The 67,514-nt window shown below is 39.1% G+C and overlaps 2 protein-coding genes across 5 annotated transcripts; one reads left to right on the forward strand and one right to left on the reverse strand.

Moving 5' to 3' along the window:
• The first annotated feature begins 434 nt into the window (after positions 1-434).
• Positions 435-43,077, forward strand: gpatch8 (G patch domain containing 8). Of its 4 annotated transcripts, XM_084434348.1 has the most exons (9): positions 448-538; positions 15,952-16,029; positions 23,211-23,229; positions 26,267-26,339; positions 35,694-35,761; positions 35,843-35,929; positions 38,452-38,595; positions 38,745-38,875; positions 38,966-43,077. In XM_084434348.1, the coding sequence occupies exons 4-9, from the start codon at positions 26,333-26,335 to the stop codon at positions 42,924-42,926; spliced, it is 4,398 nt and encodes a 1,465-aa protein (XP_084290474.1). In that variant the 5' UTR covers positions 448-538; positions 15,952-16,029; positions 23,211-23,229; positions 26,267-26,332; the 3' UTR covers positions 42,927-43,077. The 4 variants fall into 4 exon arrangements, with proteins under 4 accessions (XP_084290472.1, XP_084290474.1, XP_084290473.1 ...); XM_084434346.1 differs by lacking the exon at positions 23,211-23,229 and having other exon boundaries at positions 435-538; XM_084434349.1 differs by lacking the exons at positions 448-538; positions 15,952-16,029; positions 23,211-23,229 and adding exons at positions 26,048-26,131; positions 32,989-33,030.
• Positions 43,078-45,934: 2,857 nt separating this feature from the next.
• On the reverse strand, positions 45,935-52,968 carry gosr2 (golgi SNAP receptor complex member 2). The gene is made up of 6 exons (XM_084414144.1): positions 52,757-52,968; positions 52,222-52,286; positions 50,101-50,209; positions 48,522-48,654; positions 48,251-48,391; positions 45,935-46,969 (listed from the first exon to the last, which is right to left on the reverse strand). Exons 1-6 carry the CDS (start codon positions 52,783-52,785, stop codon positions 46,808-46,810), a joined length of 639 nt encoding a protein of 212 aa, XP_084270270.1. The 5' UTR covers positions 52,786-52,968; the 3' UTR covers positions 45,935-46,807.
• Positions 52,969-67,514: the final 14,546 nt, after the last annotated feature.

The raw sequence follows: 67,514 nt of genomic DNA on the forward strand, positions 1-67,514 counted from the left end.
ACAAAAGACAGCCGATAAAAAGAATCACATGAACGATAAATGCTACATGTGTAGAAATAATAAAATGCAAACATACTGAGTAAATATGTGTATTTTCATTGAAGTTGAATTACTATTAGTTCATTCATCAACAGAGGTGTTGTGTAAAATAGTAATACATTTATGACAAATGTAAGACACATTTTAAAGCGTAGTAGGCTATGTGTAAAATTTGTAAAAGTGTCCAAGGCCCTTTTCTGCGATCACTGCACAGTTGTCGTACATTGCACCATTCATACTATGAACAACAAACACCACCAGCAATGGTTCAAAACAATCTCTTCTAAAGCCAATGCGTTCAGAGTATGACGCGCTTAGATGATTGGACAGCCAGCACATCAATCAACAATGGCGCGCTGCCATTGGTCTATCGCTCATCCGCCTACTTCACTGGGCGTTTCAATCAACAGAGGAACAAGTCGCAACGCAGGAGACGAGGCGAACAGGAGAGAAAATGGCCGACAGATTCTCTAGATTCAACGAAGAACGTGATTTCCAGGTAAAAAAGCTACAGGAACTGCACGTATCCAAACCTTGCTGGGTCACTGTGTATTTTGGAGAGCCGTGCTCTGTACAGTTTGGTGTTATTTGTTTAAGCCGCTGAGGTCGCGCTGCAACTGTGACACTAGAACAGCGATATCGTCCCAGTTCAGCATTGACAAGCTCTAGACCAGTGAGGTGTCCGTGTCGCTTTCCAGTTTACCTCATACATTTTGAAGAATTTCCCAAAAAATATCTAAATGGCCATTGACGTTGAGACGTGTCGTTATTTGACCCCTTGTGGTTGACAGTGGTATGTTGTTAATTTGAGACGCTGGTAGGATGACCGCAGGCTGGACCCGGCCTGGCACTGAGAGATAACGCCTCAGTCAGGAGAATATGAGCAAATATCTCATTGACTAACGGCTACCTGACTCTAATATGCATGAGTTAAATGTAAAATGTTCGCTTTTACTTGTGAAACTTCAAAATTAAAGTCTTGAGTTTTGTAGTTAAAGCTCTTTTTAATCCCCATTGTGCAGTTTATCTTTGCTAGGACGTTAGCCGTGATATCATGATGTCCTGTGTCTGCTCGCGGTTGTGACTATATGCGAATAATACAGGCATTGTTTGATTTGTTTTTGTCTCATGCTGACCCTTAACTAGTACAATGGAATGTTTGTGCTGCATTTTGCATACCTGATTTGCAAGTTATGCCAGCTAACAAAAAAAACTAAACAAAAACACTTTCCTGTCAATTACAACGTCTGGAGTACTGATGCTTGGACACAATGCGATAAAAGAGATGCCTTGTATAGGCTATTGCATTATTCTGATTCCACATCTGGCATCTTTACTGCTTGGTCAGTTGGAGTGTTGTTGACATGTCTTGATTAATATTTGTGTGTGTATGTTTATCGAGTGATCATGCAAATAACATTTTCTGTGAATCTCTTGAGAAATCTTGCTGTAGATGTTCTCGGGCAATGCATAAGGAATGCTGTTTTTGTCTTGACAAATGATATGTTGCTTGTCATGAGGGTTTCTTAATATAATCCTTAATGGTCCTTCTGGGAAGGTTTTCTGCTTTAACCAGAGCCTTAGCTAGTTTTGTCCCTCACTGATGTGTAGGCAGATGGGCCATGTTATCAAAGAAGAGTTCAGCCCCCCTTCTGAATGAAGGGTTTCTAAAACTACGCAGTTGGGCTGCTCATGATGTATTGACAGGAACAAACAGGCTTTTATAAGAGTGCCCACGAACATTGTGAACCCCTTAGTTTAGAGCCAGAAGCCAAACTGAGAGCTTTGCCTTGGCAATTTTTCAATTTTCAGAATGAACCCTTTCACGCATAGATGTCACTACAGTGGACAGCTATATATATATATTTATTTATTTATTATACATTTTTTTTTTTTTGCATATGCATGAGTTTTGATGGCCTAGTTGCACATCAACCACTACAGTGAACTCTAGGTGCTCATCCTATACACTGTCAGCCAAGTGGCAAGTCGTTGTATATGGAATTGAGTTTTCTCCAAGCAAAGATGTCTGACAGCCAATAAATCAATGTAGATTTCAGTCTGAGATTTTCTCAGAGATTTTTAAGATCCAAGGTTCATTTCCACAGATATGGAGATCTTAATGCAGTTCCATGAGTAAATTGGTCAATTGTACACATTTTCAGTGGCCAAAAAACAAATGTGGGTCCATTTGCAAACTGCATCTGCAAACTTTGTATACAGTTTATATTTTTTTCTTTTAAAGAACTATAGAGATTAGGGATGTTAACCGATGACCGTTTGACCGATGGTTGACCGTATCAACGTTAACCGATCAAAGTTGTCGGTAGTCGGTAAAAAAAAAAAAAAAAAAGTGATCTCTAAATTAGGCTATTATAGACCGTGGACTAAACGCTACTACAGTTAGCCATCTCATTCTAAGATATTTTTGTGTGAAGTGAACAAATCCCTCACACTCAATTTTTCATAACTCGCCTGTTTGTACTTAATAAACCAATAAAAACATTTGGCGCGAGGTCACAGCGTTTGGGTTCGCGCGCTCACAAGGTTTGCGAAAAGTAAAGGCTACAGGCTAAAACACTCGAGGTTAGAGCCAGGGAAGACGACAGGATGAAGCGTGCAAAGAAAAGTAGTGTGTGGGACCATTTCACCAAAAAGAATGACACAGATGTAAGTTGCAACTTGTGTGATACAGTGCTTAAATACAGTAGTAGCACATCATCTATGATGTAAGGTGATGATGATCATCATCTTTCTTTATTATTGTTAGCACTAACTTACCTCAAACTAAAGCGGTGTCTCTTCGGAGCTGTCATTTTCTTAAATGAGCCGCGGCAATGTTTCAAATGAGCTTCTAACACTAGACAAACGCCTTTATTTTCAACGCGATCACCTAGTAACGTTACCCAAACCATTTCAAAACTAAGGAGCCATTTGTCCTCCGATTACATACAAGCTCCTCGGCGCCGCGTTTGCGGGACTCATGTTTCGCGCTGTAGGGGATTTTAAAAAAGTGACGTGAGTGGAAGGGCGGCAGTGTGTGTGAGCGGGAGGCAGAGCGGCAGAGAGATGCGACAGAGTTGCGAAATTGCAGGCGCGGCTCGAAATGGCTGTTATTTCAAATAGTGTAGCATATTTTAAACTAATCGGTTAACCGGTTTCAACCGGCTAATGAGGCTCGGTGGTCGGTCAAGTAAATGTTTAGTTTTCGCCATCCCTAATAGAGATTGACCGATTATATCGTTTTCACAGTATTTAAGCATTTTCCCATTATTGGGTATCGGTTTTGTAATATCGGATTCACCGATAAATGGCCACGTCTTGTCGCCGTATTGAGAATTGTGCACAAGACCGCCATTAAAGCACTGCGTGTCTGAGAGGGAGGAGTCAACAATGTTGTTCAAAGGTAAAATTATTTGCGTCCCTTAATTAATAAACTTTATTTAACATAACAGCCATTAATGCACAAATGAGGGATGCACAAATAAGATATTAGGCTACATGGTTATGTTTCCCTCTGTCAAAACAATTGCATACAAAATCACTCTCTGAGTGCCAAAAATCCACTGAAATGGTCAAGTCGAGGCACATTAACTTGCTCACAAAAGTGTATTTATAAGAATCTATATTTGAAACAGTTTCAAGGATATTTGAAAGAAAGGATTTTGTTAATTTTAACAGCTTCTGAAGCTAGCAAGAGTTCAAATACACAGTATCGTAACATGTTACCACATTGACATCCCAATATCTTCATTCATTCAGGTATTCCTGAAAAGAAAAAAAATATCAACTATGTAAAGTGATCCAAATTTGGTTTTTGGCCACAAAAAATGTGTACAATTGACCAATTCACTCATGAAGCCGCATTAAGATCTCTCCATATCTAGTAGGGCTGTCACTTTTTATGCCATATTCGAATATGCATTCGAACATGACGTGAAATATCCGTAATCGAACTATAAATAACCTATTCGGTTTTTAAAGTGCCATGTGTAGCGCATTTTATACAGTCTATGATTAGACCATTAGTTTTTTATTTTATTGTTTGCCATCTCATCCAGTAGCGGGCGCTCTAAACGTATTATAGCGTTGGCCCATGACTAAATCAAGCGAATAATAGCCAATAGCCACCCTGTTTTGAAAATGGAAGATAACGCACAGAACGGCCAGCCTGAGCAGACAATTACGACCCCAACTCCTCTAAAAAGTAGTGTCTCGTAGTTATTCGAATATATTCGAATACATTGCTTGATATTTGATACCTGTGTGAATGTGATTTTTCTAAAAAGTGACAGCCCTAATATCTAGCCTATGAGATTAAACCATATGGGGCCTTTAAAATGAAGATACTAAAAGAAATTTTGAAAGAAGAAGAAACTAAAAGGATATTAAGGTATCTTTGAGAGTTCTTGAGATACAGACATGCAAACTTGGGGCAAAAAACGCAAGAAGTGCTTTTTTCCATTTTTGAACTGTTACCGTTGGCATGTAATGTAACAAAGATTGCTAAAGTCAACAGATTTTACTAATAGACCTACAAATCTCTGTGTAAATCTAAAATAATTTTGGTGCCATCTTTCTAAAGACATTTTTACCCCCCTGTAAATTGGCTCCAAATCTCAGGTGAAAATGGTCAACTATAAAGCCCACGAAATTTTTGAAAGCTGAAAGTAAATTTATTAGATGTTCTACAGATCTCACTTTCAGAGGTGCATATCTGTGGTCACACTTCTCCTTTGGGTTTTTCCCATATTTCTTAGGTGTCTTAGGTGAGGCAATGCATTATGAATTCAAATGCTTTGTGTCTATGTTTGAACAGCAGTGCATCCTGGTGACACTGGTCAGCATACCAATGTGCTGGTCTGTGTGTGTCTTTCAGGTCTTGAAAGTAGTTTTTTTGCTTGGCCTTTATGTCTTTGATTCATCTTTATTCATGAGGTATGTTTCTATTAATCTATGTCTTTCCTTTTCTGTGACCGATACAGTCTAGGGATGTAAATTTTCACAAATTCCCATGATCAATCGTCGTTTAAATTAACGATCAATTAATCGATTAATCATTAGCCTTACTGCTGCAATATGCATCTGCTGGAGTGGCCTATAGCCAACAGCATAGATGCCATGTTTGTCAGAATGTGTACGCTCTTCCTGGAACAACATACTGAAAACGGCTACTAAACCCAATGAATTCACAACGATTTAATAAAATAATATTCTCATGTTATGTAATATGTCATCATAGTTATTATTAGTCGTGAATTGCTGTTTGAGCTGCGTGCTGAATGAACACAGGTAAACTGAAGCACTTTGCCAGCGCGTTATTTAACTTAAAGAAACGCATCCTAAATTTGATTAATCAGATGTATACAAAATAAATTATATCTGCACAAAATGACACGAATGCAAAAGTAAACTTAAACTAAGTTACGTGTCACTCAGAATGACTCATGTTGCTCTTCCTGGAGCAACGCGATGAAACATGGCAACTAAACCCAAATAATTCACAATATTTTATTACAGTATTGTTCTCTAAAATGTTATGTAATATGACAGTCCCAATCATAGTCATGATTAGTCGTGCATTGCCGTTTGAGCTGCAGCGTTACCTTTATTACAGCGTTAATTCTTAACCAAATGTGTCCTATATGAGATAAATCAGTTAAAGATGAGCCATTACAGCTTACATTTGCACAAAACAAAAGGCTGCGAATGCACACACAAACTTAGTCATGATTGGGTGTAAAATCGTCCCAAACATAACTCCGGCGCGCTCGCTTTAGCCTACATGTTTCGCGGTTGAGCAGCAGAAAACGAGTTGGACATGTGACGGAGTATTTCTGTGCCAAATACACTCCTTCAAGATTCATATAAGTTTTGGAACGTTTTTTTTCCGAGTATGACGTCATAAAGGGCAGAATTCCTTGTATGGGCACTTCTCCCGGAAGAGCGTGTGCACACAAGAGCAAGAGCAAGAGCAAGAGCCAGGTTGATGATCAGGAAATGCTCCATTATGGCCACCGTATGCAGCTTTTAACACGATCCACTTGTTTAAAACTCCTTAAATTATATTAACATCTAGCCTACTGTATAGGCTAACCTTTAAACATTAAATAATTACAGTTCTCTGGAAATTAATTATCTCGGCGAGAGAAGTTCAGTGTAAACGATAATATAAATACAGCGTTCTGTCAGCAGGTATTTCATAATCTAGAGACCCACAAAAACAGTATTAATAATTCTGATAACATGCCAGAAGAGATGGACCCGGTAATTGCGATGATGTATTCTCTGTTTCGTCATTTCTGACAATGTTTGTGTATTCCAGCGAATGCATGCGTAATGTATGCGTATTACAGTGAATATTCCAGTGTATTCCATTCTCTTCACTCTTTAGCCTATTAAACACAAACCTTTTAAAACTGTAGTTTAAAACAAATAACATTATGCATATTTATAGGGAGTTGACAGACTCCCTTGTCATTTATTAATGTTTATGAAAACATAAGACTTTGTAAATTTATTTTGTCTGTTGTTAATATTAGTGCTGTTGTTATTAATGAAAAGATGCAATTATTAAAGGGAACCCTGGGTATTAAGACTTGTATGGCTTAATATAACATGATGTCTCTTACTGAAATATGTAGTAGAAAACCCATGAAAGATTTACGTTATTTAAAAAATCCACATGGTTTTATACATATATTGGACAATGGGGGGGGGGGGGGCGACATTTTAGGTGCGCAGTGCATTCTGCGTCTGACGTCAAGTGGTTGAACTCGGTGAGCTACTGGCGCTACCTTTTGCTATTTTTACCGCAACACAACTCAGAAAATAAAATGCTGATACGATGCAACATTGTGTGGCTTTTGGTTGTAATTTTCAGTCGAAGGGCAACAAGAGAAGCAATGTAAGTCTTCACTGCTTTCAAGCTTATTCGGGGAGAAACCTTATGATTGTTTGTCCTGATCAAAGATTTTATTTAAAAAAGACACTTAGGCTAAGTGACTTTTGCACACTTTCAGACATATTTATTGATGTAGAAGTGCTTTGTTTTGTATGCAACGAGGGATTGAAATTGCAGAAATTACAGTATATAAAGTGTTAAAGTTTGTTCTGTTGATATAATTGTCAAAACCAGAAATAAAACAATAAATATCGGTTACATAAACATGCAAATAATTTGTATCATATCGGTTATGAATCAATATCGCTCGATCTCTAGTACTCTTTACTCTGATTGTAAGTCCACCATTCCCAAATAGTGGTTGTGTGGGTTAGGCTAGACTCAAGTTTATCCTTGTACGAGACTGGACATCACAACATGCAGTAGCCTATGTGTGGATCATTTCAGCATGATATTCTGCAGAATGTCTTTTATTGGGTGATGGAGAGGGATTATCTTTGCTGTGACTGTTTCTCTGTCCATGTTTGGTTATGTTTTCTGGTGTGTGCAGGATCTCTGAGATGAGTCGCAGAACTTGGGTCGTGGGGTCAGCTTGCAGTCTGATGAATCATGCTGCACGGCCTGTTCTGCTTGGTTGGTCCACAACAGACTAACTGTCAGTCATATTTTTGCTTTGTAGTCCTGTCTTGGCTGCAGGGCTGGGCGATAAAACAACAACAATAATTATCACAGTATAATCTTCCTCGATAAAATTATAACAAAGGTTCAATAAGTATTGGATATAATGTTTATGCAGTTTGCAAATAATGCAGCACATGCTTGTTGCAGACCGTCGCACTGGTGGCAATAACTGATAAGCGCTGTCATTTCTGTTGCGAACGAGAAACATAAAACGGCAAATGCGCTAAAAGCTGAACGAAACAGAGCTGTTCATTTGAACCACACGCCACACTGAACGTTTATCCGCTCGGCTCAAAATTCACTGCCGTGAATGCATATGAATCCATTTCAATCACGCAATCACTAAACGGCGCTGTGAGATCCAGTGAAAAGTGTTCGAATTCTGTGCAGAGTTCTCCCATACAAACCACAAATCAAATGCCTTGTAGGGCTGGGACGATACACCTATCTCCCGATTCGATACTATCACGATACTTGGGTGTCGATACGATATTGTATTGCAATTTATAATTTTTTTTAAGAATTGTCATTCTACAAGTATTGCGATTCAATATTGCGGAAAAATATATATATTTTTAAACACTAGACCATGGAGAAAAGTTAAATCATACACTTATACAGACTGTACATAATGTAGGCCTATAAGATGAGTCATATTTACAAAAACAATTCATCACATCTTTGACTTATTTCAGAAGCATCATACAATACTACATTCTCTTTGATAAAGGATTCAATAACAAATACAGTTTTTAACAGTCACTTTTCACCACCTAGTGGCGAAACAATGTAATCGATAAATGCGTCATTTATGATAAATGCGTTATATGATTTTGTCAAAGGTTTAATAGACAGACGAAATGGACGAAGATCGCGTGGGTGTTTAAATCGAGATCACAGTCTTTTAAAGATGAATCGTGCAGCTCTACTGTCTTATCTCTCTCAGCACATGAGTAGCATTTTCCCCAGTGCATTCAGTCTCACGTCGCTTTCACGCGTCAACTTATATTACGTCACTAAACACTCATAGATAAAGACACATTTCATCCTCTGTTGAAACTAAAGGGGCTAACTTCTGTCAACCTCATCTAAGCAAGGACAAAAATAAAGCAGTTTAATTTGAATTAATATCGATTCTGTAATAATAATAAAAAAAATTTAAATTGTTAAAAAAAAATAAAAATTCTTTCTCCCAGCCCTAATGCCTTGTGATTTAAAGTAGTTTAAAGCCAGATGAAACTGCGCTGACTATCTCAACATCATTGACGTGGAAAACGGGGGAAATATTGAGCCAAAACGATGCAGTGAGAAGGCTTTTCAATCCGCAAGTCACCAACATTTACCATGATTTACTGAAAACTGAAACCATGGGATTGTGGCAGAAATGTGGGATGTTTATATAGAACTATATTATATTATTAATGTAGATATTTACCCCCGGTTTCGTAGACAAAGCTTAAAGCTACACTGTGTAGGATTTTCTCCCATCTAGCGGTGAAATTGTATATGACTACCAACTGAATATTACTTTCTAGCCCCTCGCATTCCGAGGGCTTTTTAACTCCTACGGTGGCCGTATTATTTCAAATCTGCCGGCGGTCGTGAGTAGAGATGCACCGATTACAATTTTCTAGGCCGATTCCGATTTCCGATTTTTCACTGAGTTTGACCTGCCGATACCGATTTTAGCCGATTCCGATTTAAATTTTTTTCTAACCACTTTACAGCACACACAAATATTTATTTTCCATCTTTTCTTTAACCCTTTCACGCGTAAGTTTAAAATATTCTAACTGACACCCCCAACCCCAGAGTGAGTTTTTTCGCGAACGTTCCCTTTAATGTTTCCATGGCGACGCGTCACGCGATACACCGCAGCCACAATAAAACTGTATGACAGATGTGTCGCTTTTATTTCACTTTTCCTTTTTTATTCAAAATATTCACAAACTTGCTTACCATGTCATCAACTAGCCTATCTGATATTCCGATTCTCAAATACGTGTAAGTGAGTGGTCGTTTAAAAACCTTTAATCTTGATCTATAATGAGATGGGCGCCGCAATGTTGTCCTGTCAGTCGGATTTACAGCACGTGAATTCATCAGTTTCTCCGAAATAAATGCAAGAAAGTGGCCGGTGAACTGAGAAGAATAGAGTAAACTTTATAGTTACTTCCCCTATGTTTGTCTGATATGAATAACACACATGTCGGCAAATTATATTTGAATAGATTGTTATTGCTGCTTCCACAGACATCAGTGTGTGTTTTACAAACTCCAAATGTATTGTTTTAATCGTGCTTATGTGTATTTAAATATCTGAAACCTAAAATAAACATTTTGAGGTTGAAAACACTGCTTAGTTGTGCCATAACAGCGCTGAACGCGTCCGACTCTGGCTCAGCGCCAGGCAGCCAACGCGCGAAAGCACAGTTTGAATCTGGCAGTTATGCGACGTCACTGAACATCTAAATGTGGCACCGCACCCTACTCTCATGGGCACAGACATACAAATCTCATATATGAGACCGTACCGCTCAAAAGGTTAATCATGCGGCGCCCGAGTGCATTTGACCGGCATAAAATCGGCATTTGTCAGACTGACCGGCCGGTCGCTGGTCATGGCCGATCACGTGAAAATCGTCCAATTCCGGTCACCAGCCGATCAATCGGTGCATCTCTAGTCGTGAGTAATCTCCCCCTCGCATTCGTCACGGTGCCACTGAGTGTAAAAACGCGAAAGGCGAAGCTTGAATTTCCAGGTATGTCCCTCTTTGGCGAATGTATTTTCAAAATGGAGGCGCAACATGGCTGCCGCCATTCGAGCGACTCGCTCGTATGTATTATAAATGGCAGATTCTACGCTTACGAGAATACTTGATTAGTTGGTGGAAGTAATTACACATTAATGAGCACATATCATTTTGAAAGAACAAAGTGTTTTTTGCTAAGAATCAACTTAAAAAATTACACAGTGTAGCTTTAAGATAGTCCCAGACTAAAATGCATGTTTAAGCTGTTTTAACTGCTTAAACTGTTTTAATCCTGGCTTAATCTAAGCCCTGTCTGTGAAACAGGGCCTAAATGTATTAAAGGAGTAATATAATTTAATAACCGTATGTTTTTTGTTAACAGGCTCTCGCAGTTTTTGTGCATTATTGTATTATATGTCTTTAGGCTACTGTTTTTCATAACAAATAACTTTAACTTATAACTAAATAACAAAAACTTTTTGCCATGAGGGGACTGGACTAAACTGTCACTGACCCTGCTGTCGTCAGGCAGAAGACTTCATTCCCAGCAGACGGGATGAGAGTAGAATGTGTGCAGGATGGAAATGTATTTCCCAGGAAAGGTCTCCCAGAGGGGTGTCACAGTCGGTCACTCCTTTCCATCTGGAATCATTTCATTTATATCAGTAGGCGTTGATCATCTCTTTTAATTGTATTATTATTTTCTCTATTCCAGAACAAATGTGGAGAACAATCTCTACTCAGACTCCTCAAACCCGTTGTTTTCATTGACCTTCTTTTCCTTTGTTTATGTTTTGTGTTACAACACAGATTCTGGGGTAAGACTGTTTTCACATCAGAGACTGGTTATACTGTGTGACATGACTTTTAGTTTGGTACAGGATAATTAACAATCAGGCATTGTCATGAAATAGGATAAACCCCAACAGGGTAATTAGAAGAGGACTTCACCCTAAAGGGGTTTATTTTGCCTATATATATATATATATATATATATATATATATATATATATATGTGTTGTCAAAAGACCCGGTACTTCGGTACTAAAAAAATTTAACCGTTACGGTACCAGCTTTTCTTAAGTACCGGTGGTACCGGATTAATCCGGTTCTTGATGCGCTGTCCGAAAGGTGCATAAAAACAATGAGACATGGCGACCGGCGGCGCTACTAATGCGGTGTCTCTGAATCCACTCGTTGACAAGAAAGGAGGAAAGAGCGACATATGGAAATATTTTGGATTTTAGGCTAATGTCACGTTGGGGCCGTTCACATAGCGCGTTTTTTGCGCGTGCATATTCGTTATTTCAAATGTAGGCGCACAACATGCGCACTTGTTTTTCCAGGCGCGCCTTTGTTCATGGTTGCATAGCAACGACAGATGCACGGGAGAGCAAGAGCTTGTTTAAAGGAGAAAGCGGTGCGAACTGCGCTCTCCATGATGACGAGGAAGTATCTGCAAAGAATTAGGCTAATTTATTTCTAGCCCTTGCATTAGCTTTACTACTAGATATACTTATGGAGATGAGAAATAAAAAGCCGCCCAGTACAGCTATGATCAGCTGTTCGGCCAAGCTTTCAATGTTGTTAAGGAAAAGGGCGAAGCTGATCGGTTGGTTTTTGTCACATGACCTGTTGAGATGAGATGTTGAGACGTTTTCACATTTGAAATAAAGAATTTGCACACGCAAAAAACGTGATATGTGAACCGCCCCTAAAGTGGTATCGGGTGCGGTTGCACCAGGGTAGTTTTACGAGCACAGTATTGGACCGACATGATTCATTAATATCAGTCCGTCAGAAAAGCAGTTCTAGGCTTATTCTTGGCTGGATAACTCTTATTTAATTTTAAAAGGACTTTTTAAACCTGCTATGAACGCAGTTTTCGATTAAATAAAAGTACAGTCAAGTCAAATAAAACACGATATACACTTTAATATATGTAAATTTAATCTAAATTAAGCTTTGGTACAGAGAACCGTGGATTTTCGCTGGTATTGGTACAGAATACTGAGGGTTCTGCCAACAGAGATGATCAAAAAACAGTCATTGACAAAACAGTCATTCTTTGTTCAATGCCAGTGCCGTATGCTTTAGTATGACCAGTCAATTACTTCAAAAACAAAATTCATTTAAGCCTTGCCAATTTAAACATTCAATCGCAAGAAGACGCGAAGGAGAACTCACGAGCGCTGTGAGAAGATTTGTGTGCGTGCACTCCCGAAGCACACACACGGAAAGCCTCTCTGACAGCATGCAAATATTGAGTTCTCTTTTAAGTCTTGCGCTTGAATGGACAAATTCAGAAAAAAATTGTCAACATGCCCGTCTTTTTGAGTATCCTAGCAGACGTGTGAGCATGAAATAGGACTGGATGATATGACCTAAAATCGGAATCTTGATTAATGGAACATTTTACCTCGATTACGATTAATGTTTTGTTTGAAAACCCCTGCCCTAGAGGACAGACAAATGATTACACAAATAAAACAAATCAATCAAAAATACATGCACATTACAGCTCTTGACTAGTTAGCTAACATTCATCTGCAGTCACATGTTTCTCTCATACAGTCTCATAAAGTGATGGCTCCTCTGGTTTTTATGCTATGAAATAACTGCAAAGACATGAGAGACATTAAAGTATCAGTGATATGTTACAATGGACAGCAGTGAAATATTTACTTTCACTGGTCATATTTGACTGCTCAGTTGCTTAGTGCAGCAACTGACCAATCAGAATCAAGTATTCCAGAGAACCGTGTAATAAATTAGCGCAGCCTTCCTTGTTCATATCATCAGTAAGAAATAAAGCAGTGGGATCATACAGACCTCCCATAATGAGCCTGACGCTTCATCAGCTGTTCGGGTGAACTCAAAGCAAGCTATCGGGGGGCAGCTGCTCCCCTGATGTTTAACTGAGTGTTTTTTTTTTGTTTTTTTTTGTGTGTGTATGTGTGTGTAGATGTGAGTGGGGAGTGTAAATTCTCTGAACAGGTGCTGTTTCATGGCTAACAGCTTTAAACAGTGACTCGGGTCAGAGTTTAAACAAAGACAGCCATAGAGCCGCCGGATTGATAAGGGGATATAGTATCCTCATCCATCTTTTGGGGAACACACCACATGCATCTGTCATACATGGTGTTGCATCAATTGCTCCTCTGCATAATCCTTCTGCCTACAAATCTCTCTCCTCTTTCTCAATATTGCAGTCCTGCTGCCACAACATGCTGATCTGTGTCAGAGGGCATGAGCATGTGAAATCGTGACACTGCTGAGAGCGAGTTTTTCTTTGCTTGTGTAAGAGCACACGGTATTCCCATTGGATGTATGTGGGTGTCTGCTATTAAATGTTCAAAAAAAAGATAAATGTCAAGTGCAAAAGCTGTGTTGTTGAGTGAATATATAGTTCTACATCTGTGTTCTTCAGTATCTTGTAGTAGCCAGTTCTGGTTTAAACTGTTTGCATGCAGGTGGGTAAGTGCTGGTGTCATTGGCCTGTCATTGGGAGATGTTGACTCCCTGTAGCAGAGGCTTCTGATGGCACACGGAGTACAACAACAGCTGACAGCTTAACCAGTTTTAGCTGTTGTCAGTCTTTTTTCTGTTTGTATAATTTTTTTTAAATATTCTGTCTAGGGCTGCACGATTATGACAAAAATCATAATTGTCGATTATTCCCTTGAAATTGTAATTGCGATTATTAATTACGATTATCACAATTTACATTGAATATATATATATATATAGGCATATTATTATAGCCTACATGTTTACTTAAAAATTGTGCACACACACACTGTCCCCCTTTACTTAACATAGGCCTACACATAAATTGTAAGAATATGACTAATAGTAAAGACTACTAAGAAATAAACATTAGCCCATATGCTAAAGCTATTAAATAGCAGTCCCAAACTAGCTTTTGTTAATACAATGTTGATATGAGCCACCACAGTCATTTAAAATATAAAAAATAACACAAAGTGAAAATAAAGTGGCATTGTGGGGTTAATATTGAAACGACAGTTACCATGGTGAGAACACAATATTAACAAGAACTGTTAATGAAACATGGAAACTGCTCCTGGTGAATAGAATGAAAATCATCCCTGCATGCAAATCCTTCTCTGCTTACACACGACGTACCAGTAACGTGATTTATTGGTATTTTACTTTTATTTTGTGACTTACCAATTTACAACGTAACAACGTTGCATGCTCGTAGTTTCCTTTGCACTTTATACACAGCGCGAGCTGCCGCATTTGCACGTGCAATTGAAGAGTGTGCGCTACGAACACAGTATAACGGCTGAAAGGACAGGAACGTCCGTTTTTCTGAGGTGAAAAAGACTTTTTATTTCAGCGTACGTACACATACGTCACTGCCTGGTAGTTCCTATTGTGCTGGGGTTTTTTTAAGTAGTTGTGATTCGCCTCTCATAACATGCTCTAAATGCACGCAGAGTGGATTTTTCTGTATCTTTTTTTTTTTTTCGCAGCTTTGAACGATTACGTAATCGTGGCATCCACAATCGTAATCGCGATTAGAAATTCGATTAATTGTGCAGCCCTAATTCTGTCTACTCATTTGCCATGATCATGTGCTTCATGAGCTTAATAAGATGAATGGTTTCAAAGAGGTGAAATCAAAGCTTCAAGTCAGCATGAAATGTAAATTCAACCGGTCCATTTTCTAAATGCATCTTATCGTGAATGATTCACCTATTTTGTTTTTCTTTGTTTTTCCATGTTTCATTATTTTTTTTAGCTTGTTTTTTATCAAAACAGCTCAATCTTCCAGTGAACAAGACAACAAACGTCTCTCTGGTGACATGCCTGGATCATTTAGTCTGCTTAAACCCTGCTCCTTTCTTACAATCAACCTCAAGGTCGCATTTAGATCAACAACCGATAGATAATTCCAAGTCCCACTTTTTTTGTTTTTGTTTGTTTTCTTGATCTGTTGCTACTTCCGTTGTTGTCTTACACAAACTTACTTTAAGACTGGTCCCTGGTTTGTTGTAATAGACCAAATGTAAAGCCAATGGTTTGGCTTTAAGTTGTGACAATCGTATTACAGACACAGAATTGATTCCAGCCGATTCGCATTCCTCTGCCTGTAAATTTCCTCTAATCAGTAGCAAGTGGCAAAAGATAAAAAATAACAATAGAATAAAGAGGAAAAAACTGCTAGATTGACTGACCTATATTTCATAGAGAAAAAGATGAGCAGGTGGATTGGAAATCACCCCCTCCTCCCTTTCAAGGTGACCTCATTTTTCTCATCTGATTAAATTCCTGCTGTTGGAATCGAGGCAGATGAATGATCCGGTTTGTCAGGCTTTTGGCATGAAGCCAAGAATCAGTTCATTAAAACTGAATGTTTCAGTACTGTTTCCTTTAAGGATGAAACATTGCAGTATCTGTTTGTTTTGTATGCAATTTCGTTTTTAGAGGGGAAACATTTAGGAACATCCTTCATTTTAGCACACAAATAATTTTACAGGGAATGTTTGCTCTGCTTTAATCTATCATCCTCCTTGTCTCTCTCCTTTCCCTCTCTCCTCTCAGGGTGGAAATCACTTTGACCAGTATGAGGAAGGTCAGTTGGAGTTGGAACAGGCCTCTTTGGACAAGCCCATAGAACCGGTAAGGCTGCACACCTCACTTGGTACTGTTGACTAGAACAGCTGCTTCCTGTATGTGAGAGTGTGAATGATTGGTCCAGTCAGGGATAGCCACACCACCTCTATGGTCAGCCCCTACCCTTATTTTAGAGATAGTCAAATCAGTTCCTTTTTGGTAAAGTCAGCACTCCATTTCTGGAGGCCACCGTAGACCCCCTTCCCTGTTCTCCACTCCGGCCTTCAGTGAACACATCTGGTGTCATCACCTGTGTGACTGTATAATAAAGACACAAGTGAAGCAGATCTGTTGGATTGTACCAATCACTGTGATCAACTTGCTGTTCATTTTTTTATTTGTTATTTTTTTGGATCACAGATGTGAGAGAGGATGGCTATGTGCTTGTGTGGATGTTAGATGGGATTCCTGAATGAAATAAGTTTATTTTGACGTGTTTAAAATGTGAAGTGGATGGCACACTGTAGAAAAGGTTCAGGTAGAAACAGACATGCACAGTCACGATATATAATTTAACATTGGCCAGACTCTTTGTTCGAGACATACATTTTGATCTTTTACCCATGATTGCTCAATTTCTTTGAGTAACTGCCCTATCCAAGGCCATTTCAAAGTGCAGACCTGGAGTGTTTGTCCGCTTGTGCATGCTCCTCTGGGTGTTGTCCTTGATGAGCTCCGTTGATTCAGCTTCAGTGTAGGAGGAGGCCAAGGGCCCTCATGATAGCCACAGTATATCCAGTATATGCCACAATACAGTTAGCCCTCTTTTTTTAAAGGTTAAGTTAGTTAATGAAAACTGTGAGGCTGGTTACATATGCAACAAGTTGAACAGAGATAAAAAAACAAATATTAATCAAACAATCCACAAAAACCATTACAACTTTTTTTGAAGGAAGTGAATACTTTCTATTCAGAGACACATTTAATTGATCAAAAGTGATAGTAAAGTAATTTAAACTGTTTTCAACGTTGATCATGATTAGAAATGTTGCTTGAGCACCAAATCAGCATATTACATGATTTCTGAAGGATTATGTGACTGAAGACTGGAGTAATGATGCTGAAAATTCAGCTTTGCCATCACAGGAATAATTTAAAATAATGTAATTTTAATTTATTTTAAAATATTTTTTGTAATATACAGGTTTTCTGCAGGTCTTAAAAAGGTCTTAAAGTCTTAATTTGCCCTTGCACATATAAAATCAGAGCAGAAAGATTTAAATGAATAGTATTTGCATTAAAAAATATATATTTCTTCCACAGTATTTCATCCTGTTTTCTTGGTTTGCAAATGTAAAAATTAAGTCTTGAACAAATTGAACAAAATTATGTGAGACTATGCGTAAAACAATAATAAATATGTCAGTGAGTTATATGAACTTCCCTTAGAATTAAATTGATTTTATGAGCCCATTGGCAGATATTTCTTCTGGTTTTTAATCATAAACTCACTTCATTTAGATCAGTTTCTCAGAAAACAAGACTTCATTTCTGATGTAATTTTGCATGTCATGTAAATGTATCTTGATTTTAGAATCTTTAGACATTTGCACTGAAAAACAATACAAAAATACTAAGTGACAAAACAACCGTTCCAAATCCATTTCTCCTTAGTGTCAGAAGTAGCGTCAGTGCTTGGAGTACTTCTGAAATAGAACGAGGCATCATTTTACTGTCAGGGAGTTGTCGCATCCAGTGTAGACAGCATCACTGATTGTAATGGTTTCTATTGTTTTTTTGTCGCATTGAGCCGCTCGCATCCGGTTTAGACATGGTGTTATAATGCCAAGAATATCAGTCAAATATGATTAAGATTTGAAAGAGAATCCCACTAAATGATTATCAACTGTAGTTGAGACAAATCTGCTTATGCTTTGTTCCTTTAATCAGTAATTAGTGTTTTGACTGACACACCAACACAAGCTGCAAACACACATGCTGCATAGGTTTTATAGGTTTGACGTTGAACCACAACAGGCTGTTTAGTTCACTCTATCTTGCAAATGGACTCCTCTAAGCATACAGAAAAAAAGCCTCTTTAGAAGATGCGCATGTGCGTCAGCTCTCAGAGCTAGAATAATACATCCATGCACAGGCATTTATTGGTTAAAATAAAGCATTCGATCGATACATTCACTCTGAGTCAGTCAGATTTGACAGACTTGGAGGCAGACCTTTGATACGCAGACACGCTACCATTTGAATTACACAACTGGTCTGTGTGTCTGTTCCGTTTGATTCAAGCTAAACTGACCTGATTTAGATATGAACCACTCAGTGTGTCGTCCACCTCACATAGGAGAGCTAGAGGGAATGTGTGCCTTTTGATTGAGAGAAAGTGGTGTGTGTGTGTGTGTGTGTGTGTGTAACTGTGTATGAGCACACTAGTGCCCTGTATCTTGTGTGTTTTTGTTTTTTGTGTTAGTGTTTGTGTAGGACAGTTCATTTCAGATATTTTCAGTATTGTACACAACTTGGGGTGTTCGACATTTCTCTCCTGCAGCGAATTGGCCCCAATTAGCTAAGCAGCTCTGACCCGGTTTGTATCTGCACGCTCTGCTCTCCTCCTGTCTCTTTAGGGGCTCCTTGTAACGCTTTCTCACTCTCTCTGTCTCTCACTCTTGCTCTTTCTGTCTGTCTCTCTCACTATCTCTCTGTCTCTCTCATCATTCTGTCCTTCTTTCTGTCCAACACAGTGATTCGGTGTACAGTACCCTCTGTCATTATGTGCTGGCATGGTGCTTGTGCAACTGGGACTGCATTTTTCGCTGACTAGGCATGTAGATAATATCGCAGGCAGCTCTCGTCTCTGTCTCTCTGTCTGGTTCGCTCTGTATTGCAGAGGCTTGCATGCCGGATGCCTCTCCTCCTCTCCATGTTGTCCTCTCTGCTCCAGTTACACTAAGGCAACTTTATTTTAGGGTAAATTCACTAAAATCAGATTCTCAGGTATGTCTTTCTATTATATTATATATTCTCTCTCTCTCTCTCTCTCTCTCTCTCTCTCTCTCTCTCTCTCTCTCTCTCTCTCTCTCTCTCTCTCTCTCTCTCTCTCTCTCTCTCTCTCTCTCTCGTCATTGGTTTAATAAAAACCACCAGTTTGTATTGAAAGGACCACTTTTCCATGTGTTGACATAATGTCAGGGCTCAACAATAAGGATAGGCCACACAGGTGGGGCCAGTGTGAGAGTATCCCAGTTAAGCCATCCGTTATTGGCAATTTTAAACATGATATATATTTTGATTTATTGTAATTTTGACAATAAATGGTAAAGAAATTGCAAGAAATTTATTTAAATAAAAACTATATTTGTTTTTGTCATGGGGTAATTGTAAATATTAACAAGATAAGTGCAGTGGGACAAGCAGACTGGCTGGAAAAATAAATCCTTATTGTTGAGTGTGATACTGGACATGGTGAACGTGATAAAAGTAAATAAATAAAAGATTCTCTAGTACCATGTTAATAGCTTTTATTATTGTAAGTGTGACTTTGAATCATGTATTCATGTCCAATCATTTTTAACAAGCTGTAGAAGTATGTTTTCATGTGTCTAGTTATGAACGGGGCAGATCTGCTGGTCAGAAGGACACGAGAGAGAGCAGGAGAGGTGGCCTGGCTGCCTGCCTGAACCAAATGATTCCTGCTCCTGCACTATTGTCTATGGAGGGGTGTGGAGAGCAGAACTGCCACACACAGTGTTCGTGAAAAGCAGTGACGTTACACACCGCAGGAAGCAATGGCTATCACTGTCAATTCATTTTTTACACTCCGAACATAGTATACAGTGCATAATATTTCCTCAATCACACAAACACACAGCAATATCTGAGCTTTGGTTTATTTGCCCCCCGTTTTCCTTTTGTAGATCTTGTGTGTCAGGGCTATTTTCCACCAAACACCAGTGGTGTATTTATATCGCAGAACTCCTAGCAGCTGGTCCGGATGGACGGTGACAGCCATCGCTGCATGTATGTGTGTGCGTCTTGTGTTTGAGCACTGTGTTTGTCACGTTCTTGTTTCCCATGCCTCTCCTCTGCCAATCATTGTGTGTGATCTGTAGGCAGCTAGAGGTTTGTGGTAATCGGGATCTTCTCTTATTTTCCCATATGCTTTTATCTACTTCTTCCCTTTTCCTTGCTCTCTTAACACCTTTGTTTGTCTGTTTGCATGTTAAGTCTGTAGCATTAGTTTCTCTTTCACACACACTCCCCTTCATCTTACTATGTACCCTAATTCTCATCTTCCTTTTCTCGCCCCCCAACCCAAGGAGATGTGCACTGGGCAGTGACCAAGTCAAATGACAAACATCACGTAATCACACACATAACATGATTATTATCGCTACTCATGGTGTGTAACTAACTTTAAATACTGTAGGAAACTCAGAATGCATTAATTTATGACTATATTGATATATAAGGAAATATTATTGTCCGTCCTGTTTTGCACCGCTAAATATGGTTATTTTCACACAATTTGGTTAACGAGAGTCACAAAAGCATTTATGACCAGCATCACTCCCTTAAATGTTCACGACAGCCGCATCTAGAGTGGACTCGGTAAACCTGTGCTGTGTGAACAAAACCACACTGGAAATCTAGTTGTCTATCAGTCAGTGTCTTGAGTGTATTTTCTTTTGGGGTTCTGGTAACTCGCAGAGATGGTTAAACAAGCTGTTTGATATCCCAAGGTTTTAGATCCAATCCGCTGTGTTCCACCGGCACTGCTCCCATCAGTTTTGTGATCTGTGTGAGACGCAAGCGTTGTGCTCTACACTTAAATATAAATATTTAAAAAAGCATCCAAAGTTGCTATACGTTAATCAAGATTGGTGGGAGAAATGTGCACCTTGAATGGACACATTTATTTTACATAAGACTTTCCAGTGTTCTGCAAGTCCCTGTTTTTAATTGCCAGTTACTGTGAAAAAAATGGCTTGGCTTTGAATATGATTTTTAAGTCCCAAATGCTGATATAGAGTGACTGATATATCTCACTGGTACAACAATTTCCAACCTAAAAGGCCTTAAAAATTGGTACAGGCATTCTTCAAAACATTCAGTCCACACAGTTTAACTTTGCAACCACATGCACACACATTCTCTTAATGAAGCTCTTGATCTTCTGTGTGAGAGTTAAACTGGGAAATGTTGTGATAGAAAGGTCAAGGTTTGCCATTTCAAAAGAACCCTGACCTTTAGACATGATCCTATAGCTGAGGTGTCTTTTCCATCATCACGGTCTTCTCCTTTTTCTTCTTTATTATTGTAAAGTTCAGAGATTAAATACCGAAGACCACGACTTTCCAGGAACTCAGTGGCACCAAAAAGTGTTTGGACACTTTAGCCATACTTAATGTCTGCATTAAAGGGCAAAATATCAACCCAAGTGCAATGAATTAAGGAACAAAGGTTAGTTGGGATTTAATTTATACAGAGATATACTGCAGATGAGTTGTTCATTAAAAGTAATGATAAAATGCCTCTAGCATCATTGTTTTCAGGTGCCTCTTGGTTTGATGTTTTGCTCTCTAATGCAGTGACATTCAGACAATAAGTGTGGCTAAATGGGGCCACTGCGCATAAGAAAACTGCCACTGTGACATTAAAAAGCCTCCCTGCTGTCCTCCCATTTGGACCTGAGTAGTTTACATTCTCTGGCAGTAAGAAAGAGAATGTGTTAGATTTCTCTCCGTCTCTTCCATAAGCACAATGACTCAACACCAGCTGTCAAGGTCCCCTAGCAAACAATCATAAATACCAATATCCCCCCCCCCCCCCCCACCAAAAAAAAACGACTATCCCATCACCCCACCCACCTTAACTTGATACAACTTTCCTGCTCTGATTTCTCTGGCTGTTTTTGGTTATCTCTGTTTGTAGCTGGACACCAAAATGTCAGAAGCTTTAGAGCATGAAGGTCAGCAGGAACACTGTCACCTCATAAATGGTTTCATCATTGGCCACCAATTACTGGCTCTTAAGGCCGTGACACACCAAGCCGACGTCAAAGAACTAGCGGCAGCAAAAGGACTACAGGCGACTGCCAATTAGCACACGTGTTCTGCACCTGCATGTATGAAATAACTGTCTATTTCAGCAGGTATCAGTTGTCTATATTCGTCAATCAAAAAGGGAAACGGAAATTAGGACTCATTACAGATATATAAACCCTAAATAAAGCAGCGCTTGCTTACCATTTTGAATATCAGTCCGCTCACTTTCTTCACTCCAGACAGCTCATATTGTTATCAAAACATTTGTGTATTGGAATGCCCAGGTAAGATGATGTCAAATTAGAACAGCCTTCTGTCTCTGCTGTCTTGACTTCTTTGCTCTCTTTCATCACTTTCGCTTTTATTCTCATGCACTGACTCGTTCACTAAACTGAACAGCTATTCAAAGCGATCTTTTTTGCCAACTGCCAATTAAACATGCTGAATTGGGTGAGCTCCCCCCGACATGTAGAACATACTGTGAAAACTAGCCCGACAGACTCGCACTGATGGCTGACCGTCTGCTTGGTGTGTCACAGCCCTTATAGTTCTTTGATTTTTACATTTCCATTGGTCTCTGAGACCATCAATTCCTAGTCACTTTAAGATGTTTTTTTTTTTATTCTCAATGTATCAACATAATAGTTCTTTCTATTTTCATATTTACATTTTTCATGGGCAGAAAGATAAAAAAAGAAAGCGTTTCTTTACGTTTTATTTACAAGGTGACATGTTTTTGTAACGACGGTACTGTGAATTTTCCACGCTTCAGTATTGCACGGTATAAAACGTCAAATTTAGTGTAGCTCATTCTCAATTTTTAAATCAGTCTTAATGAAGCTATCAAAGCCCTAAACGCAATGTTAAACCACTCGCTGCCCTGCACGTCTCTGTTTGGTTCTAATTTAATCCCACCTTCCTCTCCCTTTCTCACTCCCTGCTATTACTATGTTGATAACATCACTCTCTATCACTCTTTTCTTGTGGGAGTGTATATGTTTGGACAATATAACATTTTGTTGTTGTTTTTTAATCATTCATATGAATTAACTGCCAGTTAGTGGATGTGTAGATGTGTGAATTCACTGTGGTAATGTAGTGGATCAAAGAGACAGTGTGACCAGTAGAAAGCTGTAGAGATTGGCCAGTTTCTTCAGTTTGTGTGACGTTTGACTGTTCTTTTGACAGCCCAGGGTTTAAAAGCCAGGTTCGTATGGACATGTTTTCACTCCACTTGCACTGCTGTTGGATTCTTCGGCGTTGTTGCTCTTCATCTGTCTGTTTTATTTTAGTGCATTCATCCGTTTGTCCCCACAAAACCCACCCGCCTCCCACGTCTGCCTGACACGCCATCCACGGGCCCGGTGATTGGCCCTGGGCCACATCCGACATGATTCTGATTGGCTCATATGAAGAATTAAACTAGGCAAAGATAGCTTTCTTCCCCAAGTTCTGTCCTCTTGATCTAATGGTCTCCTGTTTGGGAAAGAGGAGTTCACATTTGCTGTGTAAAGTGCTCCACTCAGCAGGAAGAGGTAATGTGAGGTCAGCTCAATGCGCACCCTGTTTAGATTCTCCTCCAGTCTTCAGAATGATGAAATGCTGTGTGGTGTTAGCAGAGGATGCTGCAGAGCCACTGCATTGCAGGCCTTTTGGGTTGGGCTTACTGCAGGCGCATCTGCACTGCTGATAAATGAAAGATCCTGGGACCTGCACTCTTTTGATCCTGTGGTCTTTCTTCACATCTGTACGCAATGAGCTCATCTGTCTTATGATGAATTCTGTTCTGCCATAATTTCTTTAGAGGTACATGCGAGCTGTAATTGGCCTTATGCTGCTTTTAATCTGCGTTCTGTGGCCTCCTCTGCTGACTATAAATACAGAAAAGGAAATGATCGTTATCCCATGGTCTTGTTCCTTTTTTCATCCCTGTAATTTGAACGGAAGAACATGCACGTAACTGTTTGGATGTCCAGAGGCTCAAAGGGGATTTTGTACTAGATAAGTATTAGTGCAGCTCCCCATACAAGACCATCTGGAGAAAACGTTTCCATATTCTGTCGCCACACACACACATTGCAGGTATGAAGCTGAGAGGTATGTACACTCTCCAAGCTGAGATATAAATGAGCTGAAGATTTAACACTGTTATTTTGTATGGAAGATTATAAGATTATATATATTTTTTGAAAATCAAGACTGGAGTAATGGATGCTAAAAATTCAGCTTCGCCATTACAGGAAGAATAAATTGTAATTATATTTCACAATATTATTTTTTTATTGTATTTTTGATCAAATAAATGCAGCCTTAGTGACTATAAGAGACTTTCAAATCTTTAGAGACCTATTGAGAAAGTAGAAAAGTGTGAAAATCTATTAAAAAAAAAGAAAAGAAAAGAAAATTGGTCTATGTAACTACTAGTTTATTCTACCTTGTTTAATTTCATAAAGTGAAATGAACTTGAGTAAATGATATTTTTTGCCACAAGTTTGCTCATTTCAATCTTAATTCGACTCTTAAAAGAGTTAGGGACGTCTCAGGAGGCCTGTTGCAATAACCCCATTAAATAAATGGGAAAATATGATCAAATCCCAGTAGCAGTCTTAACACCAAAGCAAGGAAAAGAAATGGAGTAGCTATTTTGAAGCACTATTAAAAACAAGCCTCACGGCTCTCTAATAACAGACTGTAAAGACTGATGGCTTTGTATTTATAAAATGGATATTTAGGGCTGTCAGTTTAGCGTTCAGTATCCAAATTGGCCAAACTATTGCGTGGGCGTGGCAAACAATTGGCAGAGTGGAAAGTAATGGAAAAGTGGGTGTGTCTTGTGGGGGTAACCACTCCCTCCCTACTCATAATGCTCTAACCTTGTACTTGCTCCACTCCTTGCCTCTCACACACCACTCATGGCTGCTCCATCTTATGCTCACTCTCTCTAGGTTTTGACATCTGTTTAGATGACCTTATGCATCACCACTGTAATATGCTCGCCCTCATCTGTAACAACTTCATAAGTTCTCTGCTGCCCTCTCCCTCCCTGAATATGCTTACTACTATATAGACACGACTAACACCGCCGTCTCTTTTTGTTAAAGTGGTTTAACAAAAAGCTGCATGCTGGTTAATGGTTTTGGTTTTCACCTCGTTATTTATTTATTTATTGTTGTTCATATTGGCCTTTATTTGTGGTGTGTGTGTGTTTGTAGATAAAAAGGAATTATTTCACTGTTCACATTTTTTAGATATTATCCATTTATTACTTTTTTCTTTATGCTTGGATCTGATTAAAGCTGTTTCTTTTTTTGTTGTGACTTTAAGCTTGATTTAAAAAAAATATATATATATTTTCTTGTATTTCAGAGTATCCTGTTTTTTTTGTATTTTTTTTTTGTATGAAGCATCAGATCAGTCTATAAAATGCAAACACACTCACACACATGCAGATCGAGCCTCTCAATGGTAACCGAGGCCTCCCTCTCTACTTTTCTTTTTTGTCTCTCCATAAATCTATCAATCTACCTCTCTGACTGTCTCACTCCTCGATCTCCTCCTTTCACTCTCGTTACAGCTACATACTGTGTTATTTTTTTTTGTGGTGGCTCTGTTGTCATGATGATGAACTCACAAAAAGCTTGTGAAAGTGTTTGGTTTGTATGTGTATGCAAACTCTGTCTGTGCCGTTCCTTCCCCCCTTAGTTTGTGCATTAATCTTTCTCCCTGAGACGGTTTATGTATGTATTTGTGTGTAATGATACATATATAACCGTAGGTTCCTCCCTCCACTGAAAGTGAGTTAGTAAACTCAGAGGTTGGTAGTGTAAACTTACATCCCTTTTAGCTGTTACCTCCACTAGTTGTTCATTTGAGGAATGCCCCTGTTAAGCTGTAGTTTAGATTTTACACTATAGGTTTTAGAATGAAGTTGGGTTCAGTTACTCCTCCACAACAAGCACTAGACTGTAAGGGCTTCAGATATATGCCTTATTACAGAGCCCAATGACTTTTCCTCCTCTTGTTCTTTCTATCTATCTCCCTCTCTCCCTTCCGCTCCCCATCAGACAAGGAGTTTAAAGGTGTAGCAGATGTTGCTAATGTTGATGACAGTGAGTGAGGATGTTTTGACAGTTGTCTGCCTATCATGTGTACTTGTGACTCAGTGTGAGTGTGTGCGTGTGTGAGGAAAGCGCTTCTTATTATTGGAATATTGTGGTCTTTCTTTCCTTTCTTCCTCACATCAGGATAACATTGGGCACCGGCTCCTTCAGAAACATGGCTGGAAGTTGGGTCAAGGCCTGGGCAAAACCATGCAGGGTAAGCAAGCACTTTTTACTGTAAAGCTCAATCTCTCCCACTCTTTCTGTCTCTTGATTTCCACCCAACAGCATCAATTCCCTATGGTTTGATCAGTTGTAAAAATGTTTTCTTTCTTACTTTTCTGATCTCTCTCTCTCTCTATTCTGTTCCAGCACACCCATTTGTATTTCTCATTTGTACTGACATTAATGGATGTCTGTGAGGAATTAATTTGTTTGGACCGTAGTGTTGATACAGTTAATGGGGGAAGACAGGGTGAGATGGATAGACAGGAAGGAGTTGGTAGACTGGCATGAGGTGACATCAGATAAGCATTAAGTGCACTAGCTTTTCTATAGAGAATTATAGTCTTGAGTAGATATAGACAAGAGATGGGTATTTGAGTGATTTTGTAGTTAATACTGTAAAAAATTTAGATGTTTTTTATGATTTTATAGGATGGTATATTGTAATTGTTTTAACTATGTGGGATATGACATTCACTCACTCACTCAAAAAAAAGTTTAACAGCATTAAAAATATGTAACGCAATTAATGCGTTTGGCTATATGATCACACTATCATTCATTCAAGTGCGATAATACGCAAACAAAAAACCTGTGAAGTCTGTGAACCAGCTCTCTGTGAACAAACACCCAAAACGCACACACAGAATACCGCTTCAGACAGCGCTGAATTATCTTTTGCACTTGAATGGACAAAAACACCAAATTGTCAAAAGTCCCATTTTTTTCAAGTGTCCTCATATGCACAGTCTTAAATGAGTTAAATGAACGTAAAAAGTTGTGAGAAAATAGGATGTGTGTCATGTCAACTCTTAAAGTGACAGTAGCCTAATAAACTTGTTGTTGTCTGTCATTAATAGGGCTGGGGAAAAAAATAGATTTATTTATATTTTACAATTTCAAAATCTATTTTTATTTTTTTTTTTTATTCCAGAATCGATATTAATCGATATTAAATTTGTTTTATTTTAGTCCTTATGTATAGACGAAGTTGCCTCTTTGATTTCAACAGAGGGCAGGGCTCGAAAATAAGGACTATCCGATGGCAGGGGGCCAGCGTAAAGTACTCTGGACTGTTAACGTAAACTTCACTCAGGACTGTTAACGCAACTGTCACTTGCCCGATTGAGCAAGTGCTGCATCACGAAAGTTTACCAATTGCACGTGTTTTTAAGCCTTGCAAATTTAAATATTAAAGAGCAAGAGGACTCAAAAGAGAACTTAATTAAATAGTGTGAAAAGTTTTGTGTGCATGCATGCCCAGAAAGCCGCTTCTCAGATAGCGTCTCATCTTGCGCTTAAAGGGACATATTCACACAAAATTACATCAAAATATGCTGATCTCGGCGAGTATTCTTAGAAACAGTCTGTTATATCTTAAGTAAACAAAAACAGTTGAGAAATAAAACGCAATGTGTAACAGTATATTGGATCTGTGCTGCTCTTAAAGGGACAGCAGCCTAATAAACCTGCTGCTGTCTTGGTTTTAATGTTAGTCAAACAACAAAGGACACAGAATTAAAATCCCTCACTGCCCTTGAATGAATAACCTTTGTAACTTTAATAAGGATTAATCTATATTTAATTTATAATGAAGACTATGCAGTGCTGTTTTACATTTAATTATTCATTTCCTGAAAATTACTGTTCCTGAAAAACATGGTGTTTATTTTATTTATGTTTGTTCTATTGTAGTTGTACTACTGCTCATAATTTTATTATTTGTTATCTTATTTTATTACTGACAGTTTACTTGTTTTTTTTAACAATAGGCTTTATGACATTTATTTGAGTTAGGGCTCGTAGATTTTGGTGTCGCAACCTTATTTATTGAGGTTATGGGTCAAAAACGACGAAGTCTATAACTAGGCCTGTTTTATTTATTTCATTTATTTGTTACTTTTTTGTGGTGGGGCCAGTGAAAATTTTGGCAAGGCAGGTTTATTTCCTAGCAGTGGACACGAGAAAGTGACAATTTTAGGCACAATATTGTCTGTTTTTGCTCTTTCACCAATGAAAATAGTTCCAAACATGCAAACGACCAACAGTCTCAGCAACCATTGCTCCAGTCTCCAAGTAATAAGCATTTTTGAACGAATCAATGATCCATTCATAAAGACAGTAATTTCCTTAGTTTCTCAATGATTCAGCCATTTGAACGAATCTGCTGAATAAACTACTCAATGACTCACTCATTGAGACAGTCACTTGCTGCCACCTACTGGCATTTTTAGACCGCAAACCGGCTAGGTGTGACCATTTTTGAACAGTCGGGTTTAAATTTAAAAACCATTTTAAAATACGTTTTCAAGTGAAGCTTATTTTGTTTTATTCACAAACATTACATCACCCAAAACAATTTAAAAATGGTATGGTTTTGGCATCAAAACCTCAATGCTTTTTCACAAAACTTAATGAGGAATATGCATTTATTAAAGCAATAAGATATTGATATAATTAAAATAATACTTAAAATTAAGTTGGAAAGGGTAAATCAATTTGCACAATCTAAATAGTGTTTGTACTAGCAAAGTATTCGGTGTAGGAGGAGTACTTGACGGCTCAAAGCACATCCCTGATATGGACAGACAGACATACCCTATCACTCATGCATACCCAGTATCAAAGAGAAACCGAAATGGTCATGAGATTCTCTGGGTCACACCACATAAAAGCATTCACTGTGCTTTTTTAGTGCATTTGCTAAGGAAGAACAACTTTTTCATTTCTTTCTCCATCCCTCTGTCCTCACCCAGTTCCCCCTCTATTTTCTCCCCTGCACTTGACTTATGGCCTGGCGATATGCTGTATTGATGCAGTATTGTTGTCTGTGTTCAGTGGTTGTTTGGTAGAATAACATGCATATGAGCCATTCTTCCCTGCAGAAGATCCCTTTGTCTCTTGTTGCGCTAAGAGCAGAGCTGAGATGTACAACGTGTTAGATTTCATGTTGACTTTCCTTATTAAAGGGTTAGTTCACCCAAATTTTTTAATTCTGTCAGTATTTACTCACCCTCATGTTGTTCCAACCCCGTAAGACTTTCGTCCTTTTCGCTACACCATCACACGCATCACACACATGACCAGAGTCGGCCAATAGTGAGCCTACATTCTTGACGTACAACCCAGAAGCGCTGCGCTGTTTATACTGCGTGAACTCACTCAGAGGCCCACTCAGAGGCTCTTATCATCCCAGCAGGATGCATGTGTGCAGCAGTCACGCTGCAAAGCCTGCAGGAAATAAAGCACACAATGAGGAATGCAAGTATGTGTCATCCTCTTAGTGCATCAGTAGTAAGAGCAGAACAAAATGTAGTGACTCATAGCCTGAAATAATGTTTAGATTTCTGAGCACATTTCAAAAGAACAGTGTTTTATTTATTTATTTTGAACAAAAAGATCTTTCTTTTGTTTTTTCTCTTTATTCCTCATTGCAACTTCTGTGCAATGAGAGTTTTTGTATGTTTGCACACAAACATGTAAATTGATCTGCCCACATGTAAATCAGTACGAGATGTTCTCAAGGTGAAAGGAGGCAAACTCAGCTGACACCTGTCTGACACGCTGCCTTGTTAAAATTACCTTTACAAATCATTTTAGCAGAAAGGTTTAGATTGAAAGCAAACAGTGAAGGTTTGTGGCAGCTAACTTTTGCAAGGTCGTTCGGCCCATCAGGCAAGTGTTTGAGTCTCTCCCTAGAGACTGCTTTTATTGTGAACATTTGCACACGCGCACACTCTAGACCACTGGCCTGCAGCTGTTAAGCTCTGCTACTCACGTGCTGAAGTCAGCGTTGTGTAAAAGCCCAAGATCTTAATCAGTTCTCAGTGTGCATAAATGCGAAAGGCATAATATCGGTTTTCAATGCTCCCAGTGACCGCTTCCCATGGACATGAACATCCCATTTCAACCATAGTAGGAAAAATAACAAAATAGCAGGATCATTTTTTGAAAGAAATTAATACTTTTATGTTGTAAAGATGCATTAAGTTGATTGGAAGTGATCGTAAAAACAAAATAAATTGTAATAATACTTCACAATATTACTGTTTTTACTGTATTCTTGATCAAATAAGCAGCTTTAAGCATTTCATACTTCTTTTAAAAACTTTCTTTTTAAAAAAAAGAAAGAAGCCAAACTTTTGAAACAAAGTGTACGTGCTGTTAGAATAATGTTGAGAATATATATTTATATCTGCTCTAAAATGGCTTAAAAGGGTGCGATCAGAAGAACTAACATTTTTAGCATAGCTATTTTTGCTGCTGAGGTTTAAATCAGAGACCATTTTAAATATCTCCTTCGTTTTGCTCTTATAATCACAAGTTGCAGTAGAAAGTTTATTTGCCCTTTACGAAGCTTAATGGGCCAACAAAATCATTGTGATGTTCACCATATTTCATAATTTTTATATTGCCAGCACTACTACACAGAGAGTTCAGCGTTTCCCTAAGTGGTGACAACAGAAACCAGAACAGCATCTCTCTTTTTCGCCTTTACCATAACAATTCACACTCCATTTGCTGCTTTCTTAGAACTCGCAGTGCGGAGAACCCAGAGGAAGTAGCCGAAGCCAGAGGTTGTCATCCCAGCCAAGTCAAGTGTGTGACAGATTAGGAATGTTTCCAGTGCTCCCCGGCACCACCCATCTGTTTTGTAGCTTGGCAAGACACTCAAAAGATCAGAGTTTTGTCCTTTCTTGGTTGTCATCTTCCTTTCATCACACTGTTTGTGTTTAATACACACAGCAGATTGATTGTCTGAAGTTTGTTTGCAGTAAAAGAGATTTTCCATCGAGCTTGAGGAAGTAGATTAGTTCCATCTTGCAGGAGAGAAATGAGAGGAGGGGTAGAGTGAGAGCTTGTGGAAAGCATGTACACCAGATTACATGCCAAATTGCTTTGGTGGAATCTGCAAAGAAAATGACTCAATGTGTCTCATAAAAAAGGGACCATATATGTTTTGACCCAGTCAAGTGGTCATGTTGGGAATTGGGAACACTCACTCTTAGTGCAAAGGACTCAGCTGCATACATATCATACAAACCCACACACAATCAAAAAAGCAAACATACGCCTGTTCACCCATTATGGTGCTCATGCCATGATGTTTGAACCTTATCCTTTTCCTTTTCCCTCTATCTTTTGGAAAGAGCCTTGGTACTGAGTGTGAATTTACTGAAATGTCTCCCCAAATGCTTTGAGTTTCCATTGTATTGACTCTGTTTTTTTACTCTTCTTTCTTTTTTTTACTCTTGTTTTTAGGTAAGGTTTGTAGGACCTCCCCCACTGTATGTTTGTGTGTATGTTTGAGTAAGTGTGAGTGTGCGTGTGGATGTTTTTTTTCTTGTAAATAATACAAAATAACTCTCCCCCTTTTACAGTGTAGCCTAACGGCCTTTCTTAGTTCTTCTCTATACGCTTACAATCACTAAACGCTCTCTGCTCAAAATACCAGCGCTACGATTTGAAACTCATACCAAAATGGAATCAGTAAATATTTTGAAGAAATTGCCCTTTTTTTTTTTTTCTCTTGATTGTTCAGAATTCACCCATGTTAGAATAGTTCTTGTATATATTAGTTTAATGTATGTTTGGCTGCGATGGGGGTGTTTTGATTGGCTGAGAAGATGAGATGGGGCCCTCTGATTGGCTGTGAACATGATTCTGCCTCTTTCCCATGATTCCCCTGAATGGCTTGCCAGAATGAGCCTCAATCTCCTGCCCATTCTCCCCCCTCCTTCCGCCTTCGATCGGTCTATCTGCCTGCGTCCACTTTTGTGAAGTGAATGTACACATGTGGTACATGTGGGAGTGGAAATTGTGTGTGTTGAGAGTGTGTGTGTGTGTATGTGTCACCAAAACAAAGGGTGGGGGCTCAGGTGTTTTAGCTTGCAGGGAGAAGTCTTCACACCATCCCACCTGCATCCCACTTCTCCTCTTATAAATGTACTTGTGAAAGCCTCACCTGACCTGACCCATCTCCTTCCCCCTCTCCTGCAGAGCATGCTGGCTGTAGAGACCCAGTCTTGTGAAGCTGAGTTTTAAGCAACGCAAAAGACCACAAAACGGATTGGAATTGATTCTAGATCAATGGCGAGATGAAAATGACTGAAATAGATCTAGTCTTCTAAAGAGGCCAGAGTCCTGCTGGCCGATAAGAACGATGCGCTGCTAAAAGCTCACTCACAGCGTATGCTTCTCATAGCTCATACAGCTGCGTGATGAAGTATGTATACAACAGCCTCTCTGTCTCAAACACATTCATGTGGAGACTTGGACCCGCATGGGGATTGGAGAAAGGGGGAAATGGGGAGGAGAGTGCTCCTTTTTGGATTGAGTGATGGTTTGATACATTTATGTTCAAAGACAATCATCAAAGAGAGGGGAAACTCCTCCTTGCTTTGTCATCGAGGAACCCAAAAGCCTGAAACAATAGTACCATAAATTAGCAGTAAAAGAGGAGGAGAGTCAGGGATGGTGAGAGGGTATCCCTGTAATCACCCAGGCCCATTGGTAGGGGGTACACCAAAGCCCCTGCCCCCAAACCCACCCCTAACCCTTTACCCCTTACCCCTTACCCCTGAACGCTCTCTTTGTGCCTCAATCTTCCTGCTTAACCAATTGGTGTTTCTTTTTTGCAGCATTATGATCCTGGCCATGTTGTGCTGATGGTAAACTTAGTGGTAAATGTTATTTTTACCCCTGATTGAATTGGTTATTTTCTTTTGATTTATTCTTTCATTTTTGTTTTGTTTTTTTGTTTGTTTTTTGTTGGATTTTACTTTCCCCCATTTCTTGTTTTGATATGACTCTCATCATCAGAGCACCAGTGTTTAATAGGCTTAAACTGTCTCTACCTCTCTTTGTATTAGTCTTCATTCTGCTGCCCGTCTCTTAGTGTTCAATATGCACTCTTCTAGAACACTCTCATTCTGTTTGTTTTCAGTTTTTTGGGGGATATTTAGATTCACTTCCCCTTTTTTGTTGCATTGCACCTTTTTGTCCAGTCTCGTTATGTTCTTTCACTGGAATGCATAATGCTAGTCTTGACCTCACGTTGTTCCCAAAGACTGATTGTTTGGGAGGGGAAATGATCGTTGATTTTGGGGACCTGGTTTTGGGATTCCCCCCTACCTTTTAAAGATAATTCTCAGACATACTCAGAGACAATCAATGCTAATCATTACAAAAACATTCCATGTTTCCAGTTAGATATGGTAGAATGTTAAAATACACTAAAACCATATTAGGTGTCTGGTTATAGTGTCTTTTAATGGCCTGCTTCTGTTTAATTTATTATATACAGTTTCTCTATTTTGATAATAAACACTCTTGTGCACCCTGGTGGTAGTATGAATCCCTCAGTGCACTTTCCTGGAGGATCTGGTGGGGGCTGGAATCCCTTCAGGACCTTATCGTTCCGCACATGCTCCTTTATCACTTTCTTACTGGAACAATTATACCACTGGGCTGAAGCTCCAGTCTCTCACAAATTAGACAGTCTTAAATGTGCAAATTGTAATGTCTCTTTCTGCTCAAGGGCTGTTTTTGTCAGTTTCAAATCTGTGTTTCAATGCTTAAGGGTATTTAGGCATCACACAATTGTAATTTACATGGGTAATGGATAAATAATTTTAAGAAATCACTAAAAAATGTTTGTCAAATTCCTAGCCCTTAGTTACGTTAAGTTATTCCTGGTGCCAGTTGCATAAACACAGCCATTATGTCAAGACTGTGTCTTAAGAACTAGTATGACCAACTAATTAGTTCGGGGTAATCCGTCTTATTTTTTGGTATCAAATTAGACCAATCTACATTTTTAAGTTGTGAATAGTAAAAAAAATGGACTAACTTGTAAGACTAGTCTTAGCAGTTCTTGCAATTGGCCCTTGTTGTATTCACAAATTTTTCTTGCCTTGTCATTATTACATCAGCCCAAGGGTATGATCTGATCCTGCTTTTAAAACTTGAACTCCCCGCAAAAAAATGACAAAAAAGAGGAAGACTGACAGAAAAAAAACTGAAATCCAAACGATTGATTGGAGTCTGATTGACTGTGACCATGGTGCTAGCCTGTGCAGCCGCAAATTAATATGATTTCTGTTTTTGTGCCTTTTCTCCTTTATTTGAAACCCCCCACCCTTTCCTGTCTCTGTGTCTGTATGTTTGCCACCCCATCCCCACACTCTCCCAGGTAAGTACATCCTTTCCCCAACCCTGCACTGTCACCATGGCAACCTCTGGCCTTTGACGTCACTTTGCTGCTGTAGCTCAGTGCTTGTGTCCTTATTCTCTCTGTTCTCCGTCTTTCACTCCCTGTGTCTCTTTCTTTCTCTCACTCTCTCTCTCTCTCTGCTTCGTTTGGCTGGTTATGAGTGGATTAAGCAATTATGTGTCAATCTTCAATGTAGTTTTGATTGTCTTTTTTGTTTCATTCTGATTTGTGTTCATTTTTTCTGATGTTACTTTTCCTCTGATCTAGGTCTTTTCACAGCTTGTGTATATAAAACGTATGATCAGTAAAAGAAAGTACTATTTCAGGATATCATATGGGACATAAACCTCATTTGCATCCAGGTGTGGCCTGTAGCCAGGTAGGAAAGTTGATGAGCAGCTCGGAGAGAGTTTAGATCTAGATAAATTGGTGTAAAGAGGAGAATATTATGAGACACACTTCGGATCAGGTAGTCAGTGTTGCCGCAGTACTGTGAAAATATGCAGTGAATGCTGATATCTCCTCCCTCTCTTAAGCACTCCTTCCAGCAACCCAAATGCCTCTGTCATCTGAGTTAAGAACATGAGTAGGACAGAACACAATCCATACAGCATTGAGACATGACTAAAAAGAGTGGGAGGGCGATAACAGGAAAAAAAAGTGAGAGAGAGAGAAAGAAAGAAAGAAATAAGACCTCCTTAAGCAGGCCACTGTAGGGACACTGCGCCAAATTTAGTGAAATCTTCAGTCCAACCTTCCCCTCCTTGTTTTCTGTCCCTTGCTTCTTTCAGTGGAAGCTTCTTGTACTTTTTTCAGCGTATGCCGTTCATTACAAAATAAATTGGCAGCAAACTCAAATAGTAAACGATTAAAACTAGCCTTAGGTCATTTTGTCATATTGCAGCACCTGGAATGGCCTTTTAGAGGAGAGCTGCACATGAAGCTGTGAGAATGGCTAGAGTTTGGTTCACTGTAGCTTTCTGGTCTCTTGCACTTGAAGGCAGTCTCTCTAACCCAGCACCCTGTGCTCTAAGCAGGCTGTCCCGCCCCGAGTTTTCTCTTATATCTGAACAAAAGTCTAACCTCTGTCCTATGTCTCTCTCTTTTTGCCTCTCCCCCCCAACCTCATAGGACGAACTGATCCAGTGCCCATCGTCCTCAAATATGACGTCATGGGAATGGGGCGAATGGAAATGGAGGTGACGATTGTTGTTTTTGCTTTCTTTTCTTTCTGAATGTTAATTTGAATGTTTTCACTTCTAACCTATGTGTGCCCACAGCTGGACTATGCAGAAGATGCCACAGAGAAGCGCCGGGTGTTGGAAGTGGAAAAAGAAGACACAGAGGAACTCCGTCAAAAATACAAGGTGAAATTCTATGATACAGGGATTAAAGTTTACATTAATTGCAGCGAGTCTACGACGGATTTCTGTCAATTGCAGGGTTCCCGCCTTTCCTTATGTCTTAAATTCACTTTTCATAATTTTAAGGCCGTAAATATGCTTACATTTCTCAAATAGTGTAATAAATGTCTTAATTTCAGGTTGAATAGTTCTTAAATTAAGGAAAGATGAGGTGTATTCACCCTGCTGAGGGGGATGTGATCAAAGCCTGGAGTGGAGCGAAAGCATGTTCCTCTCTGCACTCTAAGCGTTCTGTATATATTTCGGTTCATTTATTAGACGCTCTCCAGTTCACGTGCAATGCAATATCGCGCCGGCGCCTCCATGTCCTGATTATATTGTCTGCTATATTTAATAAATTATCTCATTTATTAAATCTAGGCAATTGGTTGATAAAACATAGATTAAAATCAAGATACAATTAATACCAAACGAAATTCACTTTAAAGAAAGGTTTTATATAAAACAAAACTTAATGAAGTGGTCAAAATCATGTCTGACCCACTCCATATTTGTCCCGATACATTGCGCATCTAATGATCCTATCTTACTCAAGCCTTGCCCAGTAACTCGCTCATGCGAGTCTGGCCTTAGAGATGTAAGTAGCTAAACCAAACAACTGTTTACGATAAAAGTATTAAACGAGTAACAGAAACAATGTTTGCAAAGACTGTATCAATCAAAGCTCAGCTTTGGGAAGATAAGATATACAGGTAAAGATTAGGAGATGAGAGAGGAAGAGCAGGTATTGCATACTGTGCCCATGAGATTAACATTATTACAATGTATTCCTATTTAACACATATAAATGTTCTTTGCTAATTACAGTGGAAAATATAAGCTCGATTTAACAACACAAGCACCTATTAATTATAATGCTATAATAGCAGTATTGTATAAATATGGTCCTCGAATGTTATATTTCACCATTATCAGTACTGGGAGTGTTTGCAACTTGCATCATTAAGCCAGTAGGTGGCGACAAGTGACTGTCTTCATAAGTGAACAATTGAACCATTAAATGAACAGATTAGTCCAAAAACAAGTTGCTGAAACCAATCTTTGATGCTCATATAAAGTGCTCATTTGCCTCTGGACACAGAAGTATTGCATTTGCATTTGCATTTGATTGAAATGTAACATCTATGCAAAATAATCCTTGAATCATTTCTAATTTAAGGCCATTCCTGTTTCGAATATGTGATTGTGTTTTGTCAACAATAAGCATAAACATTCTGCATTTCCATTTTGTAGTGTGCATCATTCATTGCAGCATTTAAACTGATTCTTATGTTTAAGAATCTGTTATCTCCTTGACAAATAATGTATGCCACTGCTACTGTTATCCTTTTTTTTTTATTGTTTTTTTAATAACCTTCAAACAAAAGCTCTGTTGGCTTTTATTATTTGAGAAATAAAAACTTGTGTTGAAGTTATGCAAATGGTTAATTATTTGTATGACTACATCACAAAGAGTCAAGTCTTGTAGAAGCATTAGAAATTTCATAAAGTGTGTAAATAATAGAAACGCAGTTCAAAATGGCCTTTCTTTAAATCAAACATTCTTTGAGTATTTCATTTCTGAAGGTAAAGCATGTACTCCCTATACTCCTAATTACAAGAAGAAGAAAAAACTGCTCTTAAACTGGGTGTGTGACAGGCTGTGGAATGGGGGTTGGCCGAGGAAAGTTTTTCAGTCAATTTTTTTTTTTTTTGCTTTAACCCCTGATGACAGCAACAGGGTTCAATGCCTTTTTCCTGTTAGTCTTAAACATCCTATACACATAATTTCTCTTTCCTTACAGTTCTTCCCAATTCCCTAATTTTCCGTAGATTAAATGCAAGTCTTATCTAGTTAAAATTCAGTGAATGTTTGAGATTGATTTGTCACAGTTACTACTCTTGTACGGATAGAAAGCTACTCTTGTTCCACTAGAGCTCAACCAAATACAAACAGACATACAAAAACATCATTGAGGATAACTGTGCGTAACTCTCTAAAGCCGTTTGAGGTTATAAGCATGTTAATATACTTATAATGAATATGATGTTATTAATCTCCTTCGCACAAACTTGATGTCTTTCTTGACAAACTATCCTACATGTACAGTACATTATAATGTTCATATACCGTTCTCCCAAATGCCAATGTTGCCTATGCAAGCCAGTTTTCCACACCCAATCAACCTAAAGCCCAATTTATACTTCTGCGTCGAACTCATGCCGTAGCTGTGTTGTAGGCTGTGTGTAGCACGGTTAGCCTATGGCGTACCCTAACGTGCACCTCTATGTAACAACGTGTCAATTCTACGCGGACCGCAAGGGCTGTGATTGGTCTGCTAAAACCCCTCCCTTGGGTTTAAAATGCATGTGTAATTGCACGTCAACACGGACAACGATGCAGAAACAAATGAAAACTGATGCGTAGTCTACAATTGGGTCTTAATTTCAATTAATGTTTTATGATATGTTGTTCTGTTTTGTAGGATTATGCGGAGAAGGAAAAAGCTATTGCCAAAGCTCTAGAGGAACTGAGGGCCAACTTCTACTGTGAACTGTGTGATAAGCAATACCAGAAACATCAGGAGTTTGACAATCACATCAACTCCTACGATCATGCACACAAGCAGGTAGGAGAGATTCACAAAGGCATGACTGTACTGAACAACATTTAAACATGCCATCATTTTCTTAACATTGAACATGTCTTTTTCACGTGTGCAGCTGCAGCTCGTAACATTTTCAGTAAGCTCTTATTCCTCTCTGTCTAATCCACCAGAGACTGAAGGAGCTGAAGCAGAGAGAGTTTGCTCGAAATGTGTCTTCTCGTTCCAAAAAAGATTGCAGAAAACAGGAGAGGATGCTGCGGCGGCTTCATGAACTGGCCGAACAGAGGAAACAGCAAGAATGGTTAGTAAAAATCTGAGTCTGTCTTCTAATCTTTTTTTGGGAGTGTTGCCAGTCATTGCACAGGGTCTCATTCTTTTATTTATTTTGCAGTGTCGCTGGTAGTGGCCCTATGTTTAAGACCACCACAGTGGCAGTAGATGGGGAAAAGGGGGAAGATTCCATGGATGGTGTGCCTATGACAGTGGATACCAACACAGAGGCTGTTGAAGATAAGGGAATCTGTAGTGTTAGTGATCAAGACTCCCCTAGAACAGGCCCTACCATCAGCTTTGGGTTTAACAAGACTAGTTCTTCTCCAACACCCTCTGGAGGCTCACAGGCTCCCAAAGTCAGTGTATCCTTCTCTTTTGCTAAGAAAGCCCCAGTCAAACTTGAGACAGTTGCAGCTTTCTTTGCAGACCATGGTGAAGAGACGGTGGAAGGAGAAGAAGGTCAGGAAGAGGGAGGAGAAAAGACTGAAGGAGAGGATGTAGTTGTGGCATCTACCACTGATATCTCCCAAGCAGGAGGTAGTGGAGGAGGAGGAGGAGGAGAAGGAGGAGGAGGAGGTGGCGGAGGAGGAGGAGGAGGAGGAGGTGGTGGAGGGGTGGGTGAGGGTGAAGAAGAGCAGTCACCACCAGATGATGGAGCAGCCCTGGCCTCTACTTTAAACAAGCTGAAGATGATGATGAAAAAGGAGGAAGGTTACTCTGGACAGGAGCCACAGTATTACCATTATGTACCTCCTGCACATTGTCGGGTCAAGCCCCATTTCCAGTTTCTGCTTTTCATGAAGGCTACAGACCAGTGTGATAGCAAGGAGGAGGATGAGGATGGAGCGAAAGATGAGAAGGCAGCAGCAGGTACCGTTGGAGAGCAAGTCAGCTGCTGCACATCTGAAAAAGACACTGAGATCGAACCTACACAGGCCCAAAACACAAATCCCTCTCCCATATCAGCTGAAGTGAAGACAGTGGAAGAATCAGGAAGTACGGCTACAGGGCAAAGTGATACAGCAGTAGTAGTTGGCACGTACCAACCAGCTGATAACAAGCAAGGGATATCAGAGTCTCCAGACACAGGTCCACTCATGGCAACTGGGCCTTTCTTTCCTGTGCTAAGTAAGGATGAAAGCACTACCTTGCAATGGCCTTCTGAATTGTTGGAATTTACCAAGGCTCAGCCATCTCTCTCCTACAGTTGTAATCCTCTTTACTTTGACTTCAAACTGTCAAGAAACAAAGGAAACTGGGCAAGCAAAAACAGCAAACCTGCCAAGGCAGTTAGCACTGATGGACAAGAGGGGTCTAAGCCTGAAAACACAGACAGTACTCCTGACACTAGTGGAGAGACTGCTACAACGGTTGCAGGACCCAGTACTGTTCAAAAAGAACAATCATCCTTAAAAGAGGAGGGTGCTGAGAGCGAGAACAAAGAGCAGAAATTACAAAGTAATGAAGATGTATCTGCAGGGTCTAAGAAAAAGAAAAAGAAGAAGAAACACAAGAAGTCAAGCAAGCATTCCAAGCGTAAAGAAAAAGCAGCAGTGGAGGGGGAGTTAGAGAATGAGACACCGGGAGAGAAAACAAAAAAGAAGAAGAAACATAAAAGAAAGAAAAGCAAAAATAAACCACGTGGCACTGATGAAATTGAAGCAGAGGGAGGTGGAAGTAAGGAAAAAGAGAAAGACAAGGATGACAAAGATGGAGTGTCCACTGCTCAGTCATCAGAAGTAAGCACGTCCCTTGTGGGAGGAAAGAGAAAACGGTCCCACAAAATGTCTCAGTTGTCTGGAGTTGAGGAAAGCAGTGCGGTAAAGGCTAGCTCTAAAGAGGAACACAATGGTACTAAACGTCTTAAATCTGACACCAACACACCTGCTGCTTCCTGCTCTGCCTCAGCCCAAAAGAGCTTAAGTGGAGGTCGACCTCCAAGTAGTGACAGTGAGGAGGATGGTGGATCATCCTCTCAACGTTCTCGACCAGCTCGCCGTCGCTCCACACCACCACGCGAGCAGCGCAGACACCGCAGTGATGATTCTGGACGATCACGTAGTAGGTCATCACGTCGAGGAGACCACAACCATAGACGCCACAGAGGTCAAAAGTCACGCAGTCGATCCTACTCAAGTAGCTCAGAGCGTTCCTCAGCAGGGAGCAGTGCTTACAGTCGCCGTAGCCGTAGCTACTCAGACAGTTACAGTGACTACAGTGATGAAAAACGTCGCCACAGATCAAGGATACCCTCCTCAGACTCAGACTATGAGAGGCGTGGTAGTGGGCGATCTCACAGGCGGCATTACTCCTCATCTTCTTCAGAGGAAGACTCGCGTTCACGTTCACGCTCACACAGCCGCAGGAAACATCATCGGCGGAGACACCAACGGAGCAGTAGTCGCAGCTCCAGTCGTAGTAGCAGGAGTAGCAGCGCCCGTTCCTACAGACGCAGCAGCTACAGTCGCAGCCGTAGCTCTGCCAGTCGTTCATCTATCTCCACCAAGGGCTCTCCACATCGACATGGTCACAGCCGGCGATCTGACAGCTCAACACAGCGACGGGATTTTAACCGATCCAGAATCTACCGTTCCCAATCTCCTAGGTCCTCTTCTCGCGCACATACCCGAAACAGCAACTCTTCATCAGTACAAGGAACTAGAAGTGGTGGTGGAGCTTCCTCAAAGGAGGGTGGAGGGGCTGCAGAACATCGAAATTCATTCACAGCTCGACAACTCTTGGAGAAAATCCAATCTAGAAAAGGAGGGGATGAATCTGGTACTGGCACTAAGACAGGCATCAAGATCAAGGACCCTCCACAGGGATACTTTGGGCCCAAGCTCCCCCCTGCCCTTGGAAACAAAAGTATGTTGTCTCTTTTTGGCAAGCTCCAAGCAGGAAAGAAGCCACCGTTTCTTCCTCTTACACGTTCAACTGAGGGCGCAAAGTCTGAACAGGCGAAAAATTCTGATAGTAATGAAGTAATCCTGGTAGAACCCATTCGTGAGTTTCCCCCACCTCCTCCTCCACCTCAGCCACCAGTTCAACAACAGCAACCACAACAACAAAAGCAGCCATTGGAAGAGGCTGTATCAAATGCTGCCGTGTCCGAGGATACCAGACATCCACCCGCAGACCCTCCAGCCCTCCATGAGTCTCAGCCACAATATGAACAGGATCCAGCAATGATGATGTCACAATACCAAGGTGAGCCAATACAAGACTCCAGTAACCCCATGTTGGACGGGCATCTAATGGGGCCCGACATGGGACCTCAACCTTCTATGCACGCCTACCCTGGTTACCCCCCGCCCACAATGGAGGATGGGGACATGGGCATGGAAGCTGAAGAGGATGGTCTTGCACCATTAGAAAGTCAACCAATCACCTTTACCCCAGAGGAAATGGAGAAATACAGCAAGTTACAGCAAGCAGCTCAACAGCACATTCAACAGCAACTGTTGGCCAAGCAGGTGAAGAGCTTCCCCTCAGCTGCAGCTGCTGCTGCTGCAGCTGCAGCTAACTTAGCAGCAGCGGCTAACCTTGCCCCTGCACCGCCGCCACCACCAGCTGCACTGCAGCCTATGCACATCCAGCAACCCACAGTTTCTGCAGCTTCTGCTACCTCTATTACCACAGTACAGCATGCCATCCTGCAGCACCACGCTGCTGCCATGGGTCTTCATCCCCATACCCAACATCATCATCATCACCACCCTGCCCATGCCCAGCTAGCCCAGGTGCACCACATACCTCAACACCATCTAACCCCTATCTCCTTGTCACCACTGGGCCATTCTTTGGGCCATTCACTGGGTCACTCTTTAGGACACACTGGCTTGATTCCAGCCCACCACACTGCCTTCCTTTCAGGCCAACCCATACATATTATACCAGCCTCTGCCCTTCATCACACCCCTCTTGCTCTACACCATTTCCCCCATGCTGCCCTCTACCCAACGCTCTTTGCCCCTCGGCCAGCCTCTGCTGCGGCAGCAGCTGCCCTACAGCTACACCCACTTCTGCATCCTATTTTTGCAGGGCAGGACCTTCAGCACCCTCCAAATCATGGCTCCTGAATACCGGCTTCTCTCAAAGAGAGGGCCTGGCCAAGCAACGTGCAAGGCTGAAGAGTTTTAGCTAATGGGTGGCACAGTCTTCTGGCGACCCATAGTCCTCTTCTGTCCTCTACGTCCTCTGCTACCTTAGGGTGACCTCAACAGGGCTGTTTAAGAGTGCATTTAAATTGAGGACAGAATAAGATCTTGTCTGCCTTTTGAGATTGTAATGTTATGAAATTATGTCCTGAACCAGGAGCTAGGAGGTTGGTTGAGTTATGTAACACCATATATATATATATATATATATATATATATATATATATATATATATATATATATATATATATATATTTATTTATATATATATATATATATATATATATATATATATATATATATTCCCACAAGGAGTATGAGTTGGTTTATAGGCCAAGACATGGCTCTTACAACTAGGAAACCACTGCTGGCGTGTTTCATTTTGTGTGGTATGTCAAATTTTTGTTCATTTTTTGATGTGTTTCTTGTATCCAGAAGCTCTCTTGCTGAAGCCATAATCAAAATCTTTGTTGTGGGCTTTTAGCGTGGTTGTATACAGTTGGTAATGGGTGGTCTTTAAGGGTCACTTTTGGAGACTTGATTTTCTGTGTACTAAGCATTCATGAAAGTTGCAGAGTTTATGAATTAACTGATACAATATGCAAAGATAAAATTAAGCCTGCTATTCAAAAACCAGGCTGTGATAAACTGACGATTGGTGTGCTGTACAATTATCATAATATTTGGTAATTTTCAGATCATACCAATTATCAAAAACCATTGTACTATACTCTGATCAAAGGGTATAAAAAAACATGAACAAGATGATTAAAATAAAAGCCATACTCAGCACTGAACAGTGTTAAGCTATTTTTGCTGATTGGTTGTAAATCAATATAAATTATTTGAAAATAGTGGATGAAACAGACATCACACATGTTGATGTCAAAAGTTTTTATAATGTCACAGGCTGTTTAAACTGTATAACAAGTTACACTTTGGGATTTGAAGGTTCCAATCCCTTATTGAATTGTGAAATCTTGCACTGAAAAGATGTACATTGAGATGCTGTTTTTGCATCTTGTAACAACTGTATGATTGTAGTATTCTGCAATAATTTTATTTTCTATTTGATTTTAAATTATTTTCTTTGGAAAATGTTTTTTTTTTTTTTCTGTATACTTAGTTAAATGTAAATAAAGTTAACGTAGTGAAACTGTAAAATAAAGGTTTGTAACACCCATTTAAAAATGCTAATAAAAAAATAATGACATTAAAAATGTGGGGAAAAAAATTATGTTAACATGATCAGGGCTGGTACTACAGAGGTTAGGAGTGTGTTTGAACTTTGGAGGGAGACAGAATGTGGCAAAACTTTTGGTGACGTACTGTAAATGGCAGCGGTGACATTAGCTTTTTTTAATTCCTCCTTGATGCATCAGCAAATAAAGACTTTGACTTGTAATTCTGGTGTACAGGTGTGATTGTTATTATTTTATCCATGTTTATATGAAGTAGTACTAAAACCTTTTTCATAGAATACAAATGTTCCTAATGCAAACCACCCCCTCACGGTCCCCTCATCCCCTCAAGCTGCAGAATTTTACATTAACATTTCAGGTTAACCTATAACATAAAAAAAAAAAAAAACAGGAAGACAGAAATATAAATAAGTAAAATTGCACTTTAACAAACCAACCATGACCTGTCTCTCACTGTTTAGTGGCGAACCCCGGGAATTGCAAAACCAGCTGCAAGCCATCAGAAAGTGGCAATAAGTGAGACATATTGCAAGGTCATCTGTGCCTGAATTTGACTTCATTGGGGAAAATAAATAAGCTCTGGTATACATAGAAATAACCTGATAAAATAACAGTCAGCCATAAAAGTAGTCTATGCCTATCCTCACCCACTAAGAAAGCTTATACTGGCCATGTACTGATGTCAATGTTACTTGCCAAACAAAGGCATTTTCAAAATTTGTACTAAAAGTGCTTGATCTATTTGAAGAGTTCAGATGCAAAAGCCTCTAAGTGCCATCTGAAGTTTTCTTCTAGAATGATCATTTTTATCAAGCTCGTATATTTAAATTCAGTAATTTCACTTAAATGGCAATGAAAATGACCTATTTATTGTCATTTAAGTGAAATTACTGAACTTAAATATACAAGCTTGATAAAAATGATCATTCTAGAAGAAAACTTCAGATGGCACTTGGAGGCTTTTGCATCTGAACTCTTCATTTATGAACACACTATGATCAAAACCCACACAAAGAGCACCTTCTGGGATGGATTACCTTACTGTGGAAACCATATAAATTAACTTGAACTTGTAACACTGGTTTCTTTATTGTAGGTAGATTTTAGTGATATATTTACTTAAGGGTTTGGCAGAATAGGCCCTAATTTATCACCCCAACGAAGTTCACCCAAATGCCACTAGATGGCATTGTTGGATGGTACTTCACTTGCCTTAGATTGGCTTTAGTTATCATCAACGCCGCGTCTTGTTGCAAAGTTTTCACCAGAAACCATAGAGGAAGTAATATTTTATGTTAAGTATCGTAACTTTATCGTGTCGTAAACTGCCCAAGTCATTTTTTCAGAATAAAACGGCCTAAGTCACACTCTCGACATATAGGCCATTATACTACAGGGGTAAAAATGCATGATCTGTTCAACTGAGGATGTGTGCGAGTTTACCAGAGGTGGCCAGGATCATGAGGAGATGCAAAATAATAATACAAATATTTTTTTGTCAAAAAATGATTTAGGCAATTATTTTAGGAAGGTGACGATATAAGATCTTTCAATTACAAATGCTGCCTGCTTGTTAGATTATGGAGGCAGTTTTTTAATACCTTAAAATGTGTTTGAGCAAATATAAGCATTAATGACTATGTACATTTGTAACAGATCTTCTTTCTAATCCTCAAGTCTGTCAGTTTGTGACTATAGTGGAAAAGAACTGCAGGTGACATTTTTTTTCTACTTTCACATAATTTTTATCTCATTTTCACACACACACAATTATTAGCATTATTATAAACAATTAAGCCTATATTAGGAACTGATGTCACATTATGGTATCTTTTTCGTCTTGGTCAACGAACCTGCTGTCAACAGTGGCAAACACATAAATGTTGTGACTGTTCCAGGGGGACATTGTTGGGGATTATGCTGCTGGGGTCCTGAGCATGTGTGAATGTGCGCACACAGAGCGTCAAGATCCATGCAGCAGATGTCCAATAAGACGTCTCATTTCCTGTTTGCCGGGGGCTGTGGCTCCTGCTTAGATCCAGGCGAAGACAGTTTAACAGTATGAAACAAGTTTTACATTTCAGGGCAGCTGGATGTATATGGATGATGAGTTTATTGCACAAAAATGTCTAAGAATCTGTATTTACAGGTTTGAAGTGTTAGGAATAATACAGTACAAAACCAACACAGCACTGAATAACCAAACGTTTTTGGTTTGTTCTCCCAAAAGATGACGATGAAGAGCCAGACCAATTCTCTAAACAATTTTAAAAGTACATTTTAATGACTATTTGCTCTCTATACCACCTGAGCTACAGGAGGACTGATCTTTTTAGTTCAGACTAGCAGAGGCAAATGTTCAAACTGCTTATTTGAGAGTCAGCTGAGCAGAAAGATATGAAAAGATTCAATGTCTTTCAAAATACAGTAGATGAAGAAAGAATTGTGAGGATGACACGGACAGTCATCCTGCAAAGAAGCAGTTGTGTGATTTCCTTTAGCACACCTCTGCAATTTTTATAGATGTGATGCAAGTGGCACGAAAATCGGAATGAGCCACTGACGTGATCAAGGAGCAAGGTCGCCTGAAGTTGGGAAAGTTCAGCTAAGGTATTTAACCGCCAGGAACATGACAAAGCAAGTAGCGAGCATTCCAGCCATCATGATGAACTTGTCCTGTGTTGCTCGCTTCTCAATCAAACGCATGACCGTGTTCGACAAACCCAACATGTTTGCGACATCCAACATCTTTTTATGGGTACCCTAAAAAAGAGAGAGAGAAGGTGCAAGATGTAACCAAGAATCTTATTTTTAACGGTGAGCAACAGAGACATTCATTCACTCAGTAAAACATCTGAGGTACACATCACCCCCGTCACTTCCCCAAAACCAGAGTCAGAGGCGGTCTCTCACGCTCTGTGATAATCAGACGAGCTTCAGGAAGAACACATACTCCTCCCTGGAAACACACTGTCAGCGTCTAAATGCGCATGCATGACCTCAAACCAGTGTTGTTATTGTTAACTAAAACATTTTCATTAATTGACAGGGATCCTACACGATTTCCATAAAAAAAAAGTGCCATACTTTTTCAGTCTCAAATTTCAGACCATGTTAACATGAAGTGATAACCTCAAACACTTTATAACCTGCATATAGTCACCTCTGCATCAGTTTGATGCTGTAAATGAGGTTGGATGTTGCATGATCACCAAACAGCAAAATACAGCCTGATTTAGATGATCAGGTGCAAACGATTCTCTGCTGCTGGTTTGAGTGGCACACACACATTCATTTAGTGAAGTTTAAAAGAGACTTGCTTATGGTAAAAGACAAACAGTTTTGCGTAATGAAAATGTGTGCCTTGAATTCATTCGTGTTAGACAATCACTAAACTTTCGCCATGAAAACTCTCTGCTTGTGTGATACTGTTATTTTTAGAAATTTTTATTTTCATATTTTAGAAAACTGAATGGAGGCAATAGTCTGGAAACACAAATATTTTTCCATACTCTGTTTTTTCTTTTTTCCCATACTTATCCAGACCTGGAAATTATTCAAATCAAAACCTGCGTAGGAACCCTGCATTGAAATATAATAATATAATAAATATTAGATTAAAAAAATAAAATGTAAAAAGAAATTAGAAATGTTGCCTTGGCCACAAACTGAAATAAAATAAGTTTAAGTTAAAATACAAAAAAAAAAGAAAGAAAGAAAGATAAAATCAACAAAATTACTAAATCAACTCAAATTAAAAGCTACTAATATAATAGTATATAAATAATGCCAAAATATCACTGCCTAAACTGTTAAACTGTTATGATTTCATTTTAAATGGATCAATAGATCCATTGTTTTTCCTCAATCTTGTGAACACTTCGTTTGGCTATCATTAAACTGTATTATCAGCGATCGGCACTTTATCAACAATCAGTCGAGCACTATTAGAAATGTTTAGAAACACCCTGATAAGAGGATAAAACAATTCCCCTTCCTGGTCTCCAAATGCAATCCGCCCTGCATTCTGTGTGTCACACAGACCTTAAGTGTGCTCCTCTGGTCTCTCAGGCCGTTCAGGATGCTGGAGCCTGAGCCCAGCAGGTCGTCCATTCCTCTGTGAGCGTTTTGTAGACTGCTACTAAACTGCAGGGTTTCATCAATAGGGATGGAGGTGTCTGCATCCTACACAAAAAAAAACACTGTCGAAATCATGCCTTCTTTGTAGTGTGATGTACGTTTATAGACTGATGAGTGATAGTGAAAGAGTTTGGGAAACTGTGCAGAAGGCGGCGTGTGTGTGTGGTCTACTGACGTTTGTTGTGAAGCTTCGACTCAAGAGATCCTCTCTTTCTCTCTCCTGAGCCTCACGAGCGTAACGTCTGTGCTGGAAGTTCCCCAGGGCTGTCTGAAGATGCTGCACATCATACTTTAACTGATCAACACGCCTACAGAAAGAAAAACACACTGAGTATCTTTTGGACCACACAGCAGCCCCACCGGTATTGTCTGGTGATGCAATAGTTGTAGAGTACCTGCTCATTTAAGTATAAAGAGGTTTTGCTTTCAGAAACGGCAAAAAATTCATTTCGAATCAAACTTTTCACAATTTATTTACACCATTTAGGACTCAACAGTAAGGATAATACAATGGCTCAGGGCTAGTATAAGACATTTTCAGGCCAGTTGTCAAGCTATTATTGAAAATGAATCTAAAAATATATAGAATTAATTTATATCCATTTATAATTAGAGATTTTGTATGCATTTACATGTTTTTTTTTAATTACATTGCTAAAAAATTATTATATGAAAATCCCATTACAATTAATATTAATAATAATAAGAATCACACTGCTAAAAGTAACATTTATTTTATTAAATAAATAAATAAGTAAAATTATGCAATCATTAGCATATATACATAAATTGTATATATATATTTTTTTTTAAACAATACATTTTCATTAATTACATTTCATTTCTTTATATATATTTTTAACAATTTAAAAAAAATTCTAAAATGTATTGATTTTGTTGTAGGGCCAATAATAATAATATTTTCAGGACAAAACCAATCTGAACTAATGGGCTGACTAGGCCAACAAACAAAATCCTTATTGTTCAGCTGTTTTGACCAAACACAGAAAAACATTAAATTATTCAAACATATATAAGTCTAAAAATCACTTAAATTACAAAAGTGTCTGAAGCTCCTTCCATTAAAACTAGGATTCCCATTGATTAGACCAACTTACCAACACTAACCTGGTTTCATGCACACACATTGTGAGACAGGCACTCTTCAAGAAGTGTCTGAACGATATTCAGTGTTTTGTGAATGAGTTGGTGTAACAGGTGTGTTGGCCTCAGGTGTGTTTGTGCAGTGCTTTAGCCAAGCTTTGCCACACACAACAGGAATGTTGGTGATGACGTGACTGCAGACGGAATGTTTTCACTGGATCCCACTGCCACGGGGCGGCACACAACACAAACACTCCTAACCTTCATCACCTCGCATCACATCACATCACATCACATTATTCTTCATTTGGCAGTGGCTTTCTTATTCAAAGCAACTTACATTATGTATTTACTACAGGGACAATCTTCCCAGAGCAACCTGCTTTGTCATGGTGCGGTAGCTTATGAATCCCCTGATCTTTGAACCTACAACGTTGAGGTAGTCATCCATCCAACAGTCCTATAGTCCAGCTTCCACTTACTCACATACTGGACTGCTATCAGTCTGTGCTTACTGATTAAAGATCAAATTGGAATCTAATTTAGCTCTTATTTTGCTCTAGTTGGCAATTCTCCAGAAAGCAACCTCTGATCAAGATGAGGACTGGATTCAAGAAGGCACTAGTGGATATTTTTACTGATGCACTCACAGTTTGGCATTTTGGCGGCGGTTTGGTGGCTCTTTACTGGCTAGTATCTCGAGTCGCTCCAGCTGATTAAAGATCTGATCAATTCGGGCTTGAAGTTCATTCTCAAGTACTGCAAGAAACACAAGCATCAGAAAATATAAGTACACAAATAAAAATCATATCAAGTACATAACAAAGTACTTCACATACTTTACCATTCAAGGTGGGGATGGTTTGCTCACCAAGGCTGCTTTTATTTGATCAAAAATACAGTAAAAACTAATATTGTGAAATATAATTAGTATTTAAAATGACTTTTCTTTACTTATCTTTATTTATTTTAAAGTGTAATTTATTGGTGTGAATCAAAGCTGAATTTTCAGCATCATTACTCCAGTCTTCAGTGTCACATGATCCTTCAGAAATCAGTCTAAATATGACGATTTGCTGCTTAAGAAACATTTCTTATTATTATCAATGTTGAAAACAGTTGTGCTGCTTAATTTAGAAGAAAACTTCTTTTTTTTGTTGAAAAATAGAATAGAAAATGTAAAAGTTATGTAAGAATAAATATCTAAATGCCAATTTACATCAATTTAATGCATGCTTGCTGAGTAAAATTATTAATTTCTAATATATTATAGTGGATATACAAATAATTATGAAACAATGAGTGAAAAAAATTGTAAGTGTGTGTGATAACAATATATGACAGATTTTTTTATTCTATGTTATTAAACAACACTAAAAGCTACAATTAGCCATTTTAAATGCTACGAAGTTGCAATGAGTTCAAATAAATAACAGGTACAGATGGAATCAAGCATTGACATGCAGATCCACAGATTGGGAATGAGTGCAGCTTCCTTGGAGAGAACCACAGACTGGTGGGAAAGTTTTATCACACAGGCAGTCTTGCCCTGACCCCCACCCACTGAGACAATGCAATCTCACAGTCGCTCTCACACAGACAAACGTACACATACGTTACGCATCCTTCCCGCCTATGACATCTCATATGATGTCATCAGTATGGGTAGGAGACGGTTATCTCATTCAGACTCACCACAGAGCCACAACACCACCTCAAACACACACACAAACCATACCACTCCACACTTCTCACCCTCCTATCCAGCATTCATTCTCCATGCCCCCCACCCCATCACTCCTCCCTGTCCTTCCTGCCGTGGCACCAGCCTGGCTCTCTGCGTGAGCTCCACCTCTACAGAACAATCAGGTGGTCAGTGGCACCCAGTGGCTTTGCCACAATGACTTTGCCCGCATCTCGAAGACTGGGCACAGTTTGCATGTGGTTTTACATCTAGGTATCCAATCACAAGAGTATCTTTACTGGTGTGAATGGGGTCAATACATTTTTGCGAAGAGGTCGTGGAAAACACATGTAACCAAAAAACTTTTAGAGTTAAATATTATTCGGTACGCAGGTGTAAACCAGGCCTAGGACCGGTTATATGACACATTATTATAACTGGTGTTACCTGGCGCTCTTTCCCAGTTCTTTAATACGTTACAAGAGAATAAAGATGCGAATTTATGTAGTGATTAAATATCGACAAAAAATGGGCATAGTTATGGGCATTGCCACAGAAACAACTCATTTCTGAGTGCAGGACCATCAAACAGCTCAGAGTAGGAAGATACGAAATAAGTAAAAGATAAAAATAAAAAGAGTTGTCTCATGACATTAAAAATTGGGCAGACCAAAAAGTTGTTTTACGGTAAATGTTGTGCTACAATATTGGCATTCTGGTTCAATAAATGATACGGCCTATACGACACCTGGTATATACTTGGTCATGTACGGATTTAAAAGATTTGTTTATAATATCTTCATGTCTTTTAGTCACATTTAGCAGTTAAGATTATGCTTTTATAGTGTATTTATATATCCCTGTACATGAGTACACCATATGTATTGGGTAGACACATTACCAATCAAGGATAAGGAAGCAGCTTTTAGGTGAAATTCATATTCATAAACCATACTACCCAGCTCTGACTATCATAATGTTTGAGAGTATGTGTCTTATTTGTATCCTATCGTCTCTGAGGATCTTTATTCGTTCTATTGTAAGCACACACACACACACACACACACACACACACACACTGACTTACAGTGGACTGACTGTCGGTCTGTTGTCTCCAGTCGTCCCATCTGAGACTGAACCTCCTGAATTTGTCTGGAAGTGAAAGACACGGATGTGTGAGAAGAGAGAGAGGGTTAAACGCACTGTACATTATTCAGTGGTGTTAGAAACATTAGGGGACTCGCTCATATGGATGTCTCGCTATCTAGTGTGACGTCTCTGCTGTCAGCCAGATGATAGCATTATACGTGCTCTACATTAGAGTTTAACCTCACTTTTGGCACACTAAACAGCTGAAAGACCGTAATTAAGCATAATAATAATAATACCAAAAAAATATTAGATTCATAAACCGGAAGAAAACAGAGAAAGCAAAGCAACATTATCTTCTTCATTTAGGTTAACAGATGCTGTCAGACCAAAGCAGCTTGTCACATTACTATACAATAGATTTCAAAGAGCCTTTTATTTGTTACATGTTGTACCGAACTTATGAAAACGCTCTGTTTACTGTTAAGCCAGCTAATTTATTTCAAAATTATCAGCAGAATGAACAAACTCACTTATTGGTCTGATGGTAAAGCATCTCCATCTTCAGAGACGGTTAAAGGCGCCACCAAAAACACGGTAAAAAAAGAAAAAGAAAAAAGCCTCTAATCGAAAGTTATGCAATGTTTTTATCATCCGTTTCGTTTAGTTTCACATATCGATTTCACGAATACACGTCACCAAGAAAAGGGACCTCTGTTAGGTGCCCTCTCAACCGCCTGACTGTAAAAACACTGCTAGACGAGAGAACAGCGCCAGCTGTGGCGGATGGTATTCAGCATCGTATTATTCATTAATTAATTCATATTTATACATAATAATACATTTATAGTACAACAGACCAAACAAGGTCAAATTACATTCAGAACTACAATCATATAGCCTAGGCTAAACAAAGAAACCAGGCACAATTTAAAGATATGGAATATGGAAACTTGACTGAAGAATAGTCCTGATATATATTTTAATCTCTTGTCCAATGATCAAAAACATTGGTTAGCCTACTACAGTTAGCCTACTACAGACCTATTAACATTTATCTGTAGCCTATGATATTTAGCTAAATAAAAATGTAGTAATAGTCTACATTAATATAATGGAGATTTATTTGATGAACTAAAATTATAACTATAAGATGAACACTGTTAATTTCTAATAACAGAATAAAACAGACGTTAAAAAATAGAAGATTTTAGAAGACGAGACATTAATTCATTAAACTGGTAGATAAACAAAGCGTTATAATATGGCAACTGAGGCTCATAAAATGTTGTCCTGGTACAAAAATACAGCCCTGTGTTTTGGTGGAAACTAACACAGTGTTAGGTTTTTGTAAGGAAGATCTGAACGTTTAGATTAGAATGTGAACAGCAATTAGTAGCAAGCAGCTTTAATCTGAAATCATGTGAATTAAGGTATTTTCCCCATTTGATCTCTGCATTCATAAATCTGCTCTGTAAAGCCCTTTAAATGACAGCTATTAATGTAAAGTTTTGTAAACCTCAATCCCATTCATCATTAATGTAAAACATGAATCACACAGCAATTGCAGTTTTATGAAAGCAAATTCCATCACTCTTATTGTATAGTTACAGCTTGAGGCCTGGGGGAAGGTGTGTCGACTTTCATCCCTTGATGGAGCGTCAGTGACAGGAAGAACATAATGACAAAACTTCTTGGGGCTAGGTTTTGTCAACTCCTTTCGCTCATCCCAGTTTTGTCTAATTATGTTGGTTTCCGCAGCCCTGCATCAGAAAACACTAGTCAGATCTGGTGCCTCCCATGCCTGGAGACAGACACAAGAATGATATCAAAATTTCCACAAGAGAGACAGACAGACGAGGTGGTTGTTTGTTGACCTGTTCATTACAGTTTGAAGCGAGTGAGTGGATAAAAGTGACATTGATTTTGCAACATTGGGGGTTTTTTTGCCCTGTGGTAAAACCTCAACAATGTCATCACTGAATTCTCTAGAGACAGGTCTGTGTGTGTGTGTGTGTGTGTGTGTGTGTGTGTGTGTGTGTGTGTGTGTGTGTGTGTGTGAGTGTGTGTAAAGAATAAGACAGTTTCATACAAAATTACACAGTCGGATTATTCAGTTTATAATCTACACAGAAAAGAAATAAATGCCAGTGCATATGTTTTTTAACATAAATCCTATATTAAAAAAGCACTCAAATTTTTTTTTTTTTGCTATGGTTACTTCCTCCAGTGAACGCAGCTTATGATTATGAGTGTCTATTTATTTATCTAACTTTTGTAAAAACGGAAATGTTTTAAAATGCTTTTGAAATGTGTATATATTTGTATATACAGTACTATCTGTACTGCATAGTAGGAATGACACTGTCAATATGATTCCAGTCATTCACTCTCAGAGGTGTATTGTGGTGAGGTGTGTGTAATTATGGGTGTCGGTATGTGTTCATTAATGTGTGTGTGTGTGTGTGTGTGTGTGTGTGTGTGTGTGTGTGTGTGTGTGTGTGTGTGTGTGTGTGTGTGTGTGTGTGTGTTACTCAAGATCAGGACAGCTACCTGTTTTGACTGGTGTTGATGTTTAGCCCCCCCCCCCCCCTCCAAAACATTAGTGTGGTGGCGGTGGATGTCTGTCTCTCCAGGCTACATTTCTGAAACAGTGCCCCTTTTTTAACTCTCGTCTACCCTCCATCCAGCTCGCCCCCAGCACTATCTCTCTTCATGCTCCTTCTTGCTCTCCACGCACTCCATCCTTACTGTCATAACACCTCCTGAGGCCAAGAGGGATATTCAGGGAAAGAGAGAGAGATTTTAACAGGAATAAGCAGACAGGAGTCATGAGAAATGGAGGTGGAGAGAAACAGGAATGATTATTCTGGGAAGAGGAAGTAGATAGAGAGCAATGAGGCTGGTTGATGTTTTCGATCATATTTTCAGAGGTTACACATGTCAAAGCAATCTGTCCTCCAGCGACAGAGCATCATTCAACCGTCTGCCATCACACAAACTCACACACCTGAGAACCAGAGGCAGGGGGCTTTGTCAGGTGCTGGTGATTTGTGAATGCCCCCGATGACCTGTTTTACTAAGAAATTAATAGAAGTACTACAAAATAAACATTGGGTTAATTGTCTATTTTTTCAGCGTTACATCAGACACCATAGCAACAACACTGCTGTTCTGTGGTGATTAACATCACAGTGTGTTCTTGTGCCTTTTTCATGCATAAGGAGAAAATAATATGTTATTAAGCCACTTAAGTTTAATGTTTGGTGGAAAGAACTCCAGTCGATGTCTTTTATCTTGACAGCAGGTAAAGGTGGTAATCTATGATGTCATGAGAAATATCATGAATGGTGCTGAAATTGCTCCAGGGGTAGACATTTTTGGATGCCAGACGTCTGTCTTCTCATTCATTCTTGTTTTTATTTTGAGGAGAAGAATAACGCACTTGTGTTTCAGCTGATGAGAGGTTAGGCCTATGAGATCTAATAAAAACCTATAAGGCTTTGTGCTTTTGCCTCTGTATTTGTAAGAGGGTTCTTCAGCGTTGGGCACACTCAAATAAATATTTATGCCTGAGATTTCTGTATTTGAATTGCATATAAAAGTTCTATCCATTTACACAGTTTTCACATAAACAAAACAATGTAAAAAAAAGAATTAATGTGAGGCTGTCACGTTCTGTTATTGTTTTAGTTTCACTTTCATGGACTTTTAGTTTGCTTCTCATTGTTTCCTGTGTTTCTTTGGTCATCATGGTTGCTTAGTATGTTTTCATTAGTTGTCATGATTATTCATTGTTTGACTGATTTCACACACCTGATCCTTGTTTTGTTCATTGAGTTCACAACTGTGAATCACACATATTTGCCCTCAGTTCAGTTTGCTCATTAGCTGGGTTTCCATCCAAACGTGAAGCAAATCTTGTCAAAGTTTCCAAAAAAGGAAATAAAAAAGACACAAATGCGAATTAGGCGTTTCCATCAAGTTGTTTGAGCGAATGACGGTGGTATTGGTAAGCTAGTAGTAGTAACCAACAGAAAATAAAACACCATCAGCGGAAACCGATTAGTCACGTGGTTTAATGTTCGCTGCGTCAGCGTTTATTCTGCAAATGCGTTTCTTAATTCGCAAAACTTTTTTTTTCACTTTTTTTTTCTTTGAAATTTGCCGTTTCTATCACTTGTTTGATGCGATACTTCCAAATGTGCATTAAAACAGGGTGATGGAAACATAGGTATTGTCATTTCATAGGCTATACTGTTTTCTCTTGTTGGAACTTCCTGTTGTTTTGTTTCTTAAAGTTACACTGCTATTCGATCCGCTTGGCTTCGTCCTATTCCTCTGCCTGAGTGTTACATAATGCATATGTCAGTCATACATAAATGAAACGGGTAAGATTTCTGTAATATAGGCTACTAACAAACTGAATGTGTTTTAAATGCACAATAACCATATTTATCACGAATAAATCTAATATATTTTCAATTCCGTTTAAAACAAATTGAATATTGCTTGTTCCACAGCTAGCAATATTTTAGCCACGTTCGATCATACTTTTTAATAGTCTGGGAAAACCCAGACAAACTTCTGGCAAATTTAGATTTGCTCTGCAAATAGTCTGGCAAAGAGCTCATTCAAGCCGATTTCTAATCCGTCCAAATCGATGGCTGAGCATGCTACGCAGACTCAAACTGAGCTTGACGACGTAGATGTGACGCGAGCAACCCCTCTGTCTTCTAGTAGCTGTGCCAAGAGAAATCTGAATCATTCCTTTCCGAAACTTGCAGAGACGGAGAGTGTGAGTAGGAGGTGTCCATGAGCTAGGAGCAGGAGCAACTTTTGCTAAGTATTCTGATTAATTACTTTGTCATTTTGCCTCCACGTCCCCCCGATTGCGTGCGAGCTTCTCCTCCTGTCCATACGGTAATTTCTCTACTATGAGTCAGAGTCGCGTGGTTATGAAGCAATCATTAGCCTATTTTTACAAAAACTGCTTCTACGGGGTCATAACGTAAGATACAAGGTAATGGAGCCTTTTATACATTTTCGTGTTTCTTTAGAAATAAATAATGGACAAATGGAGTCTTTAAACGCCTCAGATGTAAAGTTATTCGCTGTCAAAGTGACGCCAAAATGAATGGGAGTCAATGGAATGCTAACAGCAGGTGATGGTCCGCCAATCAATGGCGGCGCCCGGGGAAGCTTCAATATTTTATGAAACCCTGCCCCCCTGATTGGGACGCAGCATATGGCTTTACACAATAACGATCACTCTGATTGTTTTTAGGTCTATCCATTTGCGCCCAGAGGCATTTGAGCGACGTCCGTTGGTGACGCCCCTTTGGAAATGAGTTATTAATGAAGCTTTGCCAGACCATAACTCAGTTATACAGAGAATGGTCTGGTTTTAACTTTTTAACTGAAGAAATACAGATATATTGCGCAATGATTTTTGCTGTTTCTAAGCAATTTAATAAAATACATTTTGAAAATGAATATTCAAATGCAAATAGAAAATTGATTGAGAAAATCAATGAAAATAGTTAATAATAAACTATGCCATGAGTTTCTGAGTGGAGAAATCTTACCTTTTCATATCTGGTTCATTTTTTAAATAAGCATCGCTTTACGTTTATTCATTTCTTTGTTTAAATATGTGATTGCACCACAATACAGAATACATGCATGCTATATTTCACCTCCTCCTGAACTCTGCCTCCACATCTCTCACACTCTGTCTGGATTTCTATAGCTTATGAGCTTGAAGAACTTGCAGCAGTGGATAACGAACACATTCACACACAAATACAGTGGGGTCATACCACCTTTGATAGAAGCACCATTGCTCCTGAAGATGAACATGTCACCTGTGTCTCTATAAACATAATAACAATAACAGAGATCTAAGATGATCCCTATACAGGAAATTAAGAACTTTACTTCTTTAACTCTATAGAAAAGACTAAAGGGCCATTCACACCAAGAAAAATAACTATAGTGATGTATTAGCATCTAAACTAATGCACAATAACGTTCTGTACATCTGTATAACACATGCTGCAGTTATGTCATAGCTGCTGTTTTGAAAGCTCAAACTCTTTAAAGCAGGTTGTCAAAGTTTTATTGTTCATCAGCTGGAAAAAAAAAATCTTTCTGAAAGGAGTCCAACAGCATTGCTCCCCTTTGTCGATATTGTGGTGTGGACTTCCCTGTTCTCATATTAGAACGATCATTCAAAGTAAAATTTATCGTTACAGTCCATGGTGTGAACAGGCCTTCACACCAAGCTGCTATCCTTTCAAAATGCATTTTTGCATTCCACTGTGCTGCTTTTAGGTTTGACATCTTGCGCACAACACAACATAATAAAAATGCAGTACTCAAGTTAAAAGTTTTAATTTCACTACCTTGTTTCGCATTTTAAAATGCATTCCTTATAAATCACCCCTAACTTTGCATTAGGCACCTTGTGTGAAGTCATGAACATAGCAAAATTTGACACATGAACAATACGAATGTTTCATATCCTTGCTCGTGTAATAAATCTGCATAGTGTGCAGATGGCTGACCATCCACAGAAAGAGTACAGATGGGTGCTTTACAGATAGGCTTGGGAAAGAAAGGGAGCACTCTAATCACATGAGATGTTTAGGTGAACACATGTCTTGTATGTGTATGAAACAGAGAGAATGTTGATGTGAAGAGAAAAGGAGTGAAGGCTGCTCCTGCCTCCAATCTGTCGTTATCTTCAGTGCACTTGTTGATCAGTCTGGGAAACTCTTGTTTTTCACTAATGGAGGTCAGGTCCAAGACTGGATCTGATCACACAGGTACTGAATATGATGTTTTGTGATCTTTCTTTATGTCTTTGTTTGAACTGGATATTTATGTGCTTGTCAAGCAGTGCAGTGTGTGACAAGCAGTGCAGTGTGTGATATTATGGAATGAAGGTTATCCTGGGTGGCTTTGAGTTTTAACACTACAGGTGTTTCTTTAACACCATGCCAAGGCTCATGGGAAATCCTCCCTCACAGATTTCCCAGCCCTCAGCCACCCAGTCAGGATCATGAGAGGATGAAACCCTGGTAAGTGGTTTTGTGCGTGTGTGTGTGTGTGTGTGCGTGCTTGAGTGCATGCGTGTCTGTTGCAAGGCAGAACAACGCAGGTTGAGAAGGTATTTAATTTTTTCGTCTACACTTATGGTCTTTGTAGAAGTAATACTTAGCTATTCCAACAACAACAAAAAAATTCTTACACAATGAGGTTCTAATATTAACAAAACCAACCCCTTCTAGCTGGTGCTGATAGTCTTGTGGTTAGCAAGATGACAAATAACACTGTTATACTTCAGGTGACCGGAGTTCCAGTCCAGGCTTGTGATATTTTTCTGATCCCCTACCCCTCTCTTGCTTTAACTCTTTGTTTCCTGTCTACATACTATCCTATCAAAATAAAAGACAAAAACACCCCAAAATTTTATATTTAATCTGATGCTGGTTAAGCGCCATCTACATACAGGACAGAATCAGCATCTTTTAAATCACTAAATCAACATCTCTCATCATGGGGGTGGAGGAACGGATTCTGACAGCTGAATTGTTTGCCGTCAGATTCTGTTCCCCCCATGTTTCTTACACAGTGAGGTTCTAATATTAACAAAACCAATGCCTTCTAGCTGGTGCTGATAGCCTCGTGGTTAGCAAGTTGATATATAGTGCTGTTATACTTCAGGTGACCCGAGTTCGAGACCAGGCTTGTGAACTTTCCCTGATTCCAATCCTTTCTCTCACTTTTCCTCTTTGGTTCCTGTCTGCATACTGTCATAATAAAATACAAAAACAGCAAAAAATAAATCATTAATCTCATGCTGGTTAAGTTCCATTCCCATGCAGAATAGAATCAGCATCTTTTAAGCCACTACATCAACATCTCTCATTATAGACGTGGGGGAACGGATCCTGACATCTGGATTGTATGCTGTCGGATTCTGTTCCCTCCATGTTTCTTACACAATGTGGTTCTAATATTAACAAAACCAAAACTGTCTAGTTGTTGCCGAAGACCTCGTGGTTAGCATGTTGATATACAGCACTGTTGCACTTTGTGTGACCCGAGTTCAAGTCCCTGCACGTGATCTTTTTCTGAACCTGTCCCCCTCTCTCTCTTCTGTCTTTGATTACTGTCCTATACTATTCTATCATAATAAAAAGGCAAAAACACCAAAAAAAATTATCTTTAATCTGTTGCTGGTTAAACTCCATCTACACACAGAATAGAATCAGCACCTTTTAAGTCACTACATTCTGAATTCCGTTCCCCCCTTGTTTCTTACACAATGAGGTTCTAATATTAACAAAACCAAAACCTTCAGGTGCTGATAGTCTCGTGGTTAGCACGTTGACATATAACACTATTATACTTCAGGTGACCTGAGTTTGTGTCCAGGCTTGTGAACTTTTCCTGATCCCGTACCCCTCTCTCACTTTCCCTCTTTGGTTCCTGTCTACATACTGTCCTATCATAATAAAAGGCAAAAAAACCCCGCAAAAAAACCCTTTCATCTAATGCTGGTTAAGATCCATTCACATGCAAAATAGAATCAGCATCTTTTAAGCCACTACATACACATCTCTCATTACGAGGGTGGGTGAATGGATCCCGACAGCTGGATTTTTTGCAGTCGGATTCTGTTCCCCCCATGTTTCTTACACAGTGAGGTTCTAATATTAACAAACCCAATCCTGGCTAGTTGTCGCAGATAGCCTCGTGGTTAGCATGTTGATATATAGTACTGTTGCATTTTGGGTGACCTGAGTCCCTGCATGTGAACTTTTCCTGATCCTGTCTTCTCTCTCTTTCCGTCTTTGCTTCCTGCCCTGTACTATTCTATCATTAAAAAAAAAAGGCAAAAAAAGCTGGATTGTTTGCCATCGGATTCCGTTCACACCTGGTTTCTTACACAGTGAGGTTCTAGTTGATGCCAATAGCCTCGTGGTTAGCATGTTGACATGTAATACTGTTATACTTCAGGTGACCTGAGTTCAAGTCCAGGCTTGTGAACTTTCCCTGATCCCGTACCCCTTTCCCTCTTTGCTTCCTGTCCTATACTATTCTATCATAATAAAAGGCAAACACACCAAAAAATTCATCTTTAATCTGATGCTGGTTTATATCAGAGCTTCATGGAATTATCATTTTCAAGTCCTGAGCCCCTTTGTTTAAATAGCAAATGCATTTGCGCTCATTTGTGCGCCCCTGGGGGTACTGTTCTGAAAACGAGGTGTGTTCGGGCGTATTGTTGGCGCGTTGCTATTTTGAGGCAACTGAAATAGACCGCGCCAGTGCCCAACAAAAACCTGGTCTAAAGTCAATGGCGCAATATTTTTTTTGTTATTTAAAGAGCGCGTTAGTAATATGCACCTATAGGTGGGTCTTTAACCTCGCACTCGAGCAGATGTATTTCCTCGCTAGAGAAGCGTTCAGTTTTTCCGCTTGCAAATTCAGCCATGTAAATAGCAAATCTGCCATGGCGCAAGCACAACTAGCTTTTAAAGTGAATGGGAGATGAGACTCTGATTGGTTTATTGCATGTTACGCCCAAAACACACCCATTACTCATTAAGAGAATAGGGACAACCACTTTTAGAAAATGCGTTGGGCGCGCCTACCATTTTACCCGTCGTTAAACTAGCAAAAGTGGATTCGGACAAGTCCTAACTGCACTTGCGCCGTGCGCTTTAGACCATGCGCTTAGATCGATAAAATAGGGCCTTTTGTATTAATGCAGTGGTGGCAATGGACTAAATGCACATTTTAAACAGCTTGAACAGTTCAAGTAAGTCTTCGCCAAACCCTAAAAAAATATCTGATTTTATTAAAATATCTGAAATTGTACAATCTGACTTATTGCAAAGGTGGCATCCTATCACAGTACCATGCTTGAATTCACTGAGCTCTTCAGAACGACCCATTTTTTTCACAAATGTTTGTAAACCACAGCACCACAGCATAAATGGCTGCCCACTGTTCCGGGTGTGTATCACCATTTGCAGTGTGTGTGTGTGTGTTCACTACTCCTAATGCGTGTGCACTAACTTGGATGGGTTAAACGCCAAGGACAAATTCCATGTATGGGTTACCCCGTCACTTTTACTAATTAATGTCATACTAATTAACTAATTTAGTTACTTTACTTTTACTAATTAACCCTCATAATCTATAATCAAAATAACTTCCCCACCCTCTTGCAGCAGCATTTCCTCTATTCTCAGATTACGTGTTTGCAGGCGTGAGGGCGGGACAACCTGTCACTCACATGACATCACAGCAATAGCAAATCACAACCATCCAAAGATCCAATCAATTCCCGATGCACAAAATCAAGTGCCACCCTACATTTGTTCTCGTTTGAAAAGCCATTTCACTCAGATATACGTTACAAAAGGAAAGGAAAGATGATGAAACTTCAGTTTCATGCTGACTTTAAATCACTGACAGCACAACTGTTGCAATATTGTTTATAAATAACAATAAAAAAATTCAAAAGTTACTCAAAAGTCAGCATTGAGTAACTTGCATTTTATGCACAATATTGCTGGTTACTCTGACTAATTATTTTATTAATTAGGCCTATTTATTTTTTGCCACCAAAGAAAATAATTTCAAAGGAACTCAAAGCAGAATGAACTGTCACAGAGCAACAGTGCAGTGGTGTTTCCTTCCTGAATGAATCAATGTTTTGAACTAATCGGTTGAGTGAATGATTTAAATGAATCACTCGTAAAGACAGTCACTTTCAACTGACAGAAAGAATCAAGTCTACACCACTAAAATACAGAAACTAATAGTATGTCTTGAACATTCAAACATGGAGAAGCGGAGTGATACAAACAGTGAAAAGTTCCAGGGCTGCTGTTGGACTGTATATTAGTGCTCTTAGAACGTCGGCGCTTTGTTTCACCCAGTAACGTGCTCTATGGACCGATTCCCTTACCTGCCTTATTATATCGGCAGCTATAAGAGATTAAATCTTTAACTTAAAACAGATATATTAAAAGTATAGACAGTTGAAAAAGGGATAAAGAATGTAAAAAGTACAGAGAGATGGTGGAATGAAGGGATGGATGGAGGAATGGAGATATGCACACAGCTTGTCATAGCTCCAGGCACTGTGGCTTTGTGATGTGGGTTGAGCAATAACATTACTCATTTCACATTCCAAATTCTTACCCTGTGCCATCGTCCACCTCTCTCTCTCTAACCCCCTCTCACTCACTCAATTGCTCACTCCAATTTTTTTTTTAAGACAATGCTTTTTTATTACATTGCTCCCTATCTTTTCAAATGAAAACACTCCTCTGAACTTCTGCAATTCTCTTTTTTTATTTCCTTTGATATTTCATATGATGATGTTGTTGGGTGCATAGCTAAACATAAGGTAGCAAATTCATAGAAATGTGTTCTTGCTCAAGGCAAAGGAGCTAAGCATCATTGTGTGTTCCAATAGGTAACGCATAAACCAGTAATCAATGTAAAACTATGTAAGCCATTATGGATAAAGGACATTTGCTAAGCAACAGAAAATAATATTTATGAAATATTTTACTATACATGACCTACATGGATAGTTCACCCAAAAATGACAATTCTGTCATCCTTTACTCACCTTTTACTCACCCTCATCCAAAACCTGTATGACTTTCTTTAGCCTGTATGAACACAACATTTTAAGATTTTGTCCGTACAATGAAAGTTATTGGTGTTTTGTTTTGACTTTCATTGTAATATTTCTCAAAATATATATTTTTGTGTTCCAAAATCACAAAACAAGAATGCTCCTAAATAGAAATAGTTGATCATGTACAAATCACTGTCCCAGGCTGACCTGAGCCTGAAAATAAGATTTAATTTACTTCCAATTTATTAAAGAGCCAACTGGTATTTTTATGCTAAGTGTGTCTGTTTTCTGTCCAAACTGAAGATGGCAGATAAAGTGTCCTGTCCCCAGAGGGTAACAGACCTACCTGCTTGACCTCCCTGATCAAACACACCTCACACACACATTCTGATTAAATTAAAACATATATTTGTTTATATATTATATATGAATATTTGAATATACAGCAACACAAAGACAAACACACTTGCATATGCAAATGAAAAGAAAAATGATAAGGATAAAAAAGAATAGACACATCAAAGCCAGTCATTGAGGAACACACACACTCTCTCCCCCGTCGCAGCCTCTCTCTAGGGGATGTGTGCGTGAGAAGAAGGCTGTGGATGCTAGGCTTTGGGGAAATGAAGGCTTTAGGATTCATTATTAAACTAGTGCTGTATCATCCCTCACAGACCCCCTGCGGTTCACCAGCAGCATATTCATCTGCAGTTTGCTTGCTTCTGTGTGAAACCAATGTCAAACAGTAACTTATTCACATTAGCCATCTCTCTGCTGCACATTTTTCACTTATTCATCCATATGCTCACTCACTCACTCTTTATCCCTCCCTTCTGTCTGAACTTTACCTTTCTCTCCTTGACATGCCCCAAGGGATAGAAATTCCTTTGTTGAAGCATGCGTGCATCTGTGTGTGTGTGTGTGTGTGTGTGTGTGTGTGTGTGTGTGTGTGTGTGTGTGTGTGTGCTTAAATGTAGTCAACGAGGCTTAAGTTAACTGTTTTTAGACTTTGGTTTAGTACCAAATCAGCTTTTATTCACAAAGCCGCCACATGACGTGGCTGTTGTCTTGTAAACATGAATTCTCTGGCCTGCTTCACCTCCAACCTTTTTCTTTGTGTCTTTAATAAAGGTAAGTACTGATAAACAGTCATTAGACGAGGTCTGGGTTGAGGATCTGGGCAGACAGTGAAAGCACAGATCTGTTTGATGGAGCACAACTATTATTCTCATTACGTCTTAACAGAGAATGAGAGAGTCTTATTAGGGCTATTACCTCTACACACATCAAACACAGCAATACACGCATGCTTTAATGTTCAGACAATAAAGTGCTATGTATGTGTGCATTAGTTCTATGGTGAGTCAGCTTATAGATATCACCAGACCCAGGCGGTATCTGGAGACATTTTAGCCAGAATATTTAGCTATATTTAATATTTAATAAATGAACATTAAAGAGGCAGGTAAGGTGTTGAACTTCATGATTGATGGTCATTCCATCTCTGTGGAAATATTCACTGTAGTCAAACTACTCTTTTGAAGAGTTAGCTGCTCTATAACCTGCAAAAAAAGTAAACTGTATTGAAGATACTTAAGGGGGAGATATGCTTTTATAATTAATAAATAAAACTATCAAATAATTTAATAATTTTGGTCTCAATAAAAACAATGAAGGCTTACAATCAATAAACAATTTCAATTAGTCTGTCAGTACCGAAATTTATACTGAATACAACAAAACACCATAATTCACAAAACTGAGTAGAAAACAAACATAGTGCAGGGACTAGAAATGGTAAATCTTTTGTGCACGCTACATATCAGAGTAAGGACCCTTTAGAATGAACCGATTTACTAGAATAAATGTGGATTTTCCAATGCTTTATGAGAGTAAGGACCATTGATCATAAACCAATTCACTAGAATTAATCGGACTTCCCAAAATAAAAGGACCATTTAGTATTAACCAAGAATGAGTCAGACTTCCCAGGCTACATATGAGAGCAGACTGTTATGAACTGATTCACTAGATTGAATTGCATGCCTAATACTGCATATGAGAGTTAAGGACCATTAAAGGACGCATAAAACTGAAGTTTTTTCCCTATTGTGATGTATATCTGAGTGAAATGGCTTTTCAAACAAGAAAAAATGTAGGGCAGGACTTTATTTGTCTATCAGGAATTGATTGGATGGTTGGGTGGTTGTGGTTTGCTATTGCTGTGATCTCTATTGATGTGAGAGACAGCACACATCAGATATGGTAAATGGAAGCTTTTGAGGTTTGAGGAAGTAAATGAGGTTTATTCTCATGTGTTACGCAGCGTGTTTGAGCTCCCACGATCAAGCTGTTTGTTTGTTGGTCAGTGTTTATATGCGAATAAAAGCCCAAATTCAATCTGTTAATAAAGCGATCGAATCTCTGGAGTAATTTGGACTAAACCTTTAATCATATGAATTTGTTTTGTGATCTCTTTATGAACTTTTTGAAGCGTCAAAGTGGTAGTTGTGTAGTTGTAAATAGAGGGACAGAAATCTCTCAGATTTAATTTAAGATATCTTCATTTGTCGTTTCAAAGATGAACGAAAGCCTTACGGGTTTGGAGCGACAAGAGTGTGAGTGATTGGTGACAATTTTTTAAAATTTTAACTATGAGAGGGATAGAGGACCGTTTGATTGTTCTTTCAGCTCAGACATTAAACACAGCGATGGTTTCATAAAGTAGTTTATTACTGGAAATAGCTACACTATTATGAAAGCAAATAAACTACGAAGTCAAGACTCTCACTTGGCTCATGCCAGATTCCCCGTGTCCATTATTTAGGTTTTTGTGTGGGTGTGCATGTAGCGTGGTAAATCATCATGTGCAAACTCAACTATTTGTATATGTTTTGGGTGAGTGAAATGAGTATGAGGCTCCGGTTGAGAGTAGTGACAGGAAAATACTGCAGGTCAGGATCCATCAGCTCCATGATTAGCTGTGATTTAACTAGAGAGCAGGTGCTTGCGTGCAGAGCTCTGGACAGGTGTGCGACCACAAACACAGAAAGAGAAAGAGAGAAAGCAAGAGACAGAAAGGTAATCTGTGTTTTAAAATTTAAGTTGAAGAGATAAATCTGTTGACAAATGTCATACACCATTTTTACAAATGTATTATTTTATTTGAATATGATAAATTTGTTCTTAAATAAGTAAATAGGTCACAATATAAAAAAAGGAGTAAATGCATCTGTATTTCAGGCTAAAGCTTTTAAAAGAAGCATTGTCTTAAATATATAGTAAGAAAAAAAAAACATCTTAGTATTTCATTTCCCCCATAGACCAGGTGAGGTAGTAGAAAAAATCCCTGGCGTGAAATCACAAAGTGAAACAGTACACTGTTAAAGCTATGACAACACAAACAAACACATAGACTCCAGGTTGACAGAGGTTTCATTATGGATGTCTATGCTATAAATGTTGTCATTTCAGCAATTGCAGCAGAGAAACACAGGCATCAGACACTTGCATGCACACACACTCAAAAGGGAACAATCTCATTTGGATTTTCACGGCCACCGTTGGGGTTTCAGGTATTTGCATATGCTGACTCAGTGTGAAAACTCTCTTTC

The sequence above is a fragment of the Rutilus rutilus genome, assembly GCF_951802725.1.
Source record: "Rutilus rutilus genome assembly, chromosome: 1".
In the NCBI taxonomy this organism is placed as follows: domain Eukaryota; kingdom Metazoa; phylum Chordata; class Actinopteri; order Cypriniformes; family Leuciscidae; genus Rutilus; species Rutilus rutilus.

What these genes read in the sequence shown, in the direction of transcription:
- gpatch8 (XM_084434346.1), top strand. Translation starts at nt 494, where the DNA reads ATGGCCGACAGATTCTCTAGATTCAACGAAGAACGTGATTTCCAG. An exon ending in AACTCCGTCAAAAATACAAG is followed by an intron (nt 35,930 to 38,451) that starts GTGAAATTCTAT and finishes TCTGTTTTGTAG; the next exon opens with GATTATGCGGAGAAGGAAAA. An exon ending in ACGATCATGCACACAAGCAG is followed by an intron (nt 38,596 to 38,744) that starts GTAGGAGAGATT and finishes CTAATCCACCAG; the next exon opens with AGACTGAAGGAGCTGAAGCA.
- gosr2 (XM_084414144.1), bottom strand. Translation starts at nt 52,785, where the DNA reads ATGGAGATGCTTTACCATCAGACCAATAA. An exon ending in AGACCGACAGTCAGTCCACT is followed by an intron (nt 50,210 to 52,221) that starts GTAAGTCAGTGT and finishes TGTTTCTTGCAG; the next exon opens with TACTTGAGAATGAACTTCAA. An exon ending in GTCGAAGCTTCACAACAAAC is followed by an intron (nt 48,392 to 48,521) that starts GTCAGTAGACCA and finishes TTTTTTGTGTAG; the next exon opens with GATGCAGACACCTCCATCCC.